The sequence below is a fragment of the Phocoena phocoena genome, chromosome 4, assembly GCF_963924675.1.
Source record: "Phocoena phocoena chromosome 4, mPhoPho1.1, whole genome shotgun sequence".
NCBI lineage: Eukaryota > Metazoa > Chordata > Mammalia > Artiodactyla > Phocoenidae > Phocoena > Phocoena phocoena.
This window is the reverse complement of record NC_089222.1, coordinates 63,148,368-63,220,456: the sequence shown is the minus strand read 5'-3', so window position 1 is coordinate 63,220,456 and position 72,089 is coordinate 63,148,368. Positions and strand designations below refer to the sequence as shown.

The 72,089-nt window shown below is 43.2% G+C and overlaps 1 pseudogene; it reads left to right on the top strand.

Moving 5' to 3' along the window:
- The first annotated feature begins 54,751 nt into the window (after positions 1-54,751).
- Positions 54,752-55,631, top strand: LOC136122948 (transmembrane epididymal protein 1A-like; annotated as a pseudogene).
- Positions 55,632-72,089: the final 16,458 nt, after the last annotated feature.

The following is a 72,089-nucleotide window of genomic DNA, read 5'->3' as shown; positions in this document are numbered from 1 at the left end:
GCTAAATTCAGGCCAACAGAAGGAGAGCAAAAGTGATGCACGTCCCTGCCAGGCATGGTCCATACAGACTTCACATGTACTCTCTCAGCTTTAACCCTGCTGCTGGCTTGATGCAAACAAAGGCAATGATCAGGAGCATCCATTTGGGCTTCCTGTGAATGAGAAACATTTTAGTGCTAAGACAGTGGAATTTTGGGATTCATCAATTACAGCAGCAAACATTAATTACTGCACAAAGGGTTTTTTTTTATGTTAAGTGAAAAAATATAGGATATATAAATGACATGCCAAAGACTGGGAGATATCAATATTTGTTGACAATGTTTGTTTTTCCATTTTTTTTTTGATTGAGGAAAACTTAAGCACAGTGAAATGCAAAGATCTCAAGTGAATAAGACAAAAGGTTTTAATGAATTTTTATTCCTATATAACCAACACACTAAATCAAAATATAGGCTATGTCCATCACCCCAGAAAATTCCCTTGTGCTCAAACCTCACAGGCAACCACCATTCCAATGCCTGTCACCATAAATCAGTTTTACCCCTTCTTGAGCACCATATGAATGGAATCATGTATCATATACCCATTTGTATCTGGTGTCTTTCACTCAACAAACATAATGTTCTTGAGATTCATGCATACTGCTGCATATAACAATAGTTCATTCTTTTTAAGTTGTTAAACAGTATCCCATTGTCTGACTATGTCACAATTTGTTTATTAGTTCTCCTGTGGATAGACATTTTGGATTCTTTTTAGGTTTTTACTATTGTGAATAAAGCTACCAGGAACGTTCATGTACAAGTATTTTTGTAGTGTCTTTTTGTTTTCATTTCTCTTGGGTAAAATACCTAGAAGAGGAATTGCTGAGTGTATTAGTTTTCTATTTCTCCTGTAACAAATTACCACAAACTTAGTGGCTTAAAACAACATGGGTTCATTATTTTATAGTTCTGTGGTCAGAACTCGGACACAGGTCTCACTGGGCTAAAGCTGTGGTCATCAGGGCTGCGTTCCTTCCTGGAGGTTCCTTCCCAGAGGCTCTAGGGGTGCCATAGTCAGCCCGGCTGCCATAATGGAGTACCATAGACTGGGTGGCTTAAACGATAGAAATTAATTTTCTCAGTTTTGACACCTGGAAGGCTGAGATCAGGTGACAGCACAGTCAGGTTCCAGTGAAGGTTTTCTTCCTGCCTTGCAGATTGCCACCTTCTTGCTGTGTGCTCACAGTAGCAGGGGGGAATGGGGATGGAGGGGGTGGTGCTCTCTGGTGTCTCTTTTTTGAAGGGCACTAATCCCATCATGAAAGCCCCACTCTTATGACCTCATCTAACCTTAATGACGTCCCAAAGGCCCCATCTCTGAATACCATCACACTGGGTTTAGGTCTTCAACATATGAATTGTGAAGGGTGACAGTTCAGTCCATAGCAAGGGTGAATTAGTTTCTGTACTTTTTTCAGCTTCTAGAAGCGGCCTGCATTCCCTGGATCATGGCCCCCTTCCCTTGTGATTACACTGAGCCCACCTGGATAACCTGAGACAATTTCTCAATCACAAAATCCTTAATTTAATCACATCTGCATGGCCTGTCCCTTTTGCCACATAGTGTAATATATTCACAAGTTCTGGAGATTGGGATGAGGACATATTTGTAGGGGGTCAGAGGATATTGTTCTGCATACCTCACTGGGTCATAGGTGGTATATGTTTACCTTTATATAAGAAACTGCAACACCATTTTCCTAAATGGTTATCCCATTTACATAGTCACCAGCAATATGTGAAAGTCCAGCTGTTCCACATCCTGCCAACCCTTAGAATTTTCAGTCTTTTTAATTTTAGTTATGCTAAGAGGTGTAAAGCAATGTCTTATTTTGGCTTTAATTTGCATTTCCCTGATGACTAGAAAGTTGAATATCTTCTGTGCTTATTGACTGAGAACTTTGTTTTGTGAAGTTTCTGTTTTCAAGTCTTTTATCTATCTTTAATTGGGTTATTTGCCTTTTTATTATTGATTTACAAGAGTTGTGGGGTTTTTTATTGGGGGGGCATGCCACATGGTTTGCAGGATCTTAGTTCCTTGACGAAGAATTGAAACCATGCCCCCTGCAGTGGAAACTCGGATTCCTAACCACTGGACCACCAGGGAATTAATTCCCTACAAAAGTTCTTTTTATATTCTGGATAAAAATTCTTTGTCATATATAGGTACTGTGTTGGGGAGGGGGAAATCCCTCTCTACCCCTCTTGAGTTCTTTTGGCTGGTCTAATAATTAAATTGACATAAGACAGATTAGCAGGAGAAAAAAAAAACAATTTAATTCCTACACACAGAAGTCTTGTAGAACTGGAACCCCCAAAGTTATCAAAGCAGGCTGTTTATATATCACTTTTAGACAAAGAAACAATTATTTGTGAAGATTTAACAAAGGAGCTTGTGCCTGGGGTAGCAGATGAATGAAGAAGTAACAAAGTTTGTTTATCCAGCTTTCTTAGCCTTGAATTCCCTAACTCTAGTGATAAGGATGCTTTCTATTCTCCTGGTACAGGGAGGATACCTTCACATGGGAGATTTAGTTCCTGCTTTCAGGGGGAAATAGGGGAGTCAGAGTGTTTTTTTTGTTTGGTTTGGTTTTTTCTTTTTTTTAAAATATCTTTTTTTCCCACCAGCTGTTTCTCACATAACATTAATTCAAAATAATCAATACACCATTGTGGCATATCTTAAGGCAGTCTGCTCTGAACCCCAGTAGTTCCCTCCACATATTGAAAGCTAAGTTGGTAGCTGTGAAGAGCAAAACCAGGTGAGTGCTGAGAGGTAAGAGATCTGCAAAGGGGGGAAAGACCGTAGATTAGGATGAGGATGAATAAACAGAAAAGAAAAAATTGAAGCACATTTCCCCAACCCCATTAATCCAGTTCCCCAATCCTGGGATTAGATCAGTCCAATAAAATGCCTTCATTTATGTGATAGAGAGTGTTAATCTTCTATTTTAATAGACGTAAGTTAGACACTACTTGTCTGGTTTGATTAACATAGAAGCAACATTTTTCACCAGTGATTGGACAAGCTCCTCCTTACTGATCTGCCAGCATGTCCAGAGCACGTCGGTTTTGGAGCATCACAGACTCTAAGCCATCAGCTTCTGACTGGAGTGTTTTTGAAGTCTGCATAGTGATATTGAACTCTTGTTCCCTTATCATGGAGAGATTTAAGATAGCTTTTTCCAATTCATAATCTCCAAAGCTTGGGAATAAGACCCTCAATGCTGAAAAGAACTTGGAGTTGTGATACACAAGGGGATTTTCTACAGTTCTGACTGCCATGCTTATGTGACACAACTTTAGGACCAAAGGAGCCCAAGTCTATAATTTGGCTGGCATTTGGGTGGAGTATTTGGTGTCAGAAGGAGCCAGGTACCCAAGTCCGCGTCATCCTGACCATTTAGATGGGAACACTTTATATACTTTGTTGCCACATAAAACAAAAAGACCAGTGTGGTTTACAGACAAGGTTACAGTGGAACCTGTAATCTCCAGGGTCTGCAGTATTCCATGGCCTTTGCCATTGGGACTGTTAGCATCCATACACCTCCATGTGCTCCTGTCAATCTGTGAGAGCAGAACAGATTCCGCAATAGCTGGTATAGGAGGCCTGTAGTGTGGTTTTGATAGCTATAAAGCTTAGTTCTGTCACCTCATCAAGTCAGTACAGATTTTTGGTCCACTCATATAGAGTTTGTGGTATTTAGCAGTTTAATCAGGGGAGCAGCTTTAATACCCCAAGCTATACAAGGACAGCTTGCGAACTACCCAAAACATTTGGTGATTTGGCAGGCATTTGTACCAAAAAGGGTAGTGCTAGAGTCACTTACAGTCTCCCTGAGAGGTCTGAAGATGCCATTTGTGGAATCAAACCACAAAGTCTGACTGCAATATTGTCTTGGTATGTCACCCAGAAAAGGTCCAGTGTCATGTTTGTTTTTAATACAAAGGGAAAATTTTTCACCTATTGTCTTTATCTGGGCAAGAGACACTCCTTGAACTTCTATACAGGTTTGCCAGGGCCCAAATAGCTCACCAGATGGAGAGGCAGGGTGATGTTTTTCTAATTATGGATACCATACCCTGTCATCCAAGCACCTCCCACCTAGTCCACCAGGTGTTAACATCAGCAGGAACCAAGGCCAGTTCAGGTTCTCTTGCACTACCTAGATGCTGACATATCCAACAGTCAGACTGACTGGTTAACGTGGCCAGGGTTTGGTAAACTGGCATAATAGGGTGTTTGGTTAGTGCCCAACCCGCTGAAAAAGTAAGTGTTAATAAGGGTAAGACATAGGCTGAAAAAGAGCCAGAGTGTAGACTTAGAAGGGAAGCAGGATAGATGGAGACAAGCACTCTCTAGCCAGCCTTCTAAAATGACTAATACATGTGAGGAAAGTGGCCACTGAAGAGAAGGTGCGGTTTTTGTTTGTTTTTGTTTTTTAACATATATACAGGGAGTCTTAAAAAAAAGGGAGGAAATAGGTGAAAGCAAAGTTTCTTTTTTTTTTTTTTTTTGGCTGTGTTGGGTCTTCATTGCTACATGCAGGCTTTCTCTAGTTGTGGAGAGTGGGAGCTACTCTTGGTTGTGGTATGCAGGCTTTTCATTGTGGTGGCTTCTCTTCTTGTGGAGCATGGGCTCTAGGCATGCAGGCTTCAGTAGTTGTGGCGCACGGGCTTAGTAGCTCCATGGCATGTGGGATCTTCCTGGACCAGGGATCGAACCTGTGTGCCTTGCATTGGCAGGCTGATTCTTAACCACTGCACCACCAGGGAAGTCCAAAAGCAAAGTTTCTTGATCTATGAACTTGGGAAAAGCTGTCTACTTCATGATGCCAGCTGCTTCTGGGGCCTGGGAATTGGCCCTGGAAATCCTTACTTTGAGGTCACCTATAGGGACTGTTTCCCAACTGTTTTGAGAGCAATGATCCAGGTCTATTTTGGTATGGCTTGCATGAATCCAGGAGGATTTTTCTTTTATTTTGTTAGTAGTGTATGTGGTCAGCAGTACCTCATAAGGCCCTTCTCAGTGAGGTAACAGCATGTGTTTCCTTCTAAGGACCTTGATGTACTCCTGGTCTCTTGGTTGAAAAGGATGGCAAGGCTTGTAGGTAGGTGGAGACCATGCCCCTTTTTCCTGTTGGCAATATGCTTTAAGTACACTGGTTAGTTCTTTTATCTAGCTAGTCATAGCATCAAATAGTTCACTCACATTTCCATAACATTCACTTAATCCAGGAATGGAAGGTTTAGACATGCCAATAAGCACTGGGTATCCAAAGGGATTAATCCATACCTCCTACTTGAGTATTCTAGATCTTTCAAGGGCCAGGGGCAAAGGTTTTGGCTATTTAAGTCCAGTTTCTTGACAGATCTGTCCTAAAGTACTTTCTATGGCTAGATTTTTACATTCCACTTGCCTTGATGATTGAGGATGGTATGGGGCATGGAATTTTAATGAGTGCCTCAAAGTTTTTGCAAGCAATTGGTTCATCTCTGCTGTAAAATGAGTTCTTGCTCTGATTCAATCCATAAAGGTGTGCCAAGATGAGGAATATTCTAGGCTATCAATGTCTTTACCACTGTGATGGCAGCAGCATATCCAACCAGTTAGCGTTCAGTCCATCCATTAAACAAGCAGACAATAACCAAACAGTGAGAATAGCCTAAAGCTGGGATCAAATCTATAAAATCCATTTGGAGTGCTGAGAAGGGCAGTGTGGGCCTGGGAGAACTTCCTGGGGTGTACTGATTTCTTCCAGAATTTTGGTGAGATTTACAAGTTGTGCACGGGGAAAAATTTGGTCTGAAATTTTGTGGATACGAGGGCAAAACCAATTGTCTTTTGGTTCCTTAACTATCCCGTCTATAAATGTGTCCCATTTGATGAGAGTTAAGTGCAAGCCGAAAAGTCAAAAGAAAAGGAGTACAGGAAGTCTGTTTGGACCAATGTATAATCAATCTGATAATTGTTTGGCACCTTTTGTATCCATTTGTCTTTTTTGGATTGTGGGGCCTTTGCCTGATAGTTAATAATATCAATCAGGGATAAAGCCAGGTTTAAAGATTGGGTGGAGAAAGGATAAGGGGGGTCCATTTGCGCTGCATGTTTAGCAGCTCTATTGTTTCCCAAAGATATAGCATCACTCTCCTTAGTATGGGCTGAACAGTGAACAATAGCAATTTTAGAAGAGAGGTGACTAGCTTGTAATAGGGCAGCAATTATATGCCATTAGCTACAGGAGTACCTGCAGAAGATAAGAATCCACGGGATTTCCGAATTATGCCAGCAGCTTGGCAGACTCCAAGAGCTATGAGTTCGACAGCTTGAGCTGATTTTATAGTGGGCAAAGAGTAGTCCTCAAGTGTTTCATGTGGGGAAACTACGGCATAACCAGTTAGGTTTCCTCAGAAATTTCTTTTACAAGAGTCATCACAAAATAAAAGTAAGTCTGGGTTGTCTAAAGGGATGTCTGAAAGATCCTCTCATGGCTTTGAGACCATATCTATAGTTGCAAGGCAATCATGTGGAATGGAATGGGGCTCTCCATCACGAGGCAGGGGTAGTAGAATAGCTGGATTTAAAGTGTTACAACAATGTACGGTGATGGAAGGGTAAATTAAAAGATCCTCGTCCTAGGTGATCCGTCACTATGTAGAGAGGTGCTGCATTCTATGAACTTGTAAGATAGCGGACACAGCGTGGGGAACATAGAGATGAATGGGAGAGCCTAATTAGAGTACTGGCTTTGTCAGTCAAGGTGGCAGCTGTGGCCACCACACAGCAGCAGACTGGATGGCACAGGGCCTAATTGGCATGAGAAATATACTATATGATGTATCTGAGAGGCAAAAGGCTATCCTAGAATGCCTGCAGCAATCCTATTATTTTCGTGGCAGTACTGATGAAAAAGGTTTATCAAAAGTAGGTAAGCCAAGAACCAGAGGTGTGACAGAGTTAATTCTAAGGCTTCAAAGGAGGGTAATGCCTCTGAAGGCCAGGAAATGGGCTCCGGGGTGATATCTGGGAGGAATGCATACAGAGATTTAGCAAGAGCTGCAATATTAGGAATCCACTGGTGACAGTAGCCAGCTGCCTGTAAGAATTTATGTAACTGTTTTTTTCGTTTTGGGGAGAAGGATGGCCTAAAGTGACTCAAGGCATTTGGGGGTGAGTCTTTGAATGCCCTGAGATATGTCATATCCTAAGTAAGTAACAGTTATTTGTACCCATTGAAGTTTAGATCTGGAGATTTTATGGCCTTGTTCAGCTAGTGCCTTTAGGAGAATGAGGGCATCTATAAGTGCTCCCTGCTTAGTTTGAATACAAAGTAAAAGGTCATCAATATAATGGACAAGCATGGAGACCTGGGTAAAGGCTATGGTTTCTAAGTTGGCTCTGAGGACTTGGGAAAATGTTGAGGGAGATTAACAATATCTCCTGAGGTATTCGAGTCCATGTTAATTGTCTCCCTTTAATAGAAATGCAAAAAGAAATTGTGAGTCGGGGTGCAATGGGATTGAAAATAAAAGCTAAACAGAGCTCAGTTATCGTAAACCACGCTGCATCAGCAGGAATTGAGGTGAAAATAATAGCTTGGTTTTAAGGGGGCGTCAGATTGGGAACACAGAAATCCAGAAGATCTTCTGGAGGGTCAGAAACAGGGAGCTGGGCATAAAGTGGAGTATAAAAAGGAAGAGAAGGGGTATTTACATCAGATTTGGTTTTTAATTTTTGTTCCAACTTCTATCTTTCATTTTATTAAGGGATTCCCTAAGGATAGCTGGTATGCTTTTTTTGTGTTCTTTTTTCAACTTAGTCCTCCCATAAGTACCAATGTGACAGCTGTTTATGATGAGAGCTCTCCAACATTTTTTTCAAATACAGAAGTTTTTCCAATTCAAAAAATTTGGCCATTGATGAGTAGGCTCTCCTTTAGCATATTTATTCCAATAGTGACTCAATTCAATAAGTCTTTTTATGGAAAGACCTAGAGGAAATTTTCCAGGCTTAGAATAAATCTTTACGATGGATGCGAGATGAGTTCCTGGAGAGGGTACAGACAATGAGTCCTCATAATCCAAACGTTCACTCCCAAAGTTAGTCTAAGAAAGCAAAGGCCTTCACTACCCGGGCGGTAAGGATGGTGTAGTAAAAACAGTGTCTCCAATCTCTCACAAAAAATGTGAGATGCCTCGAATTACAGACGAACTAATCTATGACACCAGGCAGGCACTACTGGAATGGGACCTTACCAGTACTAACAAGCAACAAATGATGATGTGACAAGAGCCCCTTATGGACTGGGACCCCTTATGACAAACACCCCTATGACCTGGCACGCTGGACAAAGAGAGTGCTGCTTATGACGCCATGTCTCAGAACCCCAGTCTATTCAACTGTCAACCAGATGTACCCCGATAAGTGCACCTTACAGATAATGGAGACCATAGAGACTGTTCTCACTAGTCACAAAGCCAAGCTCTCAGGACGCAAAATGAGATGGAAGGAAAAATCTCATCCAGTTTACATAGGGAACCCACCGCAAAGTTTGTCTAAACAGACGCCATTCTGGTGAGAACGGTTAACTCACCCAGTCTGTGAGGCCAGCTCAAACAGCAAGATTATAAAGGGTTAATGCCTGCATTTTTCTCTATGATTCTTCCTCCTAATGACAAACAATACAACAGACAGAGACAAAGAAAAACAGTGACCGTCTCTGAAAGGAGAGAATCCATAAAAACCTAGAGTACTCATTTCCCAAACACCAGAGTTGGTAGGTCCAAGGAATCAGTTCCACAAATATTTTCTCCTGTTAATCTAAGTTTAGAAAGAAAGAAAAGGGACTCTCATGACTTTCCATTCCACCAGAGACCCGGGTAAGAACTCCTACATTCTGCCAGCCTTTGTCAGAGGTTTCAGGATTTCTCAGCTGCAGCACCTCAGGGGGGAGCCTGGTCCAGCCGATATCCTGCCCACTCTGCCAACTGCTGGGGAAGGGGAACTTCCCCCACCCCCCACCCCTCTTGAGTTATTTTGGTTGGTCTAATAATTCAATTGACACAAGACAGGTTAACAGGAAGGAAAAAAAAACCAATTTAATTCATACACACGGAGGTGACATGGAAATGGGACTCCCAAGGTGAACAAGCTGGGTGTTTCGTATAAAATTTTTAGACAAAGAAACAATTATTTGTGAAGATTTAGCAAAAGGACTTGTGCTTGAAGCAGCAGACTAATAAAGAAACAACAAAGTTTGTTTATCCAGCTTTCTTAGCGTTCAATTCCCTAACTCTGGTAATAAGGATGCTTTCTATCTTCCTGGTACAGGGAGGATAGATTCACATGGGAGATTTAGTTTCCGCTTTCAGGGGCAAAGGGGTGGGGATTGGGGGGGGTCAGAGTGTTTTATTAATGTTTTTTTTCCACCAGCTATTTCTCAAGTAACTTTACTTCAAAATAATTAATATGCCATTACGGCATATCTTGGGCAGCCTGCTCTAAGGCCCAACAATTGCAAATATTTTCTCTCAGTCTGAGTGGTGAGTTTTCATTTTCTTCAGAGCATCTTACAATGAGTAGACTTTCTTTGGTAAGTTCAATTTACTTTTATTTTCTTTTATGGTTTGTTCTTTTTGTATCCTAAAATCTCTGCCTATCTCAGCCTCACTGTGGCAGACTGTAATTTCCAAATACAGCTGCAACAATATTTCTTATCCACGTGCTCTTCTACAATATGATCTTGCCACGCCTTCCATTTCCCTTAAATGCTTGAGAGAATTCACTGATGAGACCATCGGGGCCTCCAGCTTCTTGTGTGGAAAGTTTTTTTAAAAATTATTATTAGAAATTCAATTTATCTAATGGGCATAGGAATATTTATTTATTTATTCATTTTAAAAAAAATACATATTAGTGTATATATGTCAATCCCAATCTCCCAATTCATCACACCACTACCACCCCCCCGCCACTTCCCCGCCTTGGTGTCCATATGTTTGTTCTCTACATCTGTGTCTCTATTTCTGCCCTGCAAACCGGTTCATCTGTACCATTTTTCTAGGTTCCACATATGTGCATTAATATATGATATTTGTTTTTCTCTTTCTGACTTACTTCACTCTGTGTGACAGTCTCTAGATCCATCCACATCTCTACAAATGACCCAATTTCATTCCTTTTTATGGCTGAGTAATATTCCATTGTATATATGTACCACATATTCTTTATCCATTCGTCTGTAGATGGGCATTTAGGTTGCTTCCACGACCTGGCTATTGTAAATAGTGCTGCAATGAACATTGGGGTGCATGTGTCTTTTTGAATTTTGGTTTTCTCTGGGTATATGCTCAGTAGTGGGATTGCTGGGTCATATGGTAATTCTATTTTTAGTTTTTTAAGGGGCCTCCATACTGTTCTCCATAGTGGCTGTATCAATTTACATTCCCACCAACAGTGCAAGAGGGTTCCCTTTTCTCCACACCCTCTGCAGCATTTGTTGTTTGTAGATTTTCTGATGATGCCCATTCTAACAGGTGTGAGGTGATACCTCGTTGTAGTTTTGATTTGCATTTCTCTAATAATTAGTGATGCTGAGCAGCTTTTCATGTGCTTCTTGGCCATCTGTATGTCTTCTTTGGAGAAATGTCTATTTAGGTCTTCTGCCCATTTTTTGATTGGATTGTTTGTTTTTTTAATATTGAGATGCATGAGCTGTTTATATATTTTGGAGATTAATCCTTTGTTTATTCACTTGCAAATATTTTCACCCATTCTGAGGGTCACCTTTTTGTCTTGTTTGTAGTTTCCTTTGCTTTGCAAAAGATTTTTAGTTTCATTAGGTCCCATTTCTTTATTTTTGTTCTTATTTCCATTACTCTAGGAGGTGGATCAAAAAAGATCTTGCTGTGATTTATGTCAAAGAGTGTTTTCCTCTAAGAGTTTTATAGTGTCTGGTCCTACATTTAGGTCTCTAATCCATTTTGAGTGTATTTTTGTGCATGGTGTTAGAGAGTGATCTAATTTCATTCTTTTACATGTAGCTGTCCAGTTTTCCCAGCATCATTTACTGAAGAGACTGTCTTTTCTCCATTGTATATTCTTCTCTCCTTTGTCATAGATTAGTTGACCATAGGTGTGTGGCTTTACCTCTGGGCTTTCTATCCTGTTCCATTGATCTATATTTCTGTTTTTGTGCCAGTACCATATTGTCTTGATTACTGTATCTCTGTAGTATAGTCTGAAGTCAGGGACTCTGATTCCTCCAGCTCCACTTTTTTTCCCACAAAACTGCTTTGGCTATTCAGGGTGTTTTGTGTCTCCATGCAAATTTTAAGATTTTTTGTTCTAGTTCTGTAAAAAATGCCATTGGTAATTTGATAGGGATTGCATTGAATCTGTAGATTGCTTTGGGTAGTAAAGTCATTTTCACAATATTGATCCTTCCAATCCAAGGATATGGCATATCTCTCCATCTGTTTGTGTCATCTTTGATTTCTTTCATCAGTGTCTTACAGTTTTCTGAGTACAGGCCTTTTACCTCCTTAGGTAGGTTTATTTCTAGGTATTTTATTCTTTTTGTTGCAATGGTGAATGGGATTGTTTCCTTAATTTCTCTTTCTGATATTTTGTTGTTAGTGTATAGGACTGCAAGAGATTTCTGTGCATTAATTTTGAATCCTGCAACTTCACCAAATTCAGTGATTAGCTCTAGTAGTTTTCTGGTGGCATCTTTAGGATTCTGTATGTATAGTATGTCATCTGCAAACAGTGATAGCTTTACTTCTCTTTCAATTTGTATTCCTTTTATTTCTTTTTTTTCTCTGATTGCGGTGGCTAGGACTTCCAAAACTATGTTGAATAATAGTGGTGAGAGTGGCCATCCTTATCTTGTTCCTGATCTTAGAGGAAATGCTTTCAGTTTTTCACTATTGAGAATGATGTTTGCTGTGGGTTTGTTTTATATGGCCTTTATTATGTTGAGGTGGGTTCCCTATATGCCCAGTTTCTGGAGAGTTTTTATCATAAATTGGTGTTCAATTTTGTCAAAAGTTTTTTCTGCATCTATTGAGATGATCATATGGTTTTTCTTCTTCAATTTGTTAATATGGTGTATCACATTGATTGATTTGCATACATTGAAGAAGGCTTGTATCCCTGGGATAAATCCCACTTGATCATGGTGTATGATCCATTTAATGTGTTGTTGGATTCTGTTTGCTAGTATTTTATTGAGGATTTTTGCATCTATATTCATCAGTGATATTGGTCTGTAATTTTCTTTTTTTGTAGTATCTTTGTCTGGTTTTGGTATCAGGGTGATGGTGGCCTCAAAGAATGAGTTTGGGAGTGTTCCTTCCTCTGTCATTTTTTGGCAGAGTTTGAGAAGGATGGGTGTTAGCTCTTCTCTAAATGTTTGATAGAATTCACCTGTGAAGACACCTGGTCCTGGACTTTTGTTTGTTGGAAGATTTTTTTTTTTTTTTTTTTTGGTACGCGGGCTCCTCACCGCTGCGGCCTCTCCCGCTGCGGAGCACAGACTCCGGACGCGCAGGCTCAGCGGCCACGGCTCACGGGCCCAGCCGCTCCGCGGCACGTGGGATCCTCCCAGACCGGGGCACGAACCCACGTCTCCCGCATCAGCAGGCGGACTCTCAACCACTGCGCCACCAGGGAAGCCCTGTTGGAAGATTTTTAATCACAGTTTCAATTTCATTACTTGTGATTGGTCTGTTCATATTTTCTATTTCTTCCTGGTTCAGTCTTGGAAGGTTATGCTTTTCTAAGAATTTGTCCATTTCTTCCAGGTTGTCCATTTTATTGGCATAAAGTTGCTTGTAGTAGTCGGGCATGGGATATTTAAATTTTCTGTTTCTTCTTGAGTCAGTTTAGGTAAGTTTTGTTTTCCAAGGAATGTTCATTTCATTTAAGTTGGTGAATTTATTGGCATAGATTATTCCATAGTAAACCATTTTAATTTTTTCATAGTCTGAGAATCCTTATTGACCTCCATCCTTTGTTCCTGATATTGGTAATTTGTGTTTTCTCTCTTTTTATTTTATTGACGAATCTTATAAAAGGTTTATTGTTTTTATTAAACTTTTCACAGAACCAACTTTTGGCTCTGTTCGTTTTCTTTATGGTTTGACTATTGTCTGTTTATTGATCTTCACCCTTATCTTTATTATTTCCTTCCTTCTACTTACTTTGACTTTGATTTACCCATATAATTCTTATTTCTTAAGTTGGAAACTTAAATCATTGATTTTTAAACCCTTGTTGCTTTTCTGATGTAAACATTTAAACCTGTACACTTCCCTCTAAATGCTGCTTAGATGCATCTCACTGATTTTGCTGTTTTATAATTTCAGCCTTTATCATTCAGCTTTATTTTCTAATTTATTTTCTAATTCCTCTTGTGTTTTCTTTTTTGACCCCTAATTTATTAAGAATTATCTTGTTTAATTTCCAAATACTTGGGGATTTTCTTTTTTTTAATTTATTTTAATTTTTTTAAAATATTATTTTGATGTCAACAATTTATAAAGTCTTTATTGAATTTGTTACAATATTGCTTCTGTTCTATGTTTTGGTTTTTTGGCCACAAGGAATGTGGGATTGTAGCTCCCCGACCAGGGATTAAACCCGTACCCCCTGCATTGGAAGGTGAAGTCTTAACCACTGGACCACCAGGGAAGTTCCCATTTGGGGATTTTCTAGTTATCATGTTGTTACTGATTTCTAACTTACTTATGTTATAGTTAGAGAACATACTCATAAGATTTCAGTCTTTCAAAATGTATTGAGACTTACATTATGCTCCAGCATCTGGTCTGTCCTGTTGAACACTCTGTGTGCACTTGAAAAGGACGTGCAGTTGTTGGATGTGATGTTCTATACATGAGTTTCTATCTAGTTGAACTTTTTTTTTTTTGGCCATGCTGCACAGCATGTGGGCTTTTAGTTCCCCCACCAGGGATTGAACCTGTGCCCCCTGCAGTGGAAGCATGGAGTCTTAACCACTGGACCACCAGGGAAGTCCCTAGTTGAACTTTTCTTGTACTGCAGTTTTGCAGGCAATGAGTTCTCTCAGCTGTCATTTGTTTTATCATTTACTTTTAAATGACTGTAATTTATCCTCATTTTTGAGGGGTATATTCACAGAATAGAAAATTGTGGATTATCAGGTTTTTCTTTCAGCCATCTGAAGATGTTATTCCACTATCTTCTGACCTCCATTGTTTTTCATGAGAAGTCAGCCACCATTCATTTCATTGCTCTCCTGTGTATAATGTGTCTTTTATCTGGCTACTTTTAAGATTTTCTATTTATATTTGGTTTTCAACAGTTTGACTATGATGGACCTGGGTATGGTTTTCTTTTTATTTATCCTGCTTGGAGGCTCACTGAACTTCAAGGATCTGTAGGTTGATGTTTTCATGAAATTTTGGGAAAATGTGGCCATTATTTCTTCATGTACTTTTTTTTTTTCTGCTGCATTCTCTCTTCTCTTTTCTTTCTGAGATCTCTGCTTTTAACTATGTTAGTTATGGCAAGTAGATCTGGGGGGGTGGGGAGAACAGCTAGTAATTACAGTTTTCACATTCCAGGCAGCAGGAAAAGAAAGCAAAGAGAACTAGAGGCACAACTCATTTGCTTCTGCTCATACTCCCTTGGCCAGTTCCCTGGACAGCTGGGAATCCAAATAAAATTCTCTACCTAAAGAAAGAAGTGATTTTGATGATATCCCTGATGGAGTAACTGATATCAGATTCCCATCACCACCACCATAAACAACTATAAAACTAGACAAAACGTATGAGGCAGCTGTTTTCAGGCATTGGACAACAGGCAATACCAGACTGCAATCCTGGACAGAAAGAAAACACATGCAGTGAATCCCACATTGGCCCTGGCTTTCTTCCTGGGGGTACCTCCTGGGCCCAGTGCAGGGAGACGGAGTTTATACAGAGCTAAGCAATCTGGCTGAGCTGAAGAGGGTAGAAATTCAGGGATGCTGAATTGGCTAAAATTTTCAGGGCAAGGTAACAAAGATGAGGGAGCTGCATGGGGAGAAGGGTGCTAGAACATTTACATGGGGGTTCTCCAGCGGCCCTTGACTGAGGGCTTGGCTGAGCACGTGCAGGTAGGACACCATGAGGCCTAGAAGAACATGGCTGCTACGGGGCTGCAAGCTGAATGGGAGTATCAGAGATTGCACGGTGTTGAAAGATGGGGGAGTTCTAACCAATCCATGGTTAGGAGTGAGGACCATGCCCTAGAGTAAAAACAATTCCTTAGGACTAAGGACTAAGCCAAAACAGACCAAGCCTGAGAGTCCATAAGATCCATTAGTAATTTAACTGCCTTTCAGAACAAAAGGGGCAGAGTCAGAAGCCAGTAAATTAAAGGACAGAATTTTCCTGTGTAAAAACCATGCCTAAAGAAGGACTTTGACTGGTGACTTGCACATGGCACTGACAGGAAACAAATGGACTAGAAGCCTATTAACTCTTGGAGGGAATTTTATTGCCAAAAAATCCACAAGTGTGGCCTGAAAAAGCAGGTGATCGTTTTGACTCCTAAAGTAACTCCTAGGCCCCCAAAAGTCACCAGAGGAAACAGGCTGTGAAATCTACAAGCCCCCCCCAAAAGGGCATACTCTTCAGTGCCCACTTGGGATGACGCCATGGAGGATAACAGATAAGAAATAACCTTCCTGAAAATTAGCCTATCCCCTCTGGGGGGGTCAATGGACAAGTGGCTACCAGATGGAGAAACTAAGGCACTAACTCCACTGCCAGGGAAGGGAGTGTTTATCATTCCGGTGTGGTAGGATTTGATAATTGCTCTGAACTAGAGACTGCTGTGTGTTTTCCATCCTTCCCTTTTCTGAGTGGAAGGTTTAATTTGGTATTCTGTTCTTTCTCCATAGGTGCATGTTGGGTATGTGTGTGATTGGAGAGAGATAGGTAACTTTTCTCTTTGTTTACAGGTCACCAACAATAAAGAGTCGCACCTGGACCTGCAGGAGAGAACCCTGCAGCACCCAGAGATCCTGAATTTTGAGCTGGAGGAGGGCAAGTACATTCTGTGGGTGAGATATATGGATATTTGGGTGGCTGCTCAGATGAAGACTTTCACAACCTTCCTTGCAACTGGGTGCAGCAAACTGACCTAATCCTGGACAACAGCATGTGAGCAGATGTGATGTGCAGGACTCCCAGGTCATGCCCCTAAAGGGAATGGGGAGGGGTGTGCCTTCAATGTGTTGTTTTTCCTCTTCCCACTCGCTGGAATGCAGGATACCAGGAGCTAGAACAGATGTCTCAGACAGTGAGCTAGAAATCACATGTTGAGAACAGGAGGGCAACAAGATAGGCGCTTCAGTCCAGACCCCCCCAAGCTGCCATATCAGATCTGCACTGCCCACCTAGACTTTCATCCAACAGAGAAACCAGCTTCTATCTTTTCAAGGCACCATATTTTAGGATCTTTTTATTGCATTATCTTACCCACTATTTTAACTCAAATACTTCTCTTGCTGCTAATTCTCTGAGATAGCACTTGGGTGTATAGGAGGTGGGGTTTGTATGGTCTCGTGGTGAAGGTGTGGAAGGGGCCCTAAGTTTCGGAGCATAGGTACTTGTTGCCTCTGATTTTTGTAGCCATGTTTCTTGTTGGTCACTATGCACACACCTTGCTGAGGTTTGTGGCTTACATCTCGCTGACGTTTGTTGCTTACATCTCTGACTAATAAACTTGAAGTCTATCTTAGCTTCCTCAGAGTCCAGTGGTCCTTTCAATGGACTCTTCTCCACTTCAGTCCTACTGTTGCCCCGTGAGGCTTGGCTGCAACTCCAATTTGGCTCCCAGACTGGAAGACCTCTCAGTCCTCACCTATAGGGTCAGCTCTTCCTTCCCAAGGATATGCAGGAAATTCTGGACACCTTTCATGCCAGTGAATGCCAGGAAAGACTTTGGGTAGCTAAATGCTGCCCTTCTCTCTGCTTAAACAGAGAGAAGAATTGCTTCAGGACGGGTACGTGGTGAGGCTTCTCTTCCCAGAACCCCAAACGAAAATGGGATCAGAGACCTCTCTTCTGCTTTTGATGTCTCCTTCCATCTACCTGTCTACAACTCTGAGACAGTCAGGATGCACAGCTCTCACCTCCTCTTCTGCTTCTTCTCCCCTCCTTTTCCACCCATAATCCTCCCTGGAGAAGGGCTGGCTATTTTTCCCACTTCTACTTGGTAGTAGTTCTCCCTGCATAGACATTTATGATGAAGTCCACCCAGGTTGGTCCTTGATTTATTAAAGGGTAAGCTTCAGGATAAAATCATCCTTTCTCCTTTCTCTGCAAAGGCTGGCATCTGAGACCCCTGTCTTGCTAATGGGGTGAAGGAAGTCAGCTTTGAGACCCAGTTTCTCAAGGGCCTCTCTGCCCCAGGCAGTCCCTGCCCCTCTTTTTCTGGGCTATGAGTTTCATGGCTCAGCCTTGGAGGAGAGAAGCTGAAAGAGAGAGTGATTTATGGGGAAAATTAAAATACATGAGTTTAATATTGTTCCTGTTGCATATTTTATCTCATTTCATCACTCATATTTTCACTTTGTTTATGGTGTCTTTCAAGGACAAGGCTTTTTAATATTTATGGTGTCAAATCTGTTAGCTTTCTTTTAATGGCTTCTGGGTTTGGTGCCCAGCATAGGAAATCTTTCTTCACTCTAAAACCGAACAGAACTTTTAATGGCTGCAAAATATGCCATGTGAAAACATGCAAATGTGTCCTAATTTATTTACAGATGAATACTTAGTCTGCTTCTGCTTTTAAGATATCATAAATAATGTAATGAACATCTTTGTAAATACATTTTTTTCTTCTGTGATTTAAATCACTTCTTTAGGATAGATTCTCAGGAGGTTCATGGGTCTTTTTCACTATTTTAAAAGACTTAACAACAGTTAAATATTTACCTTTTATAAAGCTGCACAGGCAAACTAAATGCCAAATTCCCTTCTTTTGCATAGAATTGCAGCTGCTGGGTGGTGACATTTACATTTCATGTTGATTAGAAGATGTGGTAGTTGCTAGTGACTTTAATAAAAGAATGAGAAAAGCAATTATTAGTCAACAAATGCCGTTGGTTTGATATACTAAATCTTATCAAAGATAGGGGAAAACATTAAAAAGTGTTTCTTATTTTGCAGAGTCCAGAGAAGAAAAAAGATCATCTCAAAGATATACATTTAATTCCAAGTAATCAGCTTCTAGATTTCATAGTCACACAAATAAACTGATCAGCACCATCCCTGCCATCATCACATCACCCCTTCCACAGGCCCAGCTTCGCTCTAAGGGAGCCCACGCGACTCCCCCGCACCACAGCCTGAGCTGTGCTGTAGAGGCTTCATCACCCCCCCAACACACACACACACACACACACACACACACACACACACACACACACACACGAGAAAAGAGAGTGCCAGAGATATGGGGTAGGTTTCTGAACCTGAGTCCAGTATCTTAGGAGATGCAGTACAGCACAGTAGCCAAGAAATTAGGTTCTAGAGTCAGACATTCTGGGTTAAAAGCCCCAGTACCCTGCATCTTACCAGCTGTTGGCCTTGGGCAAGTTTATTTAACTCCCTGAGGTTTACTTTCTTCTTCTATAGAAGGGAGGCAATGAGAGCACTTACCTCAGATGATAAAATGAAGTGATGGATATGAAAGAATAAATTACAAGATGACGTATAAATGGAAGGGGTTATTCATTCATAGCATTAACGTCTCCAGGCTCAGTGAGCCCATATGATACAAGCAATATAACAGCCACTAAGAACATTTTTCTTTAACGCTTCAATTCAAACTTACTCCTAGAGTTTGCCGTAACCAAATTTACCTCAGTAGGACCTTGTCCTGTGTGCTCACACAGGTGATCACACATTTATTGGGGGTCTTTGCAAAGCTTTAGCAGGACAAAGGTGAGCTCAGAGGCCAAGTTTCAGGGGCTGAGGGCCCCCTCCCCATGCAGTGTGTAAATAGATGCTCCAGGAGGTTAGATGAGCAACTAATCCAGTTGAGGGAAATCTGTGAACTTCTGCCTGAGTTCTCTTTTTAAAATAAGTAACTTCTGTGGTTTTAAGAGAATATTTTTTCTTGCAATAGGAGTATATGTTTATTGATGAAAATTCAGAAAATAGAGATAAGCAAAAAGCAGAAAATATCATTTGTAATCCCCTCTCCTAGGGAAAAAGAGTTGGTGTATTTTTTTGCATCTTTTTTTCCCTGTGTGTATATATGCATTTATGTTTTGTGTAAGACACACACTTTTTAAAAAACCAAAATGGGGGACTTCCCTGTTAGTCCAGTGGTTAAGACTCCATTCCAGTGCCAAGGACATGGGTTTGATCCCTGGTCGGGGAACTAAGATCCCACATGTTGCACGGCAAGGCCAAAAACAAAAAAAAAAAAGCAAAACAAAATGGGGTTCATCCCATATAGACTATTTTCTCACTTTACCATAAACCTAAATATTTCTCCATGTCAACACACAATTCCTTACACCCTTGCCGCTCAGTGTGGTCCTGATGCACAGGCATCACAGGGAAGCTAGTGAGAAATGCAGAATCCAAGCCCCACCTCAGACCTGCTGAGTCAGAACCCGCAGCTGAATAAGCTCTCAGCAGAGGATGTGCCCCACACAGATTGAGGAGCATCATCTGATAGCACAGTGTTTAAAGGCCACAGTCTCCCATAGGATGGCCGAACCATGATCTATTTCACCTCTCACTGGTGGGGATTTTCCCCTGTGACAAGATCATTTCCCCTATGATCCCTGGAGGATCTTGGGCTCCCCAAAGCTGTCCTTGACCTTCTTCCCATCCTCCCTCTAGCAGGGTGCTCTTCCTTTGCTGTGGGTTCCCCCCACTTCCCAGGGGGCCCTCTTGGCCCCCTCAGAGGCCACCCCTAGGAGACTCCTGACAGCTGGGGAAGCACATCCTTGCACGTTCTCCATGGGCTGAACGCACACTGCCCACTTCTGTCATCACCTTCCTCCGCCTGGAACCCAGCCTGGGGTACCAGACTTCCCTCAGGTCCCAGGCTTCGAGCAGAGCCCTTGGCAAAAGCAATGCCCACTCCCCTGCGGGGCAGACAGCCCAGGCTTGGCAGTGCCTCAGCCCCTCCTGAAATTCCTTTCAACCTGCTACTCTCACAATCCCTTCTCACTCCTGTAACCTCCAGCTCACTCTGAACCGCCCCCTAATTGCCACCCGAGCCTCCTCCCCATGCCCCCCACCCCCCACCCCCCGTCTCCCTATCCCACCCTCAACCCCTCCCTTCCTCTGGTCCCCTCTCTGGTCCGGAAACCTCCTCTCAGCCCCTCCTCTCCACCCCACAGTGTTCCTCTCCTCTGCCATTCCCCGCATCCCTAGAAACAGCCTCCCACTTCTCACCCGTCCCCTCACTCCTCCCTTTCCAACTTCCTCAATTTTCACCTCTCCCCCAAATTCCAGGCCTGTCCCTGGGAAAGGAGAAGCTCCTCTGGTCCCACCCTGCCTGTGTGTGGTCCGAGGTGGGGTGGAGGTCGCTCCCGCTCCCAGGGTGGGGAGGATGGCCCTGCCCAGTCCGCCCACCCGGCCTGGGGAGAGTGAATGGAGCCCTGTGTGCCCCTGCTCTGTGGGAGGATGTCAATGGCCAGTGTGTGACGGGGTGAAAAGAGGCCAGTGACAGCTGTGAGGCAGCTCTGAAAATCACCCGGCCCACCAGCCCGGGGGTGAGCCAGATGCGACTCGTCGGGCAAGAAAGAATGACAGTGAAAAGTAAACTATGACCCCGACCACCTCGCTGGGCTTCCGTGAGGGCTGGGATCCCCGGATCAGAGCCACCTTCCCCAGGGCGCCGAGAACCAGAGTCCCCGAGACCCGAAGGAGAACCAAAGGCGTATGGTCTGAGCTGCATCTGCCACGGGGCCGCAGGGAGAGACGATGGGTCCCCCGGCGCCCTCCACAGTAAAGCTTTTTCCCTTTATACACGTTTGATAAGTAATTGGGGGAGATATTTTCAAAACAATACAGATAAGCTTCTATTTTCACCAATCAAAATAGTAAGGACTTTTTTTTTCTAACGAGAATATTTAGCGCTGACAAAGATACAAAGAAACTTAGTCAACCTTGCACTGCTGGGGGTGGGGAAGTGAATGGGCTCAACTCTCTGCAAAACGTAATAATATCCAGTACTAAGAGTCTTTGAATGCTCACACAGTTTGATACTGTAACTCCACAGGTGAAAATGTATCAGAAGGAATAATCCCAAATATTCCCCAAAGCACAGACGTTCTTTGTGCTGAAAAATGAGAAAGAGCTTATTAAAATTGGAATCAACATATTGGGAATTAGGGAGGTATATTATGATACATCTACAAGTTGGAATATCATTCTGTCATTAACAACATTTATGAAGAGCTTTTGATAACATGAGGAAATGTCTTCCCAAGAGAAAGAAACAGAATATAAATTCATATATACAGGATAATCACAAGTATACAAAATAAACATAGAAGACTAGGAGAAAATCAATTAAATGGGAGTGGGTGATTTTCCCCTTTACCTTTTACTGCTTGATGAATTATCTCAGAGATACATTGATGTATAGAGAATAATGTAGCCACACTGAGCATTAGAAATGCAACATTCTTCCTGATGCAGCCTGTCAGGGACTCTCCTTATTCCCCATCCTCACCCTCACCCCTGAGGCAAAACTCTCTATCCTTTTATTACACGTGAACAGATTCCTGAACATTATATAACACCGTTTTAAATATTTCAAACCTTCTTACATGGTAAAGTACTACTTGTATACTTCTGTGACTTGCTTTTTTCAGTCAACATGATTCTTTGGGGATTTATCCATCCTGACTCATTGTTGATAAAGCCAAATCTGGTTCACTCAGTAAATGAGTTAATAAGGAACTTAGAACAGGGTCTGGCACATGGTGCTACATGAGTTTTGGCGGGTTTTGATAAACAAAAATTTATTTCCCCTGCAGTATACTATTGTGTTAATATTTTATTGCATTTATTTATCCACTCTCCTACTGATGAAAAAATCAGACTGTTTGCATTTTGTCCTGATTACAAAACAATGCTGCTATGGACATTCTAGTCCATGTCTCCTTGTGCACGTGTGTGAGCGTGTGTCAGTTTCTATAGAGTACACTTCTAGAATTGGGGCTGCTGTGTTGCTAAGGATGCCTAGCTGCAACATGGCAAGTTACTGCCAACGGACGTGTTATTGTGTTTCCAATCCCCATCAACACTTGCTACGGTCAGATTTGTTCATTTTTTCCCCCAATTTCATGGGTTTGTAGTATATTTCTTTATGGTCTTAATTTGCATTTCCCTGATAACTATGAGATTAGAGGTTAGGTATCTGTGCATACATTTACTGGTTATTTGTACTTTTTATTCTGTAACCTCCTGTTCATCACCTTTTCCTATCTTTCTATTGGTTGTTGTAATTTTCTTCTTGATTTATAAGAATTCTTATATATTTTGGATATTAATGCTTTGTCAGCTGGAAATGTTGCAAATATTATCGTTCACATCGTGGCTTGCCGTAACTTTTTATGTTGTTTTAAGGCACAGAAAATTTAAATGTTAACATAGCCTTACTTACTTATTTATTTATTTACTTATCGTTTGTGCTTTGGGTGACTTGGTTAAAATACCTTTTCTTACTCCAAGGTCATAAGTCTCCCTATATTTTCTTCTCAAAGTTTTAAAATTTTGTTGTTTTATATTTGGTCTTACATACATCCACCTGGATTTGATTCTTTGTGAAGGTAGTTATGGAGGGAATCTTCTTTCTCATATGGATAACAATTGTCCTAGAATCATTTATTCCAGTCATCTGCAAAGCCAGCTTTGCCATAAATCAAATTTCCCCAATGTGTTGGTCTGTTTTAGGGCTCTGTATTTTGTTCCATTGGTGTATTTGTCTTCCCTGAGCAATACCACACTCTTTTACTGTAACTTGATAAATAAGTTGATTTCTGTATAAGCATGTATTCCCACATTTTTTCAAGACTATCTTGATGATTTGGGGCCCTTTACATTTTCATACACATTTTAGAATTAGCTTGTTTTACTAAATTCTTGTTGGTCTTCATTTTTAAAGTCTTTCATATTTTCCACTCTTTTTAAAAATGAAGCATTTAATATCTACAAAAATATACAAACATGTATATATATGGTATAAAAAATAATAAATACCTGTGTACCCATCAGCCAGCTTAAGAAACAGAGTATTGCCGGCATTTTAGAAGTCCCCTACGTACCCTCTCCTTCTCAAGGAATTTTTATTCTAAATTTTGTGTTTGTCATTCTCTTCCTCATTATTATAGTTTTACAACATAATGAAATGTTGTTAAGTTTTGTATGTTTCTGAGTTTTATATAACTGTTATAATGTAAAGAAAAATACAAATGTGTAGAATACAAATTAATGACAGTTTTATTTCCTTCTTTTAAATTTGTATTTCTTTGTTTTGCTTTATTATACTGTCTAGGACTTCAAATAATAGGTTAAATAGAAGTGGTGTAATTGGGAATTTCCATTGAGCCACCAGGGAAGTCCCAAGAAATATACTTTTGATTGGGAAAGCCCAGTAGCACTTCCAAATTGATAAAGAGAAAGGAAGAAATAAATAATAATGGGAATAAGCTAGAAAAAAGGAAAAAGATGAAAATTTAAAATAAATATTAAAAATAAAATAAGATGGAAAAAATAAAATCAAGTATATCAACTGTGGCACTAAATGTGAATGAGCTGAATTTCCACATAAAATATAGAAATTGTCAAATTGAACAACCAAATCCAAATATATAATGTTTATAGGAAGCACACCTAAGACGAAGCGATAGAGAAAGGTTGATGATTAAAGAAATTCTAGACAAATGAAAACAAAAAGAAAGAAGAAATGACAACATACATGATCTGAAATTTAAGATAAAAAGTATTAAATAAGATAGAGATAATGTGTAATGACAAAAGGCACATTTTAACAAGAAGGCATTCTTCATAAACCTCTAAAACTAAACATCTTGGCAGCCAAATATATAATGCAAAAACTGTTAGAAATACAAGAAGAACCTCATTTTAAAACATGCATGCATGGGCTTCCCTGGTGGCACAGTGGTTAAGAAACTGCCTGCCGATACAGGGGACACGGGTTCGAGCCCTGATCTGGGAAGATCCCACATGCTGTGGAACAACTAAGCCCGTGCACCACAACTACTGATCCTGTGCCCTAGAGACCACGAGCCACAACTGCTGAGCCCACGTGCCACAACTACTGAAGTCCACGTGCCTACAGTCCTGCTCTGAAACAAAGAGAAGCCACAGCAATGAGAAGCCCATGCACTGCAACGAAGAGTAGCCCCCGCTCACCTCACCGCAACTAGAGAAAGCCCACGCACAGCAACAAAGACCCAACGCAGCCATAAATAAATAAATAAATAATTTTTTTTAAAAATGCATGCATAATTACAGTAACAGATTCCAATATAAATCTTTCAAAATCTGACAGATCTAGAAGATAAAAATTTAGCCAGGACATAGAGGATCTGAGTATTAAAATCAACCAGCTCAATTTAATAGATGTGTATAGAACTTTGAAACCTACAAATACAGAATATGCTTTTTTTTACCTTATGTCAATAAAACATATATATATTTCAATGTCATGTATATTTCTATATCATACATATACATATATATCCATCATGTACTTGGCCACAAATAAAACTTGACAAATTCAAAAAAGTGAAGATTTTTGTAGGATATATTCTTCTGATCAATGTTTTAGAATACAAATGAGTAATAAATAGAAGACCCCCAAACTATTAACTACTTAGAATAAAAATAACCTCTAAATCCATACAGAAATCAAAATAGAAACCAAAAGCTATCCAGAAAGTAATGAAACTTACGTTTTGGTATGTTAAACCTATATCCCAGGGAAAATTAGTTTTAAATGCATTCAAGAAAATTGAAATTAAAGGAATCAAGAACTCCTCTTAGGAAATTAAAAATGAACAACAAAAAATCCAGCCAAAGGGATTAATAAAAGTAAAAGCCAACAATAGTGAAATATACAAATAGCGGAAAGAATAAATAAATCCTAAATCTAATTTTTATATTGTGGTAAAATATACATAATATCTATCATTTTTAACAATTCATAAGTATACAATTCCATGGCATTAAATACATTCACAATGTTGTATAACCATCACCACTATCTATATTCAAAACTTTTTCATCATCCTCAGCAAAATCTTTATACCCATTAAACAGTAACTGCCCCTTCTTCCCTCCCCCCCAGCCCCTGGTAACATCTCTCCTACTTTCTGTCTCTATGAATTTGCCTACTCTAGGTACCTCAGATAAGTGGAATCATACAGTATTGGTCCTTTTGTGTCTCGCTTATTGCACTAAGCATAATGTTTTCAAGATACATCCATGTTGTATCATGTATAAAAATTCATTTCTTTTTTATGGTTGAATAATATTCTATTGTATGCCTATTCCACACTTTGTTTATCCATATTTTGGTTATCTGTTGACAGACACTTGGGTTGTTTCCACCTTTTGCCTATTGTGAATAATTCTTCTGTGAACATTGGTGTACAAATATCTGAGCCTCTGTTTTCAAATCTTTTGAATGTATACATAGGTGTGGAATTTCTGGGTCATGTGGTAATTCTACGCCAAATCTAATTTTTTTGTGAGATCAACAGATACCTCATGCCCACCGTTAAGACAGGAGAGATCAAATACAAACAATAGTAGAAATTAGAAAAGCCATATAACTCCAGATACAAAAGAGAGAAAAATAATCATAAGACAATATTATAAACAATTCTAAAACAACCAACTCGAAAATCTAGAGAAAATTGTTGAATTCCTGGAAAAATACAAATCGACACCAAAAGAAACAGAAAATTTAAACAGATCAGTTACTACAGAAGAGATTGGAAAAGTAAAAATAATACAGTATAGGAACAGAAGGACACTTCTTAACTATGATAAAGAATATTTATCAAAAATCAGTAGCAAATATCTTACTTAAACAGTGAAACCTTCAAGCTATTTCCATTAATAGTAAGCACAAGGAAGGGATACTCACCATGATCATTATTAGTTAAGCTTACTTTAAAGGCTCTATAGCATTATTAAAACAAAATGAAATTATAAGAACAAATTCTGACAGCAGAAAACATTATCTATACTTGCGGATGATGTGATTGTATACTGAGAAGGACCCAAGGGACTGTAGTAAAAAGAAAAAAAAAAAATCTATCAGAGAAGAAATAAATAAACAAGGTGTTTACGGACTGTAATAACTACTCTGCAGGAAATAAACAGAGTAATGGTAAAGAGTAGCTATAGGCAAACGGCCCTACTCTAGACAGACTGTCCAGAAAAGACTCTTTTGTAGGGAGGCTCCTGAAGCTGGACCTGGGCAATGAGAAGAAAGAGCTTGGGGTGGCATTCCAGCCAGGGGGAACAGTGTGTACACTGGGAGTTTGTGGAACTGCAGGAAGGTCACTAGGGCAGCAGCAGGGAGGGAGGGGTGGTGTGAGATAGGGTGGGGTGGGGGTAGGAGCCTGTCGGCAAGAGCAAGGAGATTGACTTTTACTGTAAGTGCCATGAGAAGACATTGAAGGACTTCAAGCAGGGGAGAGATAAAGGTTTTTAAAATCTGATTTATATCAGTGTGAGTTGATGGATGTTCACTAAACTTATTGTAATCATTTCATGATGTAAGTCAAATCATTATGCTGTACACCTTAAACTTATGCAATCCTGCATGTCAATTATATCTCAATAAAATGGGAAGAAAAAAAATTTTTTTTATCTGATTTATGTTTTTAAAAGAACATTTTATCTGCTTTGTAGAGAAGAAGGCAAGACGAGCAAAGGGAGACCAATCAGAAAGCTATTGCTGTAGTCCAGGTGGGAAATCACCATGGTTTCACTTAGGGAATGGCAGTGGGTGAAGAGAGGAATGGGTGGACGTGAGATGTATTTTGGAGCTGGACTCAGGCTAGACAGATGGAGGGATGTTAGCTTTTCCCTGGTACATCTTCACTGACCTCTTTGTTTTCAAACTCTGTCATTTTGTTTTAGTTATGCGTTTTATCAACAGAAAATAGGTAGATGGGTTGTGGTAGGTTTTTACTGGGGGATATTTTTAAATATTGGGATTTAATCCATCTGAAGTAATTATGATCTCTGCTATGTAACTTCTACTTTTTCTTTTGTATTTTTTAGTTCCAGGATTTCCCTTTCCCCTGGTATTTTGTCCCTGATTCTCGAAGGGTTGCCTGAGTTTTCTTGATTTCTCCTTTTTTAAAGCTTTAACGATTTGGAAGTTTAACATCCTATTTTTAGTCTTGTGGTCTAGTAACTGTTCAAAGTCTCGAGTCACGTTAAGTATTAACCTTACCCCTCTGTTCGTCTCCACCATCCACCCCCCGCCCAGTTCCTTTTCCCTTTCTTTAGCATCCTCATAAACATTTGTGATCACTTCGAATTCTTTTTAGTAGTGAGTTTCCACAAGAACATGTGACGACGCTGCCTGGCATATACATATTCATTTCTCCTTTCTAGTCTCTCAAGGGGAATGAAGACCTGAAAGAGTGTAGGCAGAAGGCCTCCCCGCCTCCCCGGGTGGAGGCTGCCACCGCACCGTCCTCACTGCCCCCACCCCACCGCCCCAGCCCCGGGTCCGCACCCCCGCAGGGTTACCTGGCGCCCGGCTCTCTGCAGGCTGTGGGTGGGCGAAACACCCGGGTCTGGCGCTCTCGGTCCGTGTCTCCCCGCAGTCAGAGTACCGGGACCTCGGGAAATTCAGATCTTTCCCACTAGGGGGCAGTGGCGCGCTTCCCAGAAGAGACCGCTCGGGGGGCGTTTGGTTCTCGGTCCCCTCTCCAGAGTCCCACGACCGGTTAGACTGGTTCCGCCCAGTGTGGGAGATGCAGCGTGAAGGAGCTCACAGACCCCGCAGGCCAGGCAAAGTCGGGGAGGACGCGGAGACCAGGCACACCCCCCTCCCCCCAACAACCCCCACCCCCACCCCACCCCCCGCACCACGACATACACACAGGCATCTGAAGGCCCGAGTGGAGGAGGCGGGGGCGCGGGGCGACCCGCGGAAGAAGCCTGGTTAGGGATCAAGCCAAGAGCACGCGGTGGTTCTTAACTTGGAGGGCAGCAGGGGTACCTAGTCCAGTTTGGGACCAAAACTCTTCTCACCCCAGCCTCAAAGCAGTTCTCCCAGTGTTGCCACCATGCCAGAATCCCCACCATTAGAATCACTCCAATTATTACGGAAGACCCCAGTCAAATGCTCATGTGTTAAGAACTGTTACCCAAGGACAACTCATTAATCCCTTGGGACACAATGACACGTTAGCACAGATTAATTTTGCACTGAAGTGGGATTGGGGCAAGGAGATCTTTAGGCTGTAGGTCATTGGGGATGTTGTTATTATCTCAAGGATTGCAACGATGGTCATTGTTTATTTCACTTGTTCCTTGCCAGGCACCTGAGAGATTTGTCCCATTATCCCTTCTAATAAAACAACATCTTGAGATCACTTGGTCTGCTGGGTTTTTCCGCTGTAAAGTTACTATTTTTCCCTTTGTAATTAATGAATATGTGGGGGGAGATACTTTGAGACTGCAATATTCTGTTTATCCTCAAATTTCCCCCCACTTCTCAGTGTCCTTGGACTGCCTCTGGGACACCTCTTCACGCTGGCATTGACGGTTTTTGCTCTTGGCTCACAGTTTCCTTTCACCCCAACCCTGCCTGAGTAAATCACTGTATTTGCATCTCCCTCCCCGTCAACTCCCATTCTCTGCTTAATGCCTTTCACCCTGCACCTGGCATTGGTACTCCCAAGTGTTTTTGACTTCCAGGCTTCTGGACCCCTCTGCGGGCCTCTTCTTCTTTCATCTAACTCCTCTCCTTTCCTTCCCTCCCCCCCCCCCCGTCCCCCTCCCCCAGTGGATTCTTCTTGGTAGCTCCTTCTCTGTTGAATTCCCACATCCTTCAAACTCTGCAAATAATATCTCTTGTCATTTTCTGGGAATAACCAAGCCTGGAGCCTGAACTACATTGTTGGGCTGTACCCGCCAGGCCTACAAGCCCTGTGCTTGCCCAGCTTCAAGACGGAAGAAAGAGCCCAGAGTCAGCGACAGAAACATCAATGGTTTAGTGGATGGGGGAGCTTACATGTCTGAAGCCAGGTCTGGGAGCGACACCCTACCCTGTGGGGTGGAGGGAAGGCAGGACATGGCAGCAGCTTCACTCCCGGAGGCAAGGAGAGATTACCAGTTATGGGGGAATTGACGTCAGGTTGTCTCAACAGTTACCAGGAAAACTAGCAGAGGGGCACGCCCCTTACTGCCCCTTTGATAAGCTATCAGGTGGAGATGTTCTGATCTAAAGTTAGAACAATCATTAGCTGGGTCAGAAGCAAGTATGTAGGAAGGTCAGTCAGGTGAACAGGGTGTAGGTGAAACAAGTGCTGGTCAGCAAAAGAACAACCATCTTGGGTGGCCTGATCATTCGCTAACTTCCTAATTCTTCCTCTGTGTTTTCCAAACATCTCCACCTCCACAAAGCATCCTTTCCTCCTTTCATCCAATCTCAGACAACTAGGAAAGGCCTTTGGGGCCAGCTGGAGCTCTGAGACCTCCTGGTAAAGTAGAAAGAACACCAGCTTTGGAGAAAGTCAGATCTGATTTGGATCCTAGCGCAACCATTTACTAACTATACGACCACTGTTTTTTTTTTTTCCTTTGAACTTTCTGAGCATCAGTGAACATTTCAGCCATGTCTGGATAGAAATACTAATTGTTAAAGATTTTAAGAATTGATATTTATGTGTGACAGGGACTTCCCTAGTGGCGCAATTGTTAAGAATCTACCTGCCAATGCAGGGGACACAGGTTTGATCTGTGGTCTGGGAAGATCCCACATGGCTTGGAGCAGCTAAGCCCCTGTGCCACAACTACTGAGCCTGCGCTCTAGAGCCCACAAGCCACAACTACTGAAGCCCCCGCGCCTAGAGCCCATGCTCCGAAACAAGAGAAGCCACCACAATGAGAAGCCCATGCACTGCAACGAAGAGTAGCCCCTGCTCGCTGCAACTAGAGAAAGCCCGTGCGCAGCAACGAAGACCCAATGCAGCCATAAATAAATAAATAAATAAATAAATTTAAAAAAAATTGACGTGTGACAAGTTCCTGAGACAAACTCTGACATGTAATGCTCAGTAAATGGTAACTATTATAATTATTCATGGTAGGGGTCCCTGCTCCCTCTAAAAACTTCATGCATTACCTCTCCTCTCTCCTACGTTTTCAACCTCTCACTCTCAACTGGTTTCTTCCCTCAGCTTACGAACAAGGTCAAACCTCCCCCATCTTTAAAAACAAACAAACTAAGTAAATAAATAAAAAGGAAAAAAACCCACCAGCTCCCTCAAGTACGTTCACACCTTGTCAGGAGAGGAGAACTTCCACAGGAGGGAATCCTTGGCTTAATCAATGCTTGGTTCTCCCAAATTCCTGTCTCCTGTGGGAATCTCTCATTTGGCTTTTCTGAATCAGAGGATTGGCTTAAGTCATCAGTTATGGAAAATTCTCAACCACTATCTTTTCAAATATTTTCTCTGCTCCATTTCCTCTCTCCCCTCCTTCCAGAACTCCAGTTAAATATATACTGGATTTTCTCACTGTATCTTCTATCTCATTTATCTTCTCATCTATATTTTTCATCTTTATGCCTCTCTGGGCTTCATTCTGGATGGCTTCTTCTGACTTATCTTCCTTTCCACTATGTGTTATTAACCCACTATTGCATTCTTATTGCATAATCATACTTTTCAGTTCTATAATATCTAGCTGATTCTTTTAAAACTCTGCAATGTTGCTTTCAAAGTTTCCATATCCTTACTTAAAACTTTAAATCTTGCTTTTATGTCCATGGACACAATAAGCATTTCTTTATTATAAGTTGTATCTAGTAACTCTAGTATCTGGGATCCTGGTGGGTCTGTTTCTATGGCTTCTGTTGATTCTGCCACATTTTTATTTTTATTTATTTATTTTTTTGTGTGGTATGCGGGCCTCTCACTGCTGTGGCCTCTCCCATTGTAGAACACAGGCTCTGGACGCACAGCCTCAGTGACCATGGCTCACGGGCCCAGCTACTCTGCGGCATGTGGGATCTTCCTGGACCGGGGCACGAACCCGTGTCCCCTGCATCAGCAGGCGGACTCTCAACCACAGCACCACCAGGGAAGCCCTGCCACATATTTTTTTGTTTGTTTTTTTTACATGCCTTGTGTGCCTGTGTACTTCCTGGACCTTTTATTTGACATTACTATTTTGAAAATTAATTTGAGACCTGGGCTCTTCTTCCAGAGAGCATCTTCCTTTCCTTCTGCCAGCATCTGAGGACACTCAGTCCAGGAACGGGCCCTGAGAATATTCTAGATGACCACAGAGTCAGTCCCTGACCCATTTCCAGTTGCAGCCCTTTGGGGTCCTTGTCCAGAGCAGAGAGTGGGCATATACTATGTTTCCACCATGATGGACGGTGAATACTGTCCCTGCAGCAGATCACTCACGTATCTTTAGGACACTGTGGAACAGACGCAATATTACCCCTCCCACTTGCCCAAGAAGCTTGGCCTGTTCATTGCCTTCTCCCATTGGGTGAACACATCTAAGATACAGAGCAAAGGGTCACCCATTTAGGGTCTTACCCCCTCCATGTTCTATTCTATTAATTCCTCTTTTTCTGTTAGGCCTTCAATGTTATTAAGAAGAAGTTTGGGGGCTTCCCTGGTGGCGCAGTGGTTGGGGGTCCGCCTGCCGATGCAGGGAACATGGGTTCGTGCCCCGGTCCGGGAAGATCCCACATGCCGCGGAGCGGCTGGGCCCGTGAGCCATGGCCGCTGAGCCTGCGCGTCCGGAGCCTGTGCTCCGCAACGGGAGAGACCACAGCAGCGAGAGGCCCACGTACCACAAAAAAAAAAAAAAAAAGAAGGTTGATGTCTCCTCCTTTAACTTTTGTAGTTTCTTTAGAGGGAGGGTGGTTCATCCCTTAGTCTACCACTACTGGAAGCAGATGCCAGGGAATCTCTAATGCCCCTGTACCACTTCTTTCCTGGCTGAATCTAGATCCTTCCTTTTATTCATCCACAGTTGAGCTTTACATGGAGATAACAGGAGGGCATTACAATACAGAGAGCAATGTACAACTGGCCACTAGAGACATCCTGGTCCCTACCCCTGTATCCACTAGAGGCCAGGAGGCCACCTTCCTTTCTCCCTGACCATCCATCAAGATACATCAGCATCGCTGGTGTGAGTGCTGGGTTTCTGGTGTGGCAATCTGATATGGGTTTGATTCCGAGGTCTGTATAAGTGCATAGACAGGTTCTGTGTCTATGTGTAGACAGGTTCTATGATGAGCAGACCTCTCTGATGGGAGCCACCTGGGAAACAGGCCTGTTCTTAGGTAGGTAACATTAACTCAAACATGAAGCCTGCTCTGATTCCTCTCTCCCTGCCTTGTGTCCGTGGCTCTTTCTCAGTACCTGGTCTGGAGCCTACGTCACCCTCCACCTTGTATGATCAAGATTTTATGTGCAGGGCTTCCCTGGTGGCGCAGTTGAGAGTCCGCCTGCCGATGCAGGGGACACGGGTTCGTGCCCCGGTCCGGGAAGATCCCACATGCCGTGGAGTAGCTGGGCCCGTGAGCCGTAGCCGCTGGGCCTGCACGTCTGGAGCCTGTGCTCCGCAACGGGAGAGGCCACAGTGGTGAGAGGCCCACGTACCGCAAAAAAAAAAAAAAAAAAGATTTTATGTGCACATCATGTCTTCCCTTTTGTGGTGGTGGTTGTTTCTGTTTCATTTTGTTTGCCTTGGTTGAAGAGGCTTGGATCATTCCTATTGCTCAGTCCATGCCATATTATTTTCCTTGGTCTGCACAGAGTCCATTAGTCATTTTATTAATTAACTTATTCTCTTTTATTTCTACTTCCTACTTTTATTACCACCTCTCCACAGGTCATTATTTTACTGTGTTAATGGACATCTTTATTTGAATGTGTTCTTGAAAATATGCATTGTTGATTTATATGTGTATATTTTTTTAAATGTGAAAGATACTATGAATTATATTCTATTCTGTTTCCTTCTCTCTGTGTTTTTAACATCCAACCATGTTCTGTACAACATCTAACTCAAGCCATCTAACCTCTGCATAACATCCCATCATGTGCACGTGCTCCACTCTCCCAGCAATGAACACTCAGGTTGCCTTCAACTCCTGGCTTTCAACTACTGGTCACTATGGAAATACGCTGGGATGAACATCTTAATGAGAGTTCCCTTATGGGTCTGTATGAGGACCTTCCTGGGATGTGTATCCAGGAGCAGGAATGCTAGGTTACAGAGTGTGCTCACGTGGGACTCAGTTTGACAAAGTAGAACCAGACACCTTTCCAGAATGGCTGCACCTACCTACACTTCCAACAGTGATACATGATTGACTTCCATGTTACCAAATCCCCTCCAACCTACATTACCCAGCTTTCTAATTGTTGCCAGTCTAATAGGTGCCAAATGATACCTTTTGGAGTATTGAATTTGCATTTTTCTGACCATCAGTGATTTTAAGCATCCTGCCATATGCTTAGTAGCTTCTTGGGTTTCTCTTCTGTTGTTTGCTTGTCTATGTCCTTTTTCATTTTTTCTGTTGAAGTTGCTGGATTTTTTTCTTTATTGATCAGCGTATTTCTTTGCATAGTCTAGAATAATTTTAATACCTTGTCAGTTTTAGACATTGCAAATGTCCTCTCCAATTCCACAGTGCCTATTTTTTTAATAAACTTTTTTAAAATTTATTTTTGGCTGCATTGGGTCTTTGTTGCTGCGTGCAGGGTTTCTCTAGTTGCGGCGAGCGGGGGCTACTCTTCATTGCGGTGCACAGGCTTCTCATTGCGGTGGCTCCTCTTGTTGTGGAGCACGGGCTCTAGGGGCACGGGCTTCAGCAGTTGTGGCTCGCAGGCTCCAGAGCTCAGGCTCAGTAGTAGTGGTGCACAGGCTTAGTTGCTTCACGGCATGTGGGATCTTTCCGGACCAGGGCTCGAACCCCTGTCCCCCACATCGGCAGGCGGATTCTTAACCACTGTGCCACCAGGGAAACCCCACATTGCCTATTAACTTTTCTATAATGTCCTTTATAGAACAGAGCTCCTTCATTTTATGTAATCAAATTCATTAAATAAATTAATCATTTTCCATATGATTTGAGCTTTTGAAACTTTAAAGAGTTCTTTCATGCCCCTGGGATGTAATATTTTCCTCCACTGTCTTCTGCTAACTGGATCGTTTTATCCTTCACATTTAGCTCGTAACTCCATCTAGAGTCCACATTTGTATGTAGTGTTAGGTAGAGATCCATGTTTATGTTCCTCCCTAGAGTGAGTCTGTTTTTTCAACATCACCTGCTAAACAATCTATCCTTTCCTCTTAGATGTGTGGTGCTCCCTTGTCGAATAAGTTCCCATAGCAAGGCAGGCCAACCACAGGAAAAGAGCCTCAGCTCCGCCTCTAGTGCAAGTCCCCGTCCACGCCCACTCGTGGCTCTCACCTCTGCAGGTGTACAAAGACTAGGCTTGGGGTCTTTGGGGGGCTGAATCATCCCCAAAGAGTCCTGTGTAGCAGTGACAAGGCCCCTGCGTGGCCGGAGCTCAGCAGGGGCTGGCCTTGGCCCCCACGAGGCTCAGAAAGGCCACTCCAGAGCTAAGAAACTAAGGAGCTCCAGAGAGGCAACTCAGGGTCTGAGGCAGCCACACTGGGTCAATTCTAAGATGAGCTCAAGGGAAAAAGAATAGAAGAGTCCATTCATAATAGAAAGGAGGGCAGAAAGGGAGGGAGAAAGGAAGGGAGGAAAAGAGACAAGGAAACGTATCTTTAGGCAATAGGGTGGGGCTGGGCTCAGGTAGAGATGAAAGCCCTTGCCTCAGGCAGGGTTCTTAGCCACAAACCATGAAAACTGGCTCTGGCAGATGTAACTAGAAAGGAGGTTTATTATAGGAGTCATTTGGAGGGCTAAGAGCCAAGGCAGAGTCCAGGGCAGGTGTGTAAGGCCTGTGCCCACTCCAAGGGAGGCCATGAAGGACGAACCAAGCATTTCTAGGTCCCTGTGGGGATCTGGGCCCTCCCCGCTACCTACCCATTAGGTGGGGAATTCCTTACATAGAGGAAGGGGGTTCAAATACTGAGCAGACAAACAGAGTAACTATGTCCACTAAGCTCCTCCTCTCCTCTACCCATCTGTGTCCCTGAACTGTGTGGGCGTGAGGTATGTCTGGAAAAATAAGAATTTGAACTTTGGTAATAGTCAGCGTTCAGAGATCACTGACACCCTGGAATCCTTGACAAGAGCCACTGTAAGACGAAACAGTATGACACCAAAGAGAATATTTGCTACAAAGGATATTTGCCACTCATCTTCAGACCCTGAGGGTCCACATGATAGCGGCTTCAGAAAAACTGGGAGGCTGGTCCTCAGCCTTCCTCCCCATCCAGCCTCCCACAACCACAGGTGTACACTTTGAGAAGACAATCTAGGTGGAGGACCTAGGAGAGTGGCCTCACAGAACAGTAAAGCCCCACAGAGCTCAAAGAAACTTCCTGCAGGGTCCCCCTCCAGTGGAAGAAGAGCTGTTGCCACCTCACTTGACCCGAGCATCAATCCCTGGGGAGAACTGCCAGAGACCTAAACCAACAAGACCAGGACCCTTCCTAGCTGTCGAGGCCATTGCCTTTGGAGCCCCAGCCCCAAAGACCCAGCTCAGCCAGCAGGAAGAGTGGGCTCCCCAAAGCAATGGCAGCATCACAGGCCAAGACAGGGCTGGAAGCCTACAGCCCAGCAGGCTACGGAATCCCTGGCGGGCCGCTGACGGCGGCAGCTGCAGCATCAGTGCCCCGCACGCAGCTCGGGCAGTAGTACGTCTACACCTGACCAGCAACCTGCTGACAGAGCAGTAACCAGAGCTGACTCTTGGCAGACGAGACTCCACAGAAGACAAACTGTGCAAGATCCATAGACTCTCTGTGACCTTGCACACGTTGGGGGCAAAGAACCACTAATACGTGGACACTCGTGTTAATCAGACTGGACTTGTAGTCCCAGACTGGTGAAACCTGGTGTTCTGGTACCACAATTGCAATAACAAACGCAATTGTCATGTCATGTCGCATTCTCATGCATTAGCTCAATGCCGGGCAGACAGAGGCGCCAGTGAATGCACAGGGAGCAAAGTGGTATTACCGAGGCACCACCTCCTGCCCCCGGGAGCACCTACCTGAGCGATGAGCCTACCTGTTCACCAATTGTTGGGCCGTCGTCCGGCTCCTCCTGGTGGGATGGAAGGGGCAGTTGTCCCCTGTGAAGACCCCTGGGCTCTTCTCCTTAGGGCTGGCATCCCTACCCTGCTGGGCCCATGTCCTACTAAGAGACACGAGGGCAGAGGTAGTGGCAGCAGGTACCCCTGGAAGAGGTGGGGGAAGCAGTTGCCTTCTTAATACCAGCCATGCTAAGTTCTTCTGTTTTTCAAGGATAAAGCAGATGGCAATAGGGGACTAAGAAGAGGCTGAGGAGCTGGTCCTTCTCCATACGCCAGGGCAGCAAGGTACCGTGTTCTTCTTGCCGAGCATGTGGGGCCGTAATGAACCGGGCATGGCTGGCAGAGAGGCACATGAAGACGGGCTGGGCGGCTGAGGCCTTTGGTGTTGGTGTTCAGGGCACGAACAGCATGTCGATCAGCCACCTGGCTGCTGCAGTTTGTGTGATGATGTCCCTCCTACCCACCGTAGACCCTGAGCTTCCTCGCCACCTTCTGCCGCTGGCGCCTGGCCTTTGGGGCTACTGTGCCGGCACCATCTGCAGCCTCTGGCACCATCGTTGCCCCTCCGATGGAAGGGCAGGTGCCAGGTCCCACCATGCCTGGCAGGCCCCAGACGTAGAGCTCAAGAAGCTCAGGGCAGAGGTCATGCTGCAGGATGGGGCCTCCTGACTCAGACCTGTCCTTGGAGGATGCCCACACGTGGACAGACTATAGTGTCCTGAGAGCCACAGTTTGATTTCCTATCCCGTGAATCACGTTCTTGTTTCCTGGGGTTGTTTAGCTCCTGGGATGGCTTCAGGACCTGTCTGTCTATCTGTCTGTCTCACTGTATGGAGGTGGTTTCCGGGCCTTTCTGGAGGCTTGGGGGTTCTAGAGGTAGGCTGATATGGAAGCGTGTGGGGAATCAGGGTGGGCCAATGGACACCCTGGCCCTGGGCACCTGGACGAGTCTTTCCAGTTATCACTGGCATGATTGTGACAGTGATATTTAGGGAGAAGGGTATGTGCAGAGCTGTCTCTGCATAGGCTCATCATTGACAACATGCTTGTGTGTCTGCATTTCTCTCCGTCTTTTCTGAAAACACTGCTAACAGGTCAAAAGCAAAACCAACTTCCAGGAGGCAGATGCTGGGTGTGGGGATGCAGACTCTTTCTACTGATCCGGACAGGGTCTGGACGGAGAGAGAGGATTGAGCAACATGTCTGGACATGAGGTTGCGGACTGACTTCTTCTTTTATTGAAGCATAACAAAAATGCAGAAAGGTGGATAAATTGCAAGTGTGTAGCTCAATAGCTTTTCCCCAAATCACCTGTGTAACCAGCAACCAATCAAGAAATAGAAATGTACCAGAATCCCAGAAGCCTCTCCTGATTCTTTCATGTCACTCCCCCTCACGCTAACCACTATCCTGACTTCTAACACCTTAGGTTAGTTTTGCCAATTTGAGGACTTAATAAGAATAGAATCCTAAGATATAACTGATGGACTTTAAAGAACAGAAATGTCTAATACCTAATATTGGGCGTTTTGCTTTGGGATGATTTAATCCCCTACCATCATCATCCTCACACTTGTAATAAAGCCTGCTGCACAGATGAATGCCTTTTTTGTGTCTTTCGTTTTGCTTTCTAAAGGGTAGAGGTGAGAATCAGTGAAAGTGGCTGAGCCTCCCCTCTGGGCAGTACAGAAACAGAACAAACAGCGCTGCTGCAGACCGTGTTTATAGCAGGTTCACACACTCGGAGTCTGATGGGGGCCCTGGAATGCTCAGGAACCGTGGACAGAGAGTTGGATTTCCGAGAGTATGGGATGGGTAGGCAATGAGTCAACTTCACCTACATTTCAAAAGATAGGGTGATGCTCCGCTAGCATCTGGGTCACAAACTAGATAAGCATGACATTTTATTAGAGGAGATACAGAGAACCACCCATAGGCATCTCTATTCGACATTAACTGACAGGTTTATTCCCGTGTGAGTTACACATGCATGAGTCAGGTTTCAGGGCTGAAGCAAACCAAGCATATCCGAGTCTGGAAAAAGAGAGGGGAGGGAGGAGGTTCCAGCCACAGGTATGGAAAGGGACCAGAAAAAAAAAAAAACCCTGCTGGCAGAGGGGTAGCCATCCAGCCACCTATGCAGAAGTGCTGCAGAGGGCACGGAGGGGGTCTCTGGGGCCAGTCTTGGGTAGCGAACAGACCAAATCGCAAAGCAAAAGAGAAAAGTGAAACTTCTTTGCACCCACCTCCCACTCAGCAGCAGCAAGAGTTAAAACCAGAACAGCGCCCAGCTGAGCCTCCCAGGGGTGTAGGAAGCCAACTCGAGCAAGAGGGCAGGACCCGCCCTTCTGACAGTAACTGCAGCTCAGATAGCGTGAGGTGGTTCTCAGCCTGGCTGCAAATGACAGTCACCAAGGGAGAATTTGCTCTTCACTTTAAAAACAATTGTGGTAGAAAATACATAACATAAAATGCACCATTCTGAGGGATACAGTCCAGTGGCTTTAAGTACATTCACGCTGTTGTGCACCTATCACCACCCTCCATCCCCAGAACCCTTTCATCTTCCCACACAGAGATTCCATCCTCATTAAACACTAACTCCCCCTCCCCCTCCCCCAGTCCCTGGCAACCACCATTCTACTTTCCATCTCTGTGAATCTGGCTACTCTGGGTACCTCGTATAAGTGGAATCCTACAGTGCTTGTCCTTTTGTGTCTGCAGGGGAGATTTTAAAAGCATGAATGCCCAGGCCCAACAGCCCCTGATCAATAAATCAGAATTTGGGGTGAAGGCAGGAACCTCTCCCCATAGCAAATACATCTCAGCACCTGCTGGCTGATGCCTACAGTTCCTTTAGTTGTGGGTAAAGCTAAGGATTTCTCCTTTTTCAGCTGGAGATGAGGGGCTTAAAATGACTGATCGAGGTGTCACAGTGACTGAAACTCATCTGCTAAAATTGATCTATCAGTCAACAAGCATAAATGACTATTATCAGGCACTGTCTACTTTTGAGAGCCAGGAGCGCTCAGACAGCAGCAGACGATGAGACGGGGTGAGACAGACACACTGGAGACTCAGGGGCACTTTTGGTGGGGAGTGGGAATAAAGGTTAGTTCTGTTTACCTTTAGTTACCCTGTGGACAAAATAGGAGTTGGGAGCAGAGGAATGTAGGTCCAACGCAGCTGTGCACTTGCCTGGTTTACTGGAACGTGGCCACCCTGACATATGGTTCCCATCAACTGTATTTTTGCATGATTCTTGAATCCCTCCCCTTTTTTTTATTTGACTGCACTGACTTCATTGCAAAGGAACTTCACTTCCACGGGTTCTGAGGCATGACCAGTGCCTTGTTCAAAAAAGAGTCCCTTGTGTTGCTTGTTTCTGCAGAACTAGAAATACACAGAAAACAATCACATGGATTAGAGCAGGGGTCCCCAACTGCCAGGCTGCGGACCAGTACCAGTCCCTGGCCTCTTAGGAACCAGGCCGCACAGCAGGAGGTGAGCCGCCGCAAGCGAAAGAAGCTTCATCTGCCGCTGCCCATGGCTTGTGTTACCCCCCGAACCATCCCCCACCCTCCTCACCCCCGTCCGTGGAAAAATTGTCTTCCCTGAAACCGGTCCCTGGTGCCAAAAAGGTTAGGGACCGCTGGGTTAGAGAGACAGAGAAAGACAGGCAGAGATACAAACATATACAAAATAACAGAATGACAAGAAAGATTCACATCAAGCTCCTAAGACTGGTTCCTCCCTGTGAAGGGAGAAAGGTATGGGAAGGGGACTGGAAGGATTTGAATGTTTATTTATTTTTTAAAATCCTGAAGCAAACATGACAAAATGTTAACACTTATTCATTCTGTGTTGGCATTTGCTATGTTATATTACTCTTTTTACTTGTCTTTGTGCCTTTTGGTGTCTTTAAAAGTTGCCATTATTGCAAATATACCTTTATAAATAATTGTACACATGAATATACATGTATAAAGAAATATTTTGATGACTAAAGAGAGTTCTTACAAAGTTTTTTATGTTGATAATTTTACCATAAAGTTAAATTAATAAAACCTCACAGAAAAGTTGAAAAATACCAAAAATAGAGACGCAAATTAACATTTCCCATAAAACTACCACCCAGAATTTACCACATTGTGATGTCTTGATATCTAAGCTTTTTCTCCATGCATTAAATCATTGCATCATTGGGACTTCCCTGGTGTCGCAGTGGTTAAGAATCTGTCTGCCAATGCAGAGGACATGGGTTCGAGCCCTGGTCCGGGAAGATCCCACATGCGTTGGAGCAGCTAAGCCCATGTGCCACAACTACTGAAGCCCGCACACCTGGAGCCCGTGCTCCGCAAAAAGAGAAGCCCCAGCAATGAGAAGACTGCACACCGCAGCAAAGAGTAGCCCTCCTCACCACAACTAGAGAAAGCCAGCGCACAGCAACAAAGACCCAACACAGCCTAAATAAATAAATAAAAACCTTCATTAAAAAAAAAAATCATTGATTTCAAGTTTTCAGGTAGTCTCTGATTAAAAAAAAATAATACTTGTTCGTTGTAAAATGCAGAAAAAGATAAAGAAATAAATTACCCATGATCTTACGACCTGGAGTATCCCTATCAACATTCTTTTTTTTTTTTTTTTTTGCGTTACGCGGGCCTCTCACTGTTGTGGCCTCTCCCATTGCGGAGCACAGGCTCCGGACGCGCAGGCTCAGCGGCCATGGCTCACGGGCCCAGCCGCTCCGCGGCATGTGGGATCCTCCCGGACCAGGGCACGAACCCATGTCCCCTGCATCGGCAGGCGGACTCCCAACCACTGCGTCACCAAGGAAGCCCCCTATCAACATTCTTCATGGCAAAACCCCAAATCTGATTCTAGTTAGGAAGAGAAAGACATTACTGGAAAGATTGGAGTAGCATTCATCGTCAGTGTGGAGCTGGGTTTACCTGTGTTTTTTATTTCATTCATCTCCTCCTCTGGTCTTTATGTGATAGAGTGACCCAAACATTCAGTCAGATTTTGAATGGCTGGACCCTAATGCCAATTTGACCTTAAATGTTATTTCTTTGATGGCTTACTCTGAAGGAGTCACTCACTATTGCAATCGCCTTTTTTTTTTTGGAGAGGAGAGGGCTTACCCTTTATCATCCTCTAGCATTTTTCTTCTTTTCTTGAGTATTTGTTTCTTGTCCCTCTTCTTCATTGTTGTATCCTCAGGGCCTGAAACAGCATCTGACATTAGCAGTATTCATTGTTGAATGAATAAATGAATCAAAGAGCCTTTGGTGGTCTTGCCTACGAAATACCTTCCTTTAACTGCCACTGAACATGTAGCCTAAGAAGGCAACCTGGTGAAGCACCGTGTTTCATCTGCATCCCTGCCCCCCACCTCCTTGTAGAGCAGCAATTCTACATCCCTGTGTCCACTAGCCACAGCCAACCCCATATCCCTCTTTTTTTGCCTGTTTGCCTTGTGCCTTGAGGGGCCTGAAATATCCATGTGAAGCCTCAGCTTCCAGTTCAATGACATCATCAATGTGTCCCTTGATGAGTATATTCTTCCCTTTGGTGCTAAAACTTTTACCCTCAGGGTCTAGTGTTGCTAGGATGGGAAAAAATATTTTTTTTAGCCATTCACTATTGAAGCAGTCTTAAGATTTTTTGACTTATCATTTATCATTCTTTACCACTTTTCTTATTTGCCACTGAGGAGTGGGAGGAACTATGTCATCCTCTGTGAGGGGAAGTCTGTATTCTTAAGGCCCCAGATAAGCTCCACCCCAGCCACCATGGCCACACCGTACATGACCCCACTGAGCACACACTGGGTGGAGGGGAAGGGAGCAGAATGCCATCCACAGAGTGGACTGTCCTGGTCCCTGGTCACTGAAAGCCTCCACCGTGGGAATATTTTGTTCAGCATTCACATGAGATGCATATTCTGGGCCCATTCTGAGAGCTCAAGCCATTAACTCTTCCCCAAACTTTTTTGTCATACATCCTCTAATCTTAGTTCTTCTAGGTCATTGATCATATGATGAGATTTTTAATCACACTCCAGGGTTTAGTGGTCCTTGAGCCATTCCAGAAAAAGTAGAAAAATTTTTAAAAATTTAAATACTCTGTTCAAAGTTCTGCCTCCTGGAAGTGTTTCTTTCATCTGCTGTTCTTCAGGAACATCTGGAGCGGGACTATAGCACTGCTCAGGGCATCCCTGGTAGAGCCATCTGGAACCAAGCTTGAATGTTTCCCCCTCATCAAGTAGTCATAGAGAGCTCTACACATGGCCCTACGTGTTGGCTGCGGGAGAAGAGGGCAGAGAAAGCATGCTGGGAATGTGAGCAACACTTTCACGCCATTTATTTGTGCTTTCAAGTCATGCTCAAACCTGGCCTCATTGTACCATATCTGTTTGATGATGGAGCATTGTTATGCATGCCTGACTTTAGACTGAGAAAGCACCCAGATCTCATGGTTACCTGATGTCCAATATGGAAAGTGTTCACTCTCTACAAGAGTCCAACAGCAAGCTAAGAACAGTTTCTCAAAATGAGGATGGATGGTCATTTGCCAACATAGTCATGGTTTTGCTCCAGCATTATGGCCCCTTCACTGTGATTCTCCTATCTGGACTTGACACAGCCTCCAGGAAATTTACTACCTCTGGATCCACTAGGCAATAATAAAGCTGCTTGTGCTGCAACCTGTGCCAGTTGGAAGGTCTTCCCTTACACGGATCTCCACCTAAAAACAAACATATATGGACACTCTACCCAACAACAACAGAATACACATTCTTCTCAAGTGCACATGGAGCATTCTTCAGGATAGACCGTATGTTAGGTCACAATTCAAGTCTGAAAACATTTAAAAAGATAGATATCATGGGGCTTCCCTGGTAGCGTAGTAGTTGGGAGTCCGCCTACCGATGCAGGGGACACGGGTTCGTGCCCTGGTCCGGGAAGATCCCACATGCCGTGGAGCAGCTAGGCCCGTGAGCCATGGCCGCTGAGCCTGCGCGTCCGGAGCCTGTGCTCCACAACGGGAGAAGCCACAACAGTGAGAGGCCCGCGTACCACAAAAAAAGATAGATATCATACGAAGTATCTTCTCCAACCACAATGAGATGAAGTTAGAAATCAGCTACAGAAGGAAAACTGGAAAATACAGAAATTTGTGGAAATTAGCACACTCTTTTATTTTTTTATATACAGCAGGTTCTTAATAGTTGTCTATTTTATACATATTAGTGTATATATGTCAATCCCAATCTCCCAATTCATCCCATCATCACACGCTGCCTCCACGTTCCCCCCTTGATGTCCAAACATTTGTTCTCTACATTTATGTCTCTATTTCTGCCTTGCAAACCACTTCATCTGTACCATTTTCTTAGATTCCACATATATGCATTAATATACGATATTTGTTTTTCTCTTTCTGACTTACTTCTCTCTGTGTGACAGTCTCTAGGTCCATCACGTCTCTAAAAATGACCCAGTTTCGTTCCTTTTCATGGCTGAGTAATATTACATTGTATATATGTACCACATCTCCTTTATCCATTTGTCTGTTGATGGGCATTTAGTTTGCTTCCATGACCTGGCTATTGTAAATAGTGCTGCAATGAATATTGGGGTGCATGTGTCTTTTTGAATTTTGGTTTTCTCTGGGTATATGCCCACTAGTGCAATTGCTGGGTCATATGGTAATCCTATTTTTAGTTTTTCAAAGAACCTCCATACTGTTCTCCATACTGGCTCTATCAATTTACAATCCCACCAACAGTGCAAGAGGGTTCCCTTTTCTGCACACCCTCTCCAGCATTTGTGGTTTGTAGATTTTCTGATGATGCCCATTCTAACTGGTGTGAGGTGATACCTCAGTGTAGTTTTGATTTGCATTTCTCTAATAATTAGTGATGTTGAACAGCTTTTCATGTGCCTCTTGGCCATCTGTATGTCTTCTTTGGAGAAATGTCTATTTAGGTCTTCTGCCCATTTTTTGATTGGATTGTTTGCTTTTTTAATATTGAGCTGCATGAACTGTTTATATATTTTGGAGATTAACCCTTTGTCCATTGATTTGTTTGCAAATATTTTCTCCTATTCTGAGGGTTGTCTTTTCATCTTGTTTATAGTTTCCGTTGCTGTGCAAAAGCTTTGAAGTTTCATTAGGTTCCATTTCTTTATTTTTGTTTTTATTTCCATTACTCTAGGAAGTGGGTCAAAAAAGATCTTGCTGTGATTTATATCAAAGAGTGTGCTTCCTGTTTTCCTCTAAGAGTTTTATAGTGTCCAGTCTTACATTTCGGTCTCTAATCCATTTTGAGTTTATTTTTGTGTATGGTGTTAGGGGGTGTTCAAATTTCATTCTTTTACATGTAGCTGTCCAGCTTTCCCAGCACCACTTGTTGAAGCAACTGTATTTTCTCCATTGTATATTCTTGCCTCCTTTGTCATAGATTAGTTGACCACAGGTGCATGGGTTTATCTCTGGGCTTTCTATCCTGTTCAATTGATCTATATTTCTGTTTTTGTGCCAGTACAATATTGCCTTGATTACTGTAGCTTTGTAGTATAGTCTGAAGTCAGGGACTCTGATTCCTCCAGCTCCGGTTTTTCCCCTCAAGACTGCTTTGGCTATTTGGGGTCTTCTGTGGCTCCATACCAATTTCAAGATTTTTTGTTCTAGTTCTGTAAAAAATGCCATCGATAATTTGATAGGGATTGCATTGAATCTGTAGCTTGCTTTGGGTAGTAGAGTCATTTTCACAATATTGATTCTTCCAATCCAAGAACATGGTATATCTCTCCATCTGTTTGTGTCATCTTTGATTTCATTCACCAGTGTCTTATAGTTTTCTGAGTACAGGTCTTTTACCTCCTTAGGTAGATTTATTCCTAGTATTTTATTCTTTTGTTGCAATGGTGAATGAAATTGTTTCCTTAATTTCTCTTTCTGATCTTTTGTTGTTAGCATACAGGAATGCAAGAGATTTCTGCGCATTAATTTTGTATCCTGCAACTTTACCAAATTCACTGATTAGCTCTAGCAGTTTTCTGGTGGCGTCTATAGGATTATCTATGTATAGTATTATGTCATCGGCAGACAGTGACAGTTTTACTTCTTCTTTCCAATTTGTATTCCTTTTATTTCTTTTTCTTCTCTGATTGCGATGGCTAAGACTTCCAAGACTATGTTGAAAAATAGTGGTGAGAGTGGATATCTTTGTCTTGTTCTTGATCTTAGAAGATATGCTTTCAGTTTTCCACCATTGAGAATGATGTTTGCTCTGGGGTTGTCATATATGGCCTTTATTTTGTTGAGGCAGTTTCCTTATATGCCCACTTTCTGGAGAGTTTTTATCATAAATTGGTGCTGAATTTTGGTCAAAGCTTTTCCTGCATCTGTTGAGATGATCATATGGTTTTACTTCTTCAATTTGTTAATATGGTGTATCACATTGACTGATTTGCATATATTGAAAAATCCTTGCATCCCTGTGATAAGTCCCACTTGATCATGGTGTATGATCCTTTTAAGGTGTTGTTGAATTCTGTTTGCTAGTATTTTGTTGAGGATTTTTGCATCTATATTTATCAGTGATATTTGTCTGTAATTTTCTTTTTTTGTAGTATCTTTGGTTTTGGTATCAGGGTGATGGTGGCCTCATAGAATGAGTTTGGGAGTGTTCCTTCCTCTGTCATTTTTTGGCAGAGTTTGAGAAGGATGGGTGTTAGCTCTTCTCTAAATGTTTGATAGAATTCACCTATGAAGCCATCTGGTCCTGGACTTTTGTTTGTTGGAAGATTTTTAATCACAGTTTCAATTTCATTACTTGTGATTGGTCTGTTCATATTTTCTATTTCTTCCTGGTTCAGTCTTGGAAGTATATACCTTTCTAAGAATTTGTCCATTTCTTCCAGGTTGTCCATTTTATTGGCATAGAGTTGCTTGTAGTAGTCTCTTAGGATGCTTTGTATTTCTGCAGTGTGCGTTGTAACTTCTCCCTCTTCATTTCTAATTTTATTGAATTGAGCCCTCTCCCTCTTTTTCTTGATGAGTCTGGCTAAAGGTTTATCAATTTTGTTTATCTTCTCAAAGAACCAGATTTTAGTTTTACTGATCCTTGCTATTGTTTTCTTTGTTTCTAGTTCATTTATTTCTGCACTGATCTTTATGATTTCTTTCCTTCTACTAACTTTGGGTTTTGTTTGTTCTTATTTCTCTAGTTCCTTAGGTGTAAGGTTAGATTGTTTGAGATATTTCTTGTCTCTTGAGGTAGGATTTTCTTGCTATAAACTTCCCTCTTAGACTGTTTTTGCTGCCTCCCATAGGTTTTGGATCTTTGTGTTTTCATTGTCATTTGTCTATAAGTATTTTTTGATTTCCTCTTTGATTTCTTCAGTGATTGCTTGGTTATTTAGTAATGTATTGTTTAGCCTCCATGTGTTTGTTTTTTTACATTTTTTCCCCTGTAATTGATTTCTAATCTCATAACGTTGTGGTTGGAAAAGATGCTTGATATGATTTCAGTTTTCTTAAATTTACCAAGGCTTGATTTGTGACCCAAGGTGTGATCTATCCTGGAATATGTTCCATGTGCACTTGAGAAGAAAGTGTAATCTGCTGTTTTCAGATGGAATGTCCTATAAATATCAATTAAATCTATCTGGTCTGTTGTGTCATTTAAAGCTTGTGTTTCCTTTTTAATTTTCCGTCTTGATGATCTGTCCATTGGTGTAAGTGAGGTGTTAAAGTCCCCCACTATTATTATGTTACTGTCAATTTCCTCTTTTATAGCTGGTAGCAGTTGCCTTATGTATTGAGGTGTTCCTATGTTGGGTGTATATATATTTATAATTGTTATATCGTCTTCTTGGATTGATCCCTCGATCATTATGTAGTGTTCTTCCTTGTCTCTTGTAATATTCTTTATTTTAAAGTCTTAATGATATGAGTATTGCTATTCCAGCTTTCGTTTGATTTCCATTTGTATGGAATATCTTTTTCCATCCCCTCACTTTCAGTCTGCATGTGTCCTTAGGTCTGAAGTGGGTCTCTTGTAGACAGCATATAGATGGGTCTTGTTTTTGTATCCATTCAGCAAGCCTGTGTCTTTTGGTTGGAGCATTTAATCCATTCATGTTTAAGGTAATTATCGATATGTATGTTCCTATTATCATTTTCTTAATTGCTTTGGGTTTGTTTTTGTAGGTCCTTTTCTTCTCTTGTGTTTCCCACTTAGAGAAGTTCCTTTAACAATTGTTGTAGAGCTGGTTTGGTGGTGCTGAGCTCTCTTAGCTTTTGATTGTCTGTAAAGCTTTTGATTTCTCCATCAAATCTGAATGACATCCTTGTTGGGTAGAGTAATCTTGTTTGTAGGTTCTTCCCTTTCATCACTTTAAATATGTCATGCCACTCCCTTCTGGCTTGTAGAGTTTCTGCTGAGAAATCAGTTGTTAACCTTATGGGAGTTGCCTTGTATATTATTTGTCATTTTTCCCTTGCTGCTTTCGATAATTTTTCTTTGTCTTTAATTTTGGCAAATTTGATTACTATGTGTCTCAGTGTTTCCTCCTTGGGTTTATCCTGTATGGGACTCTCTGCACTTCCTGGACTTGGGTGGCTGTTTCCTTTCCCATGTAAGGGAAGTTTTCGACTATAATGTTTTCAAATATTTTCTTGGATCCTTTCTCTCTCTTCTCCCACTGGGACCCTTATAATTCAAATATTGTTGTGTTTAATGTTGTCCCAGAGGTCTCTTAGTCTGCCTTCATTTCTTTTCATTCTTTTTTCTTTATTCTGATCTGCAGCAGTGAATTCCACCATTCTGTCTTCCAGGTCACTTATCCATTCTTCTGCCTCAGTTATTCTGCTATTGATTCCTTCTAGTGTATTTTGCATTTCAGTTATTGTATTGTTCATCTCTGTGTGTTTGTTCTTTAATTCTTGTAGGTCTTTCTTAAACATTTCTTGCATCTACTTTTTTTTTTTTTTGCAGTACGCGGGACTCTCCCATTGTGGCCTGTCCCATTGCGGAGCACAGGCTCCAGATGTGCAGGCTCAGCAGCCATGGCTCATGGGCCTAGCCACTCCACGGCATGTGGGATCTTCCCGGACCAGTGCACGAACCCATGTCCCCTGCATCGTCAGGCAGACTCTCAACCACTGCGCCACCAGGGAAGCCCTCTTGCATCTTCTTCATCTTTACCTCCATTCTTTTTCCAAGGTCCTGGACCATCTTCACTATCATTATTCTGAATTCTTTTTCTGGAAGTTTGCCTACCTGCACTTCATTTAGTTGTTTTTCTGGGGTTTTATCTTGTTCCTTCATCTGGTACATAGCCCTCTGCCTTTTCATTTTGTCTATTTTTCTGTGAATGTGGTTTTCATTCCACAAGCTGCAGGATTCTAGTTCTTCTTGCTGTCTGCCCTCTGGTGGATGAGGCTATCTAAGAGGCTTGTGTAAGCTTCCTGATGGGTGGGACTGGTGGTGGGTAGAACTGGGTGTTGCTCTGGTGGGCAGAGCTCAGTAAAACTTTAATCTGCTTGCCTGCTGAGGGGTGAGGCTGAGTTCCCTCCCTGTTGGTTGTTTGGCCTGAGGCGACCCAGCACTGTAGCCTACAGGCTCTTTGGTGGGGCTAATGGTGCACTCCAGGAGGACTCACACCCAGGAGTACTTCCCAGAACTTCTGCTGCCAGTGTCCTTGCCCCCGCAGTGAGCCACAGCCACCCCCCACCTTTGCAGAAGACCCTCTAGCACTAGCAGGTACATCTAGTTCAGTCTCCAATGAGGTCACTGCTCCTTCCCCCTGGGTCCTGATGTGCACACTACTTTGTGTGTGCCCTCCAAGAGTGGAGTCTCTGTTTCCCCCAGTCCTGTCAAAGTCCCACAATCAAATCCTGTTAGCCTTCAAAGTCTGATTCTCTGGGAATTCCTCCTCCCATTGTCAGATGCCCAGGTTGGGAAGCCTGACGTGGGGCTCAGAACCTTCACTCCAGTGGGTGGACTTCTGTGGTATAATTGCTCTCCAGTTTGTGAGTCACCCACCCAATGGTTATGGGATTCGATTTTACTGTGATTGCACCCCTCCTATCATCTCACTACGGCTTCTCCTTTGTCTTTCGATGTGGGGTTTCCTTTTTGTTGAGTTCCAGTGTCTTCCTGCCGATGATTGTTCAGCAGTTACTTGTGATTCTGGTGCTCTCGCAAGAGGGAATGAGGGCACGTCCTTCTACTCCGCCATCTTGAACCAATCTTGAAATTAGCACACTTTTAAATGACCAATGGATCAATGTTATTAGTCTACTTGGGCCACCATTACCACAGACTCAGTGGTTTAAACAGCAGACATTTATTTCTCCAGTTCTGAAGGCTGGGAAGGCCAAAACCAAGGTGCTAGCCAATTCAGTTCCTGGCGAAGACACACTTGCTGGCTTGCAGATGACCACATTCTCTGCTGTGTCCTCACATGGCAGACAGAGAGTTCTCATCTCTCTTTCTCTTCTTGTAAGGACATTAATCCCACCGGGGGGGCCCACACACATGACCTCATCTAAACCTAATTGCCTCCCAGAGACCTCACCTCCAACCAACTACCATCACACTGGGGGATTAGTGCTTCAACATATGAATTTTAAGGGGACACAAACATTCAGTCCATAACATTCTGCCCCTGGCCTCCCTAAAATTCATAAAGATATACAAAAATATCCATCCCATCCCAACAGTCCCAAAAGTCTCAACTCATTCTAGCATCAACTCTTAAATCAAGAGCCTAAAGTCTTATCAAAATCAGGTATGGGTGAGATTCAAGGTATGATTCATACTGGGGCAAAACTTCTTTCCAGCTGTGAACCTGTGAAACCAGAAAAGTTACCTGCTTCCAAATACAGTCCTGGAACAGGCATAGGCTAAACATTCCCATTCCAAAAGGGAGAAAGTGGAAGGAAGGTGTTATGGTTTCAAGGAAGTACAAAACCTAGCAAGGCAAATATTGTTACATCTTACAGCTGGAGAATAATTCTCTTTGGCTCTATGCTCAGTCCTCTGGTCCATTGGAGCAATGGTCCTGCCTTCAGGACCCAGTGGATTGGCAACGCCATCCCTATTGCTCTGCGTGGCAGGTTACCACCCCCTGCCTCCAGGTGGCCCCACCCCCAAGGCTCCAGAAGACCACTATCTGACCTGTTGAAACTGAGGTGATGCCCACCCCTCCTACCTTTTGAAACCAAGGAAGCAGCCCTGATGATCTCTGAATTGCCTTCAGGGTCATTTTTCCCTTGTCTTGAAGAATAGCACATGTTCACAGCCAAATAACTTTATGGTCCAGTCCTGTCTATAGGATCTAACAAGCCCAATAGCCTTCCCTCATTTGGTCTGAGCTCCATTCCTTTGGGTTGAAACTGTTAGTGTTGCTGCTGGAGTGGCTAATTAGGTCTGTAGTCTATTCCCATACTAATCCCCTTATCAAAGGGTTGTTGGGCCCCACCTTACTGTTCTCTTCAGAAAAACTTTCTCATTTTTTGCAATATGGACAGGGTGAGAATTTTCAAAACCGTAAGTTCAGGATCTCTTTTTTTTTTAATTTATTTTATTTATTTTTGGCTGCGTTGGGTCTTCGTTGCTGTGCGCAGGCCCTCTCTAGGTGCAGCCAGTGGGGACCATTCTTTGCTGCGATGCGCAGGCCTCTCATTGCAGTGGTCTCTCTTTGTTGTTGAGCACGGGCTCTAGGCGCAGCGGGCTTCAGTAGTTGTGGCATGTGGGCTCAGTAGTTGTGGCTCACAGGCTCTAGAGTGCGGGCTTGGTAGTTGTGGTGCACAGGATTAGTTGCTCCGCGGCATGTGGGATCCTCCTGAACCAGGGCTCAAACCCGTGTCCCCTGTGTCGGCAGGCAGATTCTTAACCACTGCACCACCAGGGAAGCCCTCAGGATATTTTCTGCTTAACAACTGCTTCTTCAATGCATTCCTTTCTTTTCACATCTTACTATAAGCAATCAGGAGGCACCAAGCCTCTCCTTCAACACTTTGCTTAGAAATTGCCTCAGTTAAACATGCATTTTCATTTCTCACAAGTTCTACCTTCCACAAAACACTAAAACATGAACATAATTGTGCCGAGTTCTTCGCCATTTTTATAAAATTTATCACTTTTTCTCCATTGTCTTATAACATGTTCCTCATTCCCATCTGAGATTTCACCTGAACAGGCTTTATAGCCCATATTTCTACCAACATTCTGTTCATGACTATTTATGCTTTCTCTAAGAAAATGGACATTTCTCTATAGCTCTCCTCTTTTCCTTGTAGGCCCTCAGCTCAATCACCTTTAACTGCCTGTTCATGGCAATCTTGATCTTTTCTAGCATGCACCTCCAAACTCTCCCAGCCTCTACCCACTATCCTGTTGCAAAGCTGCTTCCACATTTTTAGGTATTTGTTACAGCAGCATCCCACTTCACAGTACCAAAATTCAGTCTTAGCTCAGTCTGCTCTAATGAATACCGTAGCCTGGGTGGCTTAAACAACAAATATTCTTTCTCACGTTTTATAGGCTGGAAATCTGAGACCAGCATGCCAAGATGGTTGGGTTTTTGTTTGTTTTATTTTGGACGCACTGCATGGCATGCAGGATCTTATTTCCCTGACCGGGGATAGAACCCGTGCCCCCTGCAGTGGAAGCGCGGAGTCTTAACCACTGGACTGCCAAGGAAGTCCAGATGGTTGGGTTCTGATGAGTGTCTTCTTCCTGACTCACAGGCAGGCACCTTCTCGCTGTGTGCTCACATGTCCTTTCCTCAGTGCATGCCCATGGAGAGAAACAGCAGAAAGAAGATAGGTAAGGAAACAGAGGACTTGAACAACACAATAAACCAACTAGATCAAACATGTATGAACACTCTACCCAACAACAACAGAATTCACACTCTTCTGAGAGAGCTTTGTCTCTCCTCCTCTGTCTATAAGGGCATTAATCTCATCATAAGGGTCCCACACTTATGACTTTATCTAAACCTAATCATCTCCCAAAGGCCCCACCTCCAAAAACCATCACATTGGGGGTTAGAGCATTAATATATGAATCTTGCGGGGAGACAAATTTTCAGTCCATAACATGTATCATGCTGATTTTATTATTATTCGTTTGCTTACCAGCGAGATTCATTATCTTGAATTTCATAGGTTTGTTAAACATTTATAGTTTTTTTAGATGAGTAGCCAGTTTATGGCCTTTGCCCATTTTCCTACTGAGGTGTTCATCTGTAACTTCTTGATTTGTTAGAGCTCTTTATATTGTAAGTAGACTAACACTTTGTTACATATAGAGTAAAATTTTACAGTTTGTTTTTCTCTTGAAATTGGTTTTTTAACAGTAACTTTAACATATAAATAAATTATTAATCTAATTTCTATTAATAAAAACTTTAAAAATTTACATATAATTAAGCTTTTCACTTTTTTCTTTATGATTCCTGCTTTGGTATCATTCATAGAAATACTTGAACAACTTCAGAATCATAGGAATTTAGCAAGGAATATTAGTAATAACAATAGCAAAATTACTAATAATCACTGTCAGTTTTTGAGTATTTATTATGTATAAGACACTCTACATACATTATTCTACAGGGATACCCCAGAGGTATTGCAGGTTTGGTTCCAGACTACCACAGTAAAGTGAATATCGCAATAAAATGAGTCATGGAAATTTTTTGGTTTCCTGGTGTATATAAAAGTTATGCTTGGGACTTCCGTGGTGGTACAGTGGTTAAGACTCTGCGCTCCCACTGCAGGGGGCACGGGTTCGTTCATCAGGGAAATAAGATCCCACGTGCTGCACGGCACGGCCGAAAAACAAAAATAGTTATGCTTGCACTATACTGTAGTCTATTAAGTGTGCAATAACATTATGTCTAAAAAAAACATACATACCATAATTTTAAAATACTTTATTACTAAAAAACACCAAAACAATTACAATAGCAACACCAAAGATCAGTGATCACAGATATAATAATAACAAAAAGTTTGAAATATTGTGAAAATTACCAAAATGTGACACAGAGGCACGAAGGGAACGAATGCTGTTGGAAAAATGGCACCAATAGACTAGCTTGATTCAGGGTTGCCACAGATCTTTAGTTTTTTTAAAAAACACAATATCCGCAAAGCCTGATAAAGAAAAGTGCAATAAAATAAGGTATGTCTATATTTAATCCTCACAACAAACCTAGGAAGTAATGATTATTCCCATTCTACAGATCAGGAAACCGAGTCTCAGGAAGACAAAGTAACTTGCTCGCAGTCATGTGAGTTGCAAGTGTTGGAGCTGAAATTCAGTCACTGTGCTGATAAATGAACAGACCCGGTCCCCATCCAGCCTCTTCTGTGCTGGCTGCTAGAAGGGACTTCATGCATGTCCCTTCCCCACCCCACCCGCCAAGCCTCATGTCACCTGTAAAATTTGTTTAGCAATAACTTCCTTATAGAGTTGTTGAGGGATTTTTAAAATTAATTTTTATTGGAGTATAGTTGCTTTACAATGTGGTGGTGTACAATGAAGTGTATCAGCTATATGTATACATATATCCCCTCTTTTTTGGATTTCCTTCCCATTTAGGTCACCACAGAGCATTGAGTAGAGTTCCCTGTGCTATACAGTAGGTTCTCATTAGTTGTCTATTTTATACACAGTAGTGTATATATGTCAATCCCAATCTCCCAATGTTGATGGAGTTAAATGAGAAAAAAATTATGTAACATGCCTGACACCAAGAGACCGTCAGTGGAAGAGAAGTCTCTTTCCTGGAGAACCTAACTCTTTCCCTCCCCTCTCCTTGTGGAGGGGTGGGGCAGAGACTGTGAGAGAAAGGGCAAACCAGTGCCTACAGTGAGGGGCAGAGGTTGAAATCCCAGGCCTAGCATCTAAGTAAGGAACAAAGTGTGGTGCAATGCACGCACGCCCACCATTACGCCTCCGAAAGAGGTCCCACCCGGGAGTGACTCAGATGCTTTGGACACCTTTCCCTGTGTGGGAAGCATGGGTGGGGCTGGATCGGGCAGATCTCCCTGCTGTTCAAAAGTAGCCACTCTTGCTTGTGAGGGGTGCCTGCGAGGTTGCTGCTCATCTCCCGCTGTCGCCCTGGTGGCCCTGACATACACACTGAGACCATGGGAACCCTCGGGGGACACCTGGTAGCAGGGATCTTCTTCTTCTTCTTCTCACTCTACTACTCGGTGCTGGTGTCCTTGGCCCTGTTACGGGGACAGAGGTTCCTCAAAGCCCCTCTGCCCCCAAGGGAGAAGCGAGGGCACAGGTGGTGGCAGCTGGTCCCTGTGGAAGGAGTGGGGAAGGTGGTTTTCTCCCTGATTCTCATCTTCCCCGAGTTCTTCTACCCGCCAGGAACAAAGCGGCTGATGATGGTGGACTGGGAGGCCCCTCGGTGACCGTTCACGTTCAAGGACGAGTGGCGGCACTTCACCACGTACGGGTCCTTCCTCCTCAGTGGCGTGGTGGACATCGCGAGCCAGGCGTGCGAGGCGTGTGAAGCTGGAGCAGGCGGCCGAGGCTCTGGCCTTCCGTGCGCTGGTGCTGCTGGTGGTGACCCACGCCGGGCACAAGGGCGCCCTGGAGACACACGTGCACACGCTGTTCACAGTGCCTGCCTTCCCGGTCGGCCTGGCGCTCGCCATCGAGATCTGGGTCCCCAGCTAGCCCCAGCTCTGGGTGCTCAAGACTTGGATGGGGCTGGTGCTCAGCAGCTGGCTGATGCAGCTAAACATCCTGATGTACACGCCGCCCTCGGGGCAGCCCTGGAGAGGGGAAAACCCCACGGACCTCACCTTCCTCACCATCTTCTTCTGCTGGCACCTGGCCTTAGGGGCTGCCTTGCTGACCACCATCTACGGCCTCTGCAGCCTCTGGCATGATCGCTTCTCCCCCTGGAGAAAGGTCCCAGGTGCCAAGTACCACCTGTGACCCATAGGCGAGGGCAGTGAAGAGCTTGAGAAGCTCTGGGCAGGGGCCCAACTACGAGATGGGGGTGTCTAGGTATAGAATCTGTCCCTGTGCTGTACCCTTTGTAATGAGAGTTTTGAGGATGCCCACTGTGTGCCTAGTGCAGAAATGTCCTGGGATCTGCAGTGTGGCTTTCCATCACAGGGGTCGCCTTCCTTGTTCCTAAATGAACCTTCCAGTTCCTAGGATTCCTGCTATCTCTCTCTCTGTTCTCTCCAGGCCTGTCTCTTTCCTGTCTCGCTATTCAGTATGGTTCCTAACCATGGACTTACATGAAGTGAGAGCAGGAGTAGTGTTTTTCTTTGACAGCTTTTGGGATCCAAGAGGAAGAAATGAAATGAGGGAACAGAGAGAGATGGAGGGTCTCTGGGGACTCGGCAGGGCTCTGCGTGTCTGAGGCGGGGCTGGCTTAGCGTGTGCATGTGTGTGCCGCCGGCGGCTGAAGGGGTGAAATGTGTGAGAGGGAAGGGGCTCTGTTTTCACATCGTGGTGAGGACTTCTGTTTTCTTCATGTCTCTCTGTTTTTTATTCACACTAAAGTGTAACAGGAAGAAGAGCTGGTTTTGTTGTTGCTGTTTTCTAATCTAAACTGGATGAGGCTACTTCTGCCTCAGGGAGTAAGGGATGAGGGGAAAGGGGGTGGCAATCAGTTCAGCAGGGCTCAAGTGAGGGCCTGGGTCTAAGGAGAAGACGTCTTCCTCCAGCCCTCCTTTAGCAGGGAGAAAGGAGGCAAGGGAGGAATTCCCAAAGGTGGGTGTAAGAAACGAGGATTACATTTGTATAATTTTAAGTTGTTTGGGTTCTGCTGTGACATGAGACAACTCCACTGCTTATGCAGAGTCTTTCAGTAAAGCCTTATGATACACGTACATGTGTCTTGTGTGAGTGATTCTGGGGCAAGACCAAAGAAAGGGCCCAGATTTCAGGTGGTGGGAGCAGAAGGGGAAGAACCGCCATGAAACATGGGGCACAGATGACCTCAGTGGTTCTGGAGATGAAGGGACTTGGAGCCAAGAGGGAAACTGCAGCCCCTGGAACCTGCAGAACTTTCCAGCCAGTCACTGAGTTCCTCCCAGAATGAGGAGAGGAGGTGCTAACAAATTCACATACTCAGTGAAATATATGAAAGCAAACTATATAAAAGTACTTATCCCTGGGTACAATTAGAAAACTGCTTCTGATAGCATGTGTCTGCTTATGTGAGATGATAAACGTAGCATTTGGAAGCCTGAAGAGGCAGGAAGACAGGAGGAGATGCTGGCCATACATGTGGACAAAGGACCACAGAGAAAAGTGCCCACACATGAAGCAGTGGCAATTCTGCCATGGCACACACAGTCAGAGATGCTGTCCTCAGAGACAGAAAATCTCTATGAAGCACAGAGAGAGATTTGCATTTGCAGATGGAGGGCAAGATGGGCTACACATTGTCCTCTGAAATATGCCTGGACACTCCCTAAAGAAGCAGGGTGCAAGAGTGTGGAAACAGGCCCTGGAAACAGTAGGACAGGGGTTAAAGCAAAGAAGGGGAGCAAGGGAAAGGATGGAAGTGGGGCAAGGGTCTGGCAAGTCACATGGGCTGGGCTTGCAGAGGAGCGACATTCTGGGTCTAAGGAGAAGACGTCTTCCTCCAGCAGCTGGAACCAGGCCAGCCTCAGCTTTCCTCCCGACCAAAGCAGGAACCAACCTAAGGAAAGGTCAGCACCCTTCTTTCTGTCCCCACCCTAAAAAGCCCAGAAACAGAGCCAGCTTTTCCAGCGGCTTGTGCACCCCCAGCAGTGAAAGCACTGAGTCCTAACCACTGGACTGCCAGGGAATTCGCAGGGCCCCTCACTTTATATCTTCTGCCCAAAGCCCTGGGAGAGGCCATAACAAGGGGTCCATATGATCGCTTATCACTGAAAAATAGCAAAAGTTAGATATTTCTGTATTCTTTTTTTCTCCATAAAATCTGGCTGCACCCTCTCCCTGAAGACTTAACACAGATTTACTTTCAGGATGCCTTATGATAAACACCTCTCTTTCCCTGTTAGTAGACCATGCTTTATTCAAGAATAATGGTAAGACTTTTACTTCTTCAGCTTGGAAACAAGAAGCTTAAAATGCTAATGACATCACACACTGGCTGAGAACCACCTGCTAAAGTAGAATCCCTCAGTCAACAAATGTAAATAAGTCTTATCAGATGCTGGGCCTGACTTAAAGAGGAGTAATTGGAGGTGCAGAAAACCGATGGCTAGGAGAGAGATGGGAAGTAATTTACAGAGGTGGGTCCTGTTTATCTTCATTTGTGCTGTGTGCGGGAATTCTTGTCCTGCACATCTGGCCTTTGCCCAGCGAATCAGTCATGACTCTCTAGGGAATCAGAACCAATAGGATGTGGATAGACATACAGAGAATTTAAGGAATGGACTCATGAGAACTTGAGGACTGGCAAGTCCAAAATCTTCAGGGCATGCCAGCAGGCTGGAGACCCAGGGGAGAGTTGATGTTGCCATCTTGAGTCTGAAGGCAGTCTGGAGGCAGAATTCCTTCTTCCTCAGGACACCGTAGACTTTTCTTTTAAGGCTTTCAACTGATTGGATGAGGCCCACCCACACTATGGAGAGTAATCTGCATATTCAAAGTATACTAATTTAAATGTTAAACACATTTGTTAAAAATACCTTCACAGGGGGCTTCCCTGGTGGTGCAGTGGTTGGGAGCCCACCTGCCGATGCAGGGGACATGGGTTAGTGCCCCGGTCCGGGAAGATCCCACATGTCGCGGAGCGGCTAGGCCCGTGAGCCATGGCCGCTGAGCCTGCGCATCCGGAGCCTGTGCTCCGCAACCAGAGAGGCCACAACGGTGAGAGACCCGAGTACCGCAAAACAAGAAACCTTCACAGGGATTTCCCTGGTGGTCCAGTAGGTAAGACTCCACGCTCACAATGCAGGGGGCCCCGGTTCAATCCCTGGTCTGGGAACTAGATCCCACATGCCACAACTCAAAAAAAAAAGATCCCACATGCTGCAAGGAAGATCCCGCATGCAGCAACTAAGACTCAGCACAGCGGGCTTCCCTGGTGGCGCAGTGGTTAAGAATCCACCTGCCAACTCAGGGGACATGGGTTTGACTCCTGGTCCGGGAAGATCCCACATGCCGTGGAGCAACTAAGTCCATGCGCCACAACTACTGAGCCCACGTGCCACAACTACTGAAGCCCGTGAACCTAGAACCCATGCTCCGCAACAAGAGAAGCCACCACAACGAGAAGCCTGCGTGCCACAACGAAGAGTAGCCCCCACGTGCCGCAACCAGAGAAAGCCCGCACGCAGCAACGAACACCCGATGCAGCCAAAGATAAAATAAATAAATTTATTTAAAAAAAAAAAAAAAAGCCTCAGCCCAAAAAATAAATAAATATTTTTTTAAAAATACCTTCATAGCAACATCTAGACTGATGTTTGGCCAAACAACTGAGTACCGTGGCCCAGCCAAGTTGATTAACCATCACACTCAGCATGATGGAACGTGGCCACTCAAACGTGATTTATGTCAACTGTGTTTGTCATGATTGTTGCAGACCTTCCAAAAGAGTAACAGTGACTTCATTTTAAAGGAACTCCACCATTATTGGTTCTGACTGCAGTCTGACTACAACTATACATGTTCTATGGACTTTATCCTTTCCCTGTATCCTCCAGAAGGAGAATGACAGAGTGACGGGTGTGCAGGTAGGTGACACTTGTTTTTAAATTAAAAAAAATAAGCTTAGAGGCTTTTTTTTTCTTTTTCATGTTACGTATTTTAGACGTCTTAGAAAATAACAAAAAGTAGTTTAAAGTATTTTGAAATCTACCATAATGCTCTTACCCAGAATTAATTACTGCCTGGCAGGGCTAAAAGGGTAGAATGTATTTCAACACACTAAGAGGTTGGATGGGAGGGTATACATATCAGAGAAGAGGCCTTTCCTGCTGAAGTTGACTGATGTGCCTGACGACCAAGGCATGGCTGACTGAAAAGTGTTGCAGGTGAAGGTCACTGAAGATAAGGAAATCCAGAACTGGGAGTCTAGTGCTGTGGGAAGGAACTGAGTAAGGATACTGACATGCTCGGAAGATGGCAACCTTGGGCCGGAGAAGAACTCAGAGCCCAGTCTGTGGCGAATTTGGAGGAGGGGGAGGTGGTAAGGTATCAAGGATGGCCAGAAGACAGAAAATGTGACTAATATCAGCTTCAAAGGAGGAAGTGATCGGGGTTAAGCAGACATGGTAATACCTACCCCACAGAGGTACTGTGAGAAATAAATAAGGTTCTGCATAAACAACACTTAATACGCAGTATGGTGTACAGTAGATGCTCAATACATATTAGCTTGAGATTCTGAATACACATATGCGCAATGACCAGACCATATATAAAAATAAAACTCTGACCCACAACCTGCAGCAACCAGCCCAGGAAGCCAGCCTGCTATCTATAAATCAGACTTGTAGAAAGTCAGCTATCACGCACTACTAACCAGTCCAGGTAGCCAAATAACAACCCCTATAACAACTGACCCAAAATGGGAAGGACCTGACTATAATGAACAGCTTCCCTAATTTTTGCCCTGCTTCCAACTTAGGACCAACCAAAGAAAGCCAAATATGCACCCCTAAGCAATCACATGATACCCCACTTCTAGTTAGCCAGCCTGCAGCTTCCCTATGCCAACAGCCTCCAATCAAGGCATAACTGATGCCTTCTCTTTTTTTTCCCACTATGAAGCGTTCCCATTCCTCTGCCTGTCTTTGAGTCTTTGCCAAAAAGCAAATAAAGGTGGCTAACTCCCTTGCTATAGCAAGCCCTGAATATAAAGCCTTTGCTTGTTCTCCTTTGATTGGTTTTCATCTATTTTCACATGTTCAATTCTTTCATTTACTCATTCAAGCAGTTATTCAATATTTATTGAGCATATATTGATACTATATGCCAGACCCCATGCTGGGACATGAGAATAATGACGTGACCCAGATGCACAGGTCCCTGCCTTCAAGCTCATTATGGTTGTGGGAGAAGAAAGGCAAATAAACAGCAAGGTAAGTACAGTCTGAAAGGGACTGTGATGAGGGGCAGCTAATCCAGACTTGTGAATCAGGGAAAGCTTCCTAGAAAAGTGACGTCACCACAGGGACCTGAAGGATGAATATGGCCAAGGGAAGAGCTGTAAGGGAAACAGTCAGGAAAAAGGGAAACGGCCATAGGAAAAGTCCCCAGGTAATTGCATAAACACCGAAGGAAGTGAATGAAAGTGGGATGACTGGACCTCCGTGTTTGAGCTTGGAGTGGTGAACCATGAAGGTGGAAAGGCAGACAAGGGTCAGAATCCTTCTAGGCCACATGAAGGCATTTGGCATTTATCCTAAAGCTGACAGTAATGATCAGATTTCCATTTCGGAAACATCACTCAGGCTCCATGTGGAGTGAGGCCTGGAGAGCAAACCTGGAAGCAGGGAGACCAGTCAGGAGACTAACAGGTGATGGTGGCTGGATGAGACGAAAAGTGCAAGGACTAGGAAGCTGATTTAGAGGTTCCCACTCAGGACATCACGGCTGGAGGTCAGTAGGGTCGGGGGGGTTGGGGACGGTGGGACAAGCCAAAGCTTGTACAGCTGAGGAAGAAAGTAAATGCAGTCACTGAGAAAATGAAATCCACACTGGGGTCTGGAGAAGAAGAGATGAATTCTGGATGGAGACATGAAGTTCAAGGTGTTGTTCTGGAAGCAGGTGGATGAACTTGTCTGGAGCTCAAGAGAAAGGGGTGGGTAGAGAGGGCAATCTGAAAGTCATAAATGGGCATTAAAGCCATTTATGCGGATGGGTGAGATTGCTGAGGGATAGGGTACGGGGAAGAGGGCTTGGAACGGGACTCTGGGAGGCACCACACCTAACTGGAAAAAAGAAGGCAGGCACTCATGAGGCAAACCAAGAAAGAGTAGCCAGGGAGATGCGAGGAAAACCAGGACCTTGCTGTAACATAGATACTAAATATTGATATTGTTTTAATAAAGGGAGTAGCAAACAAAGCCTTTTTTCTTATTCCCAGTTCCTCCTTCCCCTTCCAGAGAAGGATGGTCCCCAGGACACTGGGAGGGAACTCACTCTACGAGTTACTAGTGGAACTGGTCATGCATTGCCCCATAGTGTTGCCCAAGCTGCATCAACAAAGTGCTAGCGTTGGTACACATCATTAAGTAAAACTGGATGATGAAATCATGGGAAGAAATGCACATGCTTAGGACAAGGACGTCCCCCTGAGGTAGGAGATAGATAGCCCCCTTCCCCCACCCTCCCCGCCCAGGGTAAACAGCTGGAGTTCGTTCCCTGTGGACCGATACTCGAATATGAAAATAGCAGGACAATTGAGAGAGGAGGCTGGGCCCCGCCCAGATAAGAGATAAGAGACCACATATTTCTCATTCTCAAAGTCAAGGAGACCTTCCCGACTAGAAAGCTCCTTGGAGGTCAAAAGGGAAGTGATGCTAAGCTACCCATAGGCCTCTTCTCTGGAAGCCATCTTACCTGAGAGATGCAAGAGCACACATGGGAGGATCCTGAGATATACCAAATACAGACTCAGAACCAGGCAATTTAAAATGGTTGGCCAGGGCTTCCCTGGTGGCGCAGTGGTTGAGAGTCCACCTGCCGATGCAGGGGACATGGGTTCGTGCCCTGGTCCGGGAAGATCCCACATGCTGCGGAGCAGCTGGGTCCGTGAGCCATGGCCGCTGAGCCTGCGTGTCCGGAGCCTGTGTTCCGCAATGGGAGAGGCCTGCGTACCAAAAAAAAAAAAAAAGGTTGGCCAAAGGAAACCTGGAAGAAATGCCCCATATAAGTGATTTAAACTACCATGAGGGCACGACTCTTTTCTCTGAGTCCGCCTGTGTGTCTATCCACCTGTACTGTACTCCTTTTCCTCCTAATAAACACTTTGTTTCACTACTCTCCGTCTTTGTGGGAATTCTTTTCTGCAAAGCTGAAGGGCCATGGCCTTGTCACTGACCACTGGTCTAGTGGCTAGGATTCAGCTCTCTCACTGCCGTGACCCAAACTCAATCTCTGGCCAGGAACCGAAACCCTGCTTCAAGCCACTGCAGGCCGAGGCCACCTGAGATCAACCTACATCACACCCACCTGAGGATTTTACTAGTATCTTGGTTAGGTGGGACTGGAAGTTAATTACAGGACCACAGTGGGCATTATTCCAGTTTGATGGTTGAACAGTATACAGTTAACTATCTAGTTCATTAGCCCGGGTTACTGAGTGTCTACCATATTTCCTCTCTCTTCAATAGCCTGTGGGTACAAAAGGGACCACAGGAAGGATAATGGTTTATGTTTCAAGTCCCCAACCTCTTAAGCCCCCTCTGAGGTACCCCTCCCCATCCCCACAAGCCTCTCTCTCTCTCCCCCCCTCCCCTTTCCCTCTCCCTCTCTCTTCTCTCCCCTCACCCACAAACTCTGGGCCTTCCAGTTTCCAGGAGAGTCCAGAGATTACCCTTCCGCCTTCCTCACTGCCAACGGTGTCCCTGGTAACGAGGCCGCTTTCCTCTCTAATTCGCAATTCTTTAAAGACTGCATAGAGGCCCTCCTCCCCCAACCAGGAAAAAACGTCCTTCTCCCAGCACTGTGCGCCCGCCCTCGGGGGCCCTCCGCCCTCCTGAAAACAGTTCCTTAACTTCCCCTAGCAACCCCACTCTCCAGGGACACAGTCCTCAAGGACCAATCTCCGCGTGGCAGCATCCTCACTGCCTAGCGCATCAACCTGTCCTGGTGTCTTGGGACAGAATCTAGGAGCGTGGGGACTGGCAGACAGAGTTGGGAGAGACATTTAACTTCCTTTGTACTTCTGATTGTTTTATCATGTACAAAAGAAAGAACACGGGTAATACGCTCGATTTTTTTTTTCAACGAAATCAAAATTAAAACTGTACTAAGGGCACAGAACTATCTAGTAAACCGTGAGGAACGCACGGAGCCCAGTTCTGCCAGGCTGCCCCCGGCTGTGCCTGATGTGCTCCACGGCCACCCTCTTGTTAAAGGGGTTCCGGCCTGAGAATGGCCGGGGTGCCAGGGCCCCTCTCCCCTACGCAGTTCCTCTCCCCTCCTAGGGACTGGGGCGGAGGTCAGGAACTCAGCCTGGAGCCCGCCTCTGCGCAGGCGAGGGGCTGCGGGGACGCTGCGGCGCGTGGCGTGTCTGCCCGCCCCAGCGGGCGCCCAAGGGAGGGGCGCGCCTCCCACCGCGCCGCACTTTCTTTTCCTGCCTCAGCCTGGAGGTCCGGCCTCGCAGCTCACTCGGAAGAGTGTCCAGACGGGGTGGTGTACCCACCCCTCCTGGATCGTTTGTATCCTCAGCGTCTGGCACCACACCAGATTCGGGAGGCAGAGGCTGCGCGGGGGAGGAAGCTTCGCGTTCTGCCTGGGTGCCCAAAGCTAGGCCCCAGCACTGCTGAGCCTTCTTATGCCACGCCCGGCCGGACGAAGGCAGACCGGCCCCAGGTACCCAGAGGTTACACGCCTAATCTGGGGAAATGAGGAGGGAGATGGATGAGTCACTGATGGATGGACGGATTCTTAGATCTTTTCTGCGTGCACTATTTCTCCAGCTCCTTCTAAGCACTCGGGAGGAATCGGCGAACAAAACAAAGCTCCCTGGCGCTCTCAGATCTAGAGTGGGAGGTGACAGTGACCTGATTAGTTCATATATTGATGTTTAGCCCTAAGTGTCTACACCACCTCCTCCTACACCCTATTAAAAGCAAACTTTCCTTGACAAATTGCTCTCCATTGTGCACCAAGGCAGCCAGCAAGTGGCAAAAGCATGCTGATTGGGGGAGGGTGTGGGCAGGAAGAGGTATGAAGTTGGGAAACACAATGCCTACGTTAAGCAGAGACATTTTTTTCATTCGTAAAACATCATTTATCATCATCATTGGGGCTTCTCAAAATTTCCTAAGTGCCCCCAACCTCTTTTTTAGTCGCTAACATTTGAAAAGAAAGAAAGAAAGTTTCATTCCGCAAGGTCATAAAAACACTTCTATTCACTCGTTATTTAACAGTTTCTGGCAAGATGGTTGAGATGCCAGATGTGGTGACAGTTCGTCAGAAGAAAAAGCACAAGTTTGAAAGGCAAATGATAGGGATACGTGAATGTCCTCAATGGGAATAACAAGGTTTAATGACCAGACAACTGTGCCCCAAATGTCCGATTAACAAGAAGCACGGAGCAATGACAAAGGGATCAAAACCAGAGCACTGCCAGACAAGAGGAACTCCAAACAGGCCCTTCCCAGGCATGTTTCTTTTCTTTCTTTCTTCCTTCTTTTCTTTCTTTCTTCGTCTTGTGATGAAAACTTTTAAGATCCACCCTCTTAGCAACTTTCAAATATACAATACAGTATTATTAACTGTACCCCCATGCTGTACATTACATCCCCATGACTTATTTATTTGATAGCTGGTAGTTTATATTTTTTAACCCTCTCCTCTCATTTCACCCACCCCCTCGCTGGTGACCACCAATCTGTTCTCTCTATCCATGAGCTTGGATCTGTTTGTTTTTTGTTTGTTTTTAGATTCCACATGTAAGTGGGATCATACAGTACCTGTCTTTCTCTGTCTGACTTATTTCACTTAGCGTAATGCCCTCAAGGTCCATCCATGTTGTTGCAAATGGCAAGATTTCATTCTTTTTTATGGCTAAATAATATTCCATTGTACATATATACACTGCATTTTCTTTGTCCATTCATCCATTGACAGACACTTAGGTTGCTTCCATATCTTGGCTATTTTAAATAATGCTACAATGAACATTGGGGTGCAGATGCCTTTTCTAATTAGTATTTTTATTTCCTTTGGATAAATACCCAGAAGTGAATTATTGAATCACATGGTAGTTCTATTTTTAATTTTTCAAGGAATCTCCATATGGTTTTCCATAGTGGCTGCACCAACGTAGATTCCCACCAACAGTGCACAAGTGTTCCCTTTTCTCCACATCCTCGCCAACACTTGTTATTTCTTATCTTTTTGATGACAGCCATTCTGACAGGTGTGAGGTGATATCTCATTGTAGTTTTGATTTACATTTCCCTGATGATTAGTGACGTTGGACACCTTTTCATTTACTTGTTGACCATCTGCGTGTCTTCTTTGGAAAAATTCAGATCTTCTGCCCATTTTTAAATCAGATTGTTTATTTTTTTTACTATTGAGTTGTATGAGTTCTTTACATATTTTGGATATTAGTACCTTATCAGACTTATGATTTGCAAATATCTTTTCCTGTTCGGTTGGTTGTCTTTAACCAGTCATTTTTCTTAAGCTGCAAAGCAGAGTAGGTTTTGCCGTATTTTGTTTCAGGACTTGTTTTTCTTTTTTTGTAATCTGACACTACCTGCCTATTTAAGTGACATCCTGTGTGAAACCTACATTCACACACAAGATTTATATGCAGACAAAACAGCATACCATGATTTACCTGTAGACAGAGTCAAGTTCAGAAAATTACTATCAATGATCCTACCAAACTCAATACCCTCTTTTTGTAACAAATACTTTGTAAAGGTCCTTTACTATCTTGAACTGAAATTCATAGATAATATAATCTGTCTACATACATGATTGCAAAGACTAGAGATAGATAGATGATATATAGATAGATGATATATAGATAGATGACACTATAATATCTGTCAATGCCTCCCAGCCAGAGACCCTCAGGAACACACTTACAGTTGAATAAGTTAAATCTATTGTTCTTTGCAAGGAGGGAGAATATGCACCACAGGGAAATGTGGTAGAAGGGACTTGGAGGATTTAGGTTTGTTAGGTGACTTTCAGGAGGATTCATGGAAGTGGTGCTTTGCTTTGGATTAGATGCTGCTGAGAAGTGGGAATCATTCTACAGTTGGGTCTTTTGATAAAAGTGACCCAGAAGGAGGGTAGATTAGAGTAAGACTAAAGGTATCATTGTAAAGGAGCAGCAGACACATGTCCTAGCCAAGATAGGGAGATGTTTAGTCATTTCTCTGGTTTGGACCACGATCACATTCGTCTGTGTTCAGACATGATTACAGGGTGTTCTTGTTTTTGTCTAGATCCATCAAGGTCTCAGAGTGGCTTCGTCTCATACTGGCGATCTGTGAAATTGTTGATGTGCAACAGGAGAACACAATGCTGAGCAGTGAGTGCCAGGCCAACTCCCAGGTGTCATGGATGGCTTTTCTCATTTTCATATCCTAAGTGAAAGCAAAAGGAGAGATAAAAATGATCCATAATGAAATAATGTACATTTTGATATATAAATGCTCCAGCATAACTATATTAGAATACATAATAGAGTCAGACGATTGCACTCCCTTATATGAGGCAGTTTGGATTTAAAAGTAAGAATATTGGAAGCGTTTCCTTACAATAAATGCAGAAGAATGAAAGAGAGTGGTTCCAATTATCATCAGAATTTAAATTAGTGTTAAGATATATAATAACACACCAGGCTCATTTGTATATGATAAGAGAAGGAAGAAATAACCTCAATGGAAACAGGAATAACATGTTAAGCAAATCATAGGCTGTCAAGGCAGAAAACATAAAGAACAATCTTCTCATGGCATTAGCCTTACTGTGAGTACTGAAGAAAAAAAACCTTTTTGTATGACATGGAGGAAAAGAGTGATGAAATATCTCAGAGATCATATCTCCTGTCTTGAAATTTCAATACCCATTCAGTGCATGCATATTAGTATTTTAAAAGACCTTGAAGATCATATACAATAAACCCAAAGCTAATGCATATTTTAATATAATGGGATTCTCTCCAGGCCCCTGACCGGCCCTTGTTGCCAAACCTGAGGCAGATGAAAAGGATAGTAACACTTACCCTACAGGGTTGGTGCTATGATTAAAGATAATGTTTGGTAGCTCAAACAACTCAATAACAAAAAAACAACACAATCAAAAAATGGGCAGAAGACCTAAATAGACATTTCTCCAAAGAAGGCTTACAGATGGCCAATAAGCACATGAAAAGATGCTCAACATCACTAATTATCAGAGAAATGCAAATCAAAACTACAATGAAGTATCACCTCACACCAGTTAGAATGGCCATCATTTAAAAGTCTACAGATAATAAATGCTGGAGAGGGTGTGGAGAAAAGGGAACCCTCCTACACTGTTGGTGGAAGTGTATATTGGTGCAGCCACTATGGAAAACAGTATGGAAGTTCCTCAAAAGACTAAAAATAGAGCTGCCATATGATCCAGCAATCCCACTCCTGGGCATACATCCAGACAAAGCTATAATTCAAAAAGATACGTGCACCCCAATGTTCATAGCAGCACTGTTTACAATAGCCAAGACACGGAAGCAACCTAAGTGTCCATCGACAGATGAATGGATAAAGAAGATGTGGTACATATAGACAATGGAATACTACTGATACTAAGTCATATAAATGGATGAAATAATGCCATTTGCAGCAACATGGATGGACCTAGAGATCATCAGATTAAGTGAAGTAATCAGAAAGAAAAAGACAAATACCATATGATATTGCTTATATATGGAATCTAAAATATGACACAAATGAACTATTCTATGAAACAGAAACAGATTCAGACATAGAAAACAGACTTGCGGTTGCCAAGGAGGAGGGTAAGGGGGGAGGGATGGATTGGGAGTTTGGGACAAGTAGTTGCAAACTATTATATATATGTATAACTGAACCACTTTGCTCTACACCAGAAACTAACACAACATTGTAGGGAATTCCTTGGCAGTCCAATGGTTAGGACTCTGTGCTTTCACTGCCGACGGCATGGGTTCAACTAAGGTTTCACAAGATGCAGCAGAGTGGCCTAAATAAATTAATTAATTAATATTTTTTTAAATTGTGAATCAACCATGCTTCAATAAAATAATTTTTTAAAAAAAAATAATGTTTGGAACATGTATAGTTCACGGTGCTCTAAAGCTAGCCATTGTCATCAGTTTAGTCTTTGGGCCCCGTGCGCACGCATACGTGCACACACACACACACACAAAGATGGAGAGATAGGATGTGTGCTTGCTTGAGTCTCCATGATTACATGGCAGGTGCTTGAATGAGTGTGTGTGGTCGAGTTTGCAGGAGAATCCCAGGCAACGCTGTTGCAGGCTTTTGACAGTGCAGGCCAGGTATGGGGGGATCACAGGAGATAGAGAGGACAGGTTGAACATAACTGGGTTGGAACTTGCTCAGTTGGGTATGTGGATACTTGTGTACAACATGCTTCAATATATTTACATCTGTGCCTTTTTTTGATAGTACAGACCTCTGGGAAAATAGTTTTTATTAACATCACAAAAATGCAGGGACTTCCCTGGTGGTCCAGTGGGTAAGACTCTGCACTCCCAATGCAGGGGTCCCGGGTTCAATACCTGGTTGGGGAACTAGATCCCACATGCATGCCGCAACTAGGAGTCTGCATGCTGCAACTGAGACCCAGCACGGCCAAAATAAATAATTTTTTTTTTTAATTGCAAAAACTGCAGCCCTACATTTTACATGCTTGACTTTTGGACCCCATTTATTTCACTGTGGCCTGGGGTTCTTTCGCTTCATCGGGTGGTGGAGAATAGAAGCTGAATTGGAAGAGTAGACAAGAAGTCTTAGAGAAGTTAGCATTGGGACTGTATCAGCCTAACAGTGAAAATCCTGAAAAACGGCGAGGAATCCAAAATAAATAAAACACAATTTTCTTTGCATTGTGCTAAACATCTGTTGTTAATTTTTTTATCATTTTTTTAAAACATCTTTATTGGAGTATAATTGCTTTACAATGGTGTTAGTTTCTGCTTTATAACAAAGTGAATCAGTTGTACATATACATATGTCCCCATAACTCTTTCCTCTTGCGTCTCCCTCCCTCCCACCCTCCCTATCCCACCCCTCTAGGCGGTCACAAAGCACCGAGCTGATCTCCCTGTGCTATGCGGCTGCTTCCCACTAGCTATCTATTTTACGTTTGGTAGTGTATATAAGTCCATGCCACTCTCTCACTTTGTCCCAGCTTACCCTTCCCCCTCCCCATATCCTCAAGTCCATTCTCTATTAGGTCTGGGTCTTTATTCCTGTCCTGCCCCTAGGTTCTTCATGACATTTTTTTTTTTTTAGATTCCATATATATGTGTTAGCATACGGTATTTGTCTTTCTCTTTCTGACTTACTTCACTCTGTATGACAGACTCTAGGTCCATCCACCTCACTACAAATAACTCAATTTCGTTTCTTTTTATGGCTGAGTAATATTCCATTGTATATATGTGCCACATCTTCTTTATCCATTCATCAGATGATGGACACTTAGGTTGCTTCCATCTCCTGGCTATTGTAAATAGAGCTGCAATGAACATTTTGGTACATGACTCTTTTTGAATTATGGTTTTCTCAGGGTATATGCCCAGTAGTGGGATTGCTGGGTCATATGGTAGTTCTATTTGTAGTTTTCTAAGGAACTTCCATACTGTTCTCCATAGTGGCTGTACCAATTCACATTCCCACCAGCAGTGCAAGAGTGTTCCCTTTTCTCCACACCCTCTCCAGCATTTATTGTTTCTAGATTGCTAATTTTTTTTAATGGCCTACAAACCTATGTTGTCAGCAAATTATAGCTGAGGCTCAATCTGTGGCACCTACAATGATATTGGAAAAGGGAATTATTGTTTCTATGAAATCATTTTCAAGGGTTTCGTTTTACTGTCAATGCCTCTGTATCAATTGTCATTAACTTTGAAAGTAAATTTCCACTGTGGCTTTTTTATCCCTTAACCTCATCCATATGCGCAGAGCGCTTCCTTATCCCCCAGGGGGCTCTCGTCCACTAGAAATCAAAATTTCCTAGCCTGAGTCCAACTCACAGCTGATGTTCAATAGCTTTCACCATCTCTGATTTTTCTTAGAACAGTATCATCAGAATTCAGTGGAATAAAAATAACATTTCAGTTGGATTTTTTCCTATCATTGTTCTCATAACCTCTCGTTTGCTGGTAATTTGACTTTTTTTCCCCTACAATGTGTTGCTTTCCCTATTTTGCAAGCCTTTATATTATTTCAAAATTCTAGCTTTCAAACTTTTCCTTTAAATCTCAGAAGTGTGATATGCTATCAACTTTATAAATGTGTTTCTTTGTAAAATCTTCACTTTATCTTGATGGGGGAGTCACTGTTTATTAGAAAAGAACTGCAGAGTTGGCATGTTCGCAAGGGTTCAACGTGGGCAGATATAAAACCAAATTTTCAATATTCAACTGAATATTGTTGACTCTTTTCCTTTATATTTGACATTTTGTCATACAGGCCAAATCACTATATTCCTATGTAAATGCAGAATTACCATGAAGATGACAGTTAAAAGGCGGACAGATTTGGTGACTTCAATAATACAAGAGGATTGCTGTCAGCAACTTCTCAAAATGGTGAACTGAAATAAAACACAGTACAATCTTTCCTTGAAGTATGCCATTGTTGCTTCCCAGGAAATCTGCTATTTAACTAAACCTTGCCAATAAAACCAAAAAGCATAAAAACACTTTGTGTTGGTTTGTAAAATGGAATTAGTTCTGGGCTCAAATAATTATAAGCAGGTTTTTCACCTACCTAATTCCAGGTTCAGTTAGAGTCTAGAATTGGATCATTATAAACAGGTTTTTCACTTCTATTTAAAAGTCCTGAGGGACACAAGAGAAATCTTTTGTTGTGCCAGTGTGGCCCCACTAAATGCCGGCAGTAACCCCTATTCATTATGACCAAAAAAAAAAATACAAATTTCCAAAATTCTCTGGGGAGCAGTAGCGCCCTGCAGAGGACCATTAATTTTTATGAAGATACAATTGCACATCTGTGGTTTATGATCTAAGTTACACCTGATTTACATAAAAATATGGTCACTCAAACATGATCAGGCCTGTTTTAAAAGCTTTATGAGGCTCAGTCCCTTACTTTGGAGGCCCTACCTTAATTATATCAAGCATTTAAAATGCACCCTCATCCTACAGTAAATATACTAATAGCAAGACTGGCTATGTGCCATGCACCATTCTAAGTATTTTACAACAACCTTCTGAAGTAGGCACTATTATTATTCCCATTTTGCAGATGAGAAACAGGCACAGAGAGGCTCAGTGACTTGCCCCAAATCACACAGCTCCTAAGTGGGGGAGCCAAAATATTATACAAAGCTAGGCACTCTGATGCGGACATACTATGGCCTGTGTAATTCTTGTAGAGTTTGTATTTAAGAATAATTTAAGACATCACTTATGAGTTAGTTGTGTTGCAGATGACTTAACCTTTGTCAAGTTCAGTTGTGGAGCTTTTGTTTAGTGTTTTGAGCCAGTCATTTAATTTGAGGTCTCAAACATCCTTGTAAGGTCCTTAAAAGGCCCCCAGACCTCATACTAAGCCTGCACTGTTGAAA